The sequence below is a fragment of the Panthera leo genome, chromosome E1, assembly GCF_018350215.1.
Source record: "Panthera leo isolate Ple1 chromosome E1, P.leo_Ple1_pat1.1, whole genome shotgun sequence".
Classification (NCBI taxonomy): domain Eukaryota; kingdom Metazoa; phylum Chordata; class Mammalia; order Carnivora; family Felidae; genus Panthera; species Panthera leo.
This window is the reverse complement of record NC_056692.1, coordinates 8,808,596-8,878,841: the sequence shown is the minus strand read 5'-3', so window position 1 is coordinate 8,878,841 and position 70,246 is coordinate 8,808,596. Positions and strand designations below refer to the sequence as shown.

The following is a 70,246-nucleotide window of genomic DNA, read 5'->3' as shown; positions in this document are numbered from 1 at the left end:
TCATTTCTTGACTGCAGATAGATATATTTATTGACTACCTTCAGGAGGCCAAGCTGCATGCTAAGTCCCGTGCGTTCAGCAGTAAAGAAAACCAACGCTAATCCCCACCGTTGTGGGAGCTCCCCTTCCAGCTGGGACACAATGGGGTAAGGATGTAGCGGGCTAGGTGGTGAGAAGGAAAATGAGGAACAAGGAAGCAAGACCATCGGTAAAGGGAGTGGAGAGTCCTGCCACCATAGGCAGGTGCGGGGTCCAAGGAAAGCCTCGCTGGCAAGCTGATGAGGTGACGTCTGATGAGGACCTGCGTGGGGTGAGGGGGTGAAGGAATGACGGCTACGAAGAGCTGGGGTTACGTATACGAGGAACAGCAAGACGGCTGGGGCCGGAGGGTCAGGGGAGGAGGGTGAGAGGTGAAGAGACCAGAAAGGAGATTGTACAAGCTGGGATCGGGGACCTTGAACGACGTGGCATCTGTCTGTATGAGGCAGGGTTTGTAAATAGCCATGTGGAACTGTAATTGACATACCATACAATTCACTCACTTAAATGTTACCATTCGATGGTGTTCAACGTATTCAGGGTTATGGAACCATCGCCCCATGTAATTTCGGAACCCCCTTCTCTGCTGGCAGTCACCCCCCATTCCTCCCTCTCTCCCTCCCTCCAACCCCTCGCAGCCATCCGTCCACTTAGATTTTTCTGTCCCTATGGATTTGTCTGTCCTGGCCATGTTACATACATGCAACACGTAACCTGGGATCTTTTCTGAAGGGCTTTCTTTGACTTAGCACAATGTTTTCAGGGTTCGATCCATGTTGTAAGACAGGCTTTCTTTCACTTAGCACAATGTTTTCAAGGTTCGATCCATGTTGTAAGATGTACCCCCGCTTCGGTCTTTTTTATTTCTGGGAAATATGCCGTCGTATGGGGATACACCGTATTTTGTTTACCCATTTGCCCATTGATGGTTATTTTGGTTGTTCTCCATGGCAGCGGTTTTGAGCGGAGGAGTGGCAGGACCTGGCTTTAACGGGACCCCCACCCTCGTGACTGTGTGGAGGGTCGGCGGAAGGTGGGCAAGCGCGGAGCCTGGGGGGCTGGTTGGGGGCTGTCGAGATGCAGATGATAATGGGTTTGGGTGCAGGGTGTAGCAGTGGAGGTATAAGGGGTAATGGTCGGAGGATCCCACGGCTGCATCTGGGTTCTCTTTTCTGTCTACACTCGCTTGGTGATCTCACTCATTGTCACAGCTTTGAGTATCTTCTATCTACTAAGACTCCCAACTGAATCTCCTGCCCAGACCCCTCCATTTGCCTACTTGACATCTCTATTCATTAGCTCCCTAGGGGCATCTCCAACGCGACACCTCCCACACCGAACTGTGGGCCCTCCCCACCCCCACCCCGGACCTTATCTCTTACTGTTTTCTCCCTCACTTTCTCTGCTCCAGCTGTCTGGTCTCTGGGCTGTTTTTTTTTTTTTTTTAATTTTTAAATATTTATTTTTTATTTTGGGGAAGGAGGGGCAGAGAGAGAGAGAGAGGGAGACACAGAATCCGAAGCAGGCTCCAGGCTCTGTGCTGACAGCGGGGCTTGAACCCACGAACCGTGAGATCATGACCTGAGCCGAAGTGGGGCGCTTAACCAACTAAGCCACCCAGGCGCCCCCTCCTGGCTGTTTTTTGAACTTTCCAAGAACTTCCCTACCTCAGGACCTTTGCACCAGCTGTCCTTTCTTCCTGGAATGCTCTTCCCCGATATCCACAAGGCTATTCCTTCCGGTCCTTCAATCTTTGTTTAAATGTCACTGACCAAAGCATGCCATGGCCTTCCATTTAACCATGAACTGGACACTTCACTCACCTTGCTTTACACTTTCTTTTCTCCTAGGCCTTGAGAATCCTTTTAGCATCCAATATAATTTACATGTTATGTTTGTCTTTTGTTCATTATTTCTTCCTCCTAAGATACAAGGTCCAGGAGGATCTTAGTCTGTTTTGTTCACAGCACCAAGAATAGTGCCTAACACATTACAGTCAATCATGAAATTCAAAATGTATTAAATTGTGTTGATTCAAAATGAATCAGTCAGTGAACTTATCATGTGGCTATTTACATAAATGCCACCACACAACACATTAGACACTTAATTCACTTACTCAACGAATCCTGATGAAACACATGCTTAACCCCAGGAAGTATGGGGATTAAACCCTGAGATGTGACTCGCTCCAGAGAATGGAATATTATTCAGCGATAAGAAGAAATGAGCTATCAAGCCACGAAAAGACACGGAGGAAACTTACATGCACATTACTAAGTGAAGGAAGCTGGTCAGAAAAGTCTACACGAAGTATGACTCCAACGATCTGATATTCTAGAAAAGACAACACTGGAGGCAACAAAGAGATCAGAGGTTGGCCCAAGTTTGAGGAACGAGAAGGAGGGTGAATAGTTGAAGCACAGGGTACCTTTAGGGCAGCAAAACTATTCTGCAGCACGGCAATGGTGGATACGTGACATTACACGTTTGTCAAAACCTCTCAAAATCGACAACCCAAAGAGTGAGCCGTATGGCCAACTATGGACCTTAGTTAATAATACTGTTCCCGTATTGATTCATCAGTTGTAACAAATGTAGCACACTAGTGCCGACTGGGAGAAGGAATGTACTGGAGCTCATCGTACTTTCTTCTCCGCTTTTCTGTAAAACTAACACCACTGTCAAAACAAATTAAATAAAGTCTAAGGATTAAAACACCAGCACCAACGCTCACCAGCTAACTTCTCCCTAAAACCCAGGAATCTGGGAGTTGACTTGATCCCTTCCCACACTCAATTCTGCGTGTCATTCATCAGCAAGATGTGCGGCCTTGACCTCCTGAACGGTTCTGAATTCACTCTTTTCATGTCCACCACCCTTCCTGTTCGTCACCATCACATGGACCGCTACGGCAGCCTCCTCGCGGTCTACCTGCCTCTGTCTTGACGTTTCCATTCTCTTTTGTGTGGCGTCTACCGTGACCTCAAAACACAAACCTGTGGGGCGCCTGGGTGGCTCAGTCGGTTGAGCATCCGACTTCGGCTCAGGTCATGATCTCACGGGGTTCATGGGTTCGAGCCCCGCGTCGGGCTCTGTGCTGACAGCTCAGAGCCTGGAGGCTGCTTCGGATTCTGTCTCTGTGTCTCCCTCTCTCTGACCCTCTCCCACTCATGCTCTGTCTCTCTTCCTCTCTCAAAAATAAATAAACATTAAAAAAACCCCTCCACAAATCTGAAAGTATCAGTTCCTGCTTAAAACCTTATGCCTTCCTATTCTTTTTAGGATGAAGACAAACCTTTTTTTTTCTTTCCTTCCATATGGCTTCTCTTCAATATCTGTCCCTGCCAACTCTTCCGGGCCCATTTCCCGCTGCACCCCCTTGTGTATTTGAGGCATGTCCAGGGTCACTCTTTTTCACGACTCACCTTTGCACATTCTGTCCCTTCCCCTGGAATGATTCTTTCTCCGTTCTCCTCACTGGGTGGCTTCTCCTCAATCCCGTAACCTTCAGTTGACTTACTACGTCTTTAGAGAAGCCTTCTCTAACCCTGGATCACCTCTCCGCATTTATGCTTCAAGCACCTTGGACTTGGATGTTAATTTGTGATCGGGGCCAGTCTGCGGGCTGTACAAACCGCACACCAGGAAGGGCCCCACGCTCCCGGAACGTAGAACGGAGCCTGCTTTTGCGGATTGTTGTTTCTCGTCCTTGACCACAGCGCTCAAAACAATATCTGTCGATGGGTGGACAAATCAGCAAATAAAGCGTCACTGATGATTTCGAGGTGGTGAATATCCACTCAAGCTCTCACGCGTGGCCATCACCTTTGCCTCTGGTTTAAAGCCAACAAAGAGACTGTGTCCTTTGTGTCTGCATCCAGGCAGCAGACCTGTTTGAATGATTCAGAATTTCAGAGGGAGCTGCAGGTGTTGAATCTGTTATTTAAAACAATTTTTTAAGGTTTATTTATTTTTGAGAGAGAGAGAGAAATACAGAGCACAAGTCGGAGAGGGGCAGAGAGAGAGAGGGAGACCCAGAATCCAAAGCAGGTTCCGGGCTCCGAGCCATCAGCACAGAGCCCGACGCGGGGCTCGAACTCACGGACCGCGAGATCATGACCTGAGCCGAAGTCGGACGCTCAACCGACTGAGCCACCAAGGCGCCCCTCGAATCTGTCATTTTAGAATGCTGCTTTTTCAGAAAGCTCACCGACTCAGCTGTAAGTATTCACTCCGTCCATGATCTCATTCAGGGAGGGAGCCTTTTGGATTTAAACACATTTGGCTGTTGAAGAATCCTGATTTCAAAATAGGGTGACTTCATGCTCGTCATTACAGCCCCCTTTAGAAAAAGCACAGCTCTCTTTGCACTGGGCCAGCCTGGTGAGAAGTTCCCTGAAGGAACAGAAAAACAGCCTTTAAGAGACATCCAGTGCTAGCTTCATAAAAGGACCATTGTAGTGGGGTGTTTGTGTTTTTTTTTTTTTTTTTTTTTTTTTTTTTACGTGTCCATTTGTAATGAAATTTCCATGTGTCTGTTACAGAATGTCACAGCATCAGGCATTAGGTTTTCCAGTTTGGATGAAATTTTTTATTACCCCCTTCCTGGGGTTCAGAGACCCACCCACCTCTGCAGATACCTTCCCATGCTTGGCATTTACTACCCATTTCTCCTTTTTTGTGGAGGGGGTGGGGAGCGGGGAGATTAGAACTCTGGTTTTCCCTGGGGGGAAAAAATCCTCATCCTACTTTCAGACCCTGGGGTAGTGGGTGGAGACCAGCCCTACGCCCAAGATTTAAGTCACTGACACTGGCTTCTAGGTCTTTTGTTGGAATTCCTTAGAAAAGAAGCTCTCCTCCCAGAGGGCTTGACCCAGGAGAGTTGTGGGTCTGTCCGTGTCTGAGAGTTACCATGTAGCGACAGCTTGCCTGGGAGTGGAGCCCAGACTGAGGAGAGCCCAGCTTAGAGAAATTGAGAAAAATCGAGTTCTGATGACCCGGCGTTTTCTGCTTTAGCTGGTGTCTATCCGTGTTAGTTTCCCGGACCTGTTGCCACAAAGTATCGCAAACCGGGTGGCTTAAAAGTCGGGTCATTTGGGATTCAGGCCCACCCCGATGACCTCATTTTAACTTGATTACCTCTGTAAAGACTCTGTTTGCAAACAAGGGTCACCCACGCAGGTGCTGGGGGTTAGGGCTTCCAACATTTTGTCTTTATTTGGGACGCAGTTCAGCCCAGAACACATGTCATGCGGTCTGAGATCTGTCCGTGCGTCATGTTTCAGTTCCGCGGAGCAAATCCTGTATTTTGCGGGCGGCCATCCAAATGAAGGACAGGGATTTCCATTTCTTTTCATACAAGTTTTCTATGTCACCGGGAGGAAGGAGGCCAGAAACAAAACAACAAGACGGCAAACTGGATTTGAGGGAGAGAAGGCAGCATTGTATGTATCTTTTTGTTTGTTTTAATTTTATGTTTATGTTTGAGAGAGGGAGTGACAGAGTGCCAGCAGGGGAGGGGCAGAGGGAGAGGGAGACACAGAGTCCGAAGCAGGTTCCAGGCTCCGAGCTGTCAGCACAGAGCCCGACAAGGGGCTCAAACTCACGAACTGTGAGATCAAGACCTGAGCCAAAGTCGGACGCTTAACCGACTGAGCCACCCAGGGGCCCCTGTATGTGTCTTGATAAACATAAATATCCATATACACACATGTAAACACACATATATGTGTACTTATATGAATTCTATATATTCTATCTTATCTATCTATCATCGATCATCAATCAATCATCCGTCATCTCCATGCTTATGGTACAGAATGTCTCAGGGTGCAAATGCTTTCTTTCTCATGTGTTAATCCCAGGATAAAAACAACATCTAACCTGACTACTATTCGTCCCCTCAAAAAGGGGATTCTTCTTATTTCCCTGAATGCCTTTTGGGGGGACCAATAGCAGTCTCCCCCTGAGAAAGTCTCCCCCTGAGGCCACAGGTCACCCCGCCCAGCAGCCGGAGGTCTGGCAGAAAGGCGCAGAAGCTGGAGTTGGAGGCTACCCCAGCCCGGGGTGGCTGATGTCGCAGATCGGGTCTCCTCTGCGGCAGGTGCCCCAGGGGCTGAACCGACGCCCGATGTCGACATTTCTCTCTCAGGCTGGTTTCTTAGCAAGTCCACAACACCATCGCAAGAAGCTCTTTGGTGTCAGGCGCTCTTCTAGGTGCTGAGGACCCGGAAGTAAGCAAGCGAAACAGAGACTTGGATGTTACGGAGCTTACGTTCCGGTGGGGTTAGTGGAGTCTTTGTGTCATTCTAGGGAAGCGGGTCCAACACCATGAGCCCCCGGCCCCGTCTTAGGGAGAATGCAACATAGAGAAAGGTCTTCCTTCCTTCCTTCCTTCTTTTCTCTTCCTTCTTTCCTTCTTTCTTTCTTTCTTTCTTTCTTTCCTTTTCTTTCTTTCCCTCTTTCTTTCTTTCTTTCTTTCTTTCTTTCTTTCTCTTCCTTCCTTTCCCTTCCTTCCTCCTTCCTTCCTTCCTTCTTTTCTTTCTTTCTTTCTTCCTTCCTTCTTTCCTTTTCTCTTTCTTTCTTTCCTTTTCTTTCTTTCTCTTCCTTCCTTCCTTTCCTTTTCTTCTTTTCTTTCATTTTCTTTCTTTCTCTTCTTTCTTTCTTTCTTTCTTTTCCTTCCTTCCTTCCTTCCTTCCTTCCTTCCTTCCTTTTTTATTTCTTTTTCTTCCTTCCTTCTTTCTTTCTCTTCCTTTTTTCTTTCTTTCTTTCTTTCTTTCTTTCTTTCTTTCTTTCTTTCTTTTCCTTCCTTCCTTCCTTTTTTCTTTCTTTTCCTTCCTTCCTTTCCTTTTCTTCCTTCCTTTCCTTTTCTTTCTTTCTTTCTTTCTTTCTTCCTCTTCCTTCCTTCCTTTCCTTTTCTTCTTTTCTTTCATTTTCTTTCTTTCTCTTCCTTTTTTCTTTCTTTCTTTCTTTCTTTCTTTCTTTCTTTCTTTTCTTTCCTTCCTTTTTTCTTTCTTCCTTCCTTCCTTTTTTTTCTTTCTCTTCTTTCTTTCTTTTCCTTCCTTCCTTTTTTTCTTTCTTTCTTTCTCTTCTTTCTTTCTTTTTTTCTTTTCCTTCCTTCCTTTTTTCTTCCTTCCTGCCTTCCTTCCTTTTTTTCTTTCTCTTTCTTTCTTTCTTTCTTTCTTTCTTTCTCTTCTCTATGTTTACTTATTTTTGAGAGAGAGAGAGAGAGAGAGAGAGAGAGAGAACGAGCAGGGGAGGGGCAGAGAGAGAAGGAGACACAGAATCTAAAGCAGGCTCCAGGCTCTGAGCTGCCAGCACAGAGCCCAATACATGTCTTGAACCCACAAGCCATGAGATCATGACCTGAGCCGAAGTGGGATGCTTACCCAACTGAGCCACCCAGGCGCCCTGACAAAGGTCTTGTTTTCATGTTACCCGTGGGGACTGTGCCCATGTGCCTAGCATCTCTCACCAGGCTTCCTTGGGATATATGTCACCTAGACCCTCTTCCAAAGGGACACAAAATCCAGTAACGAGTCTGATTTTTAGTTGTCATTTTTGGCTGCTGCAGTTCCCATACTGTCGATGGTTTAACCTATCTCCAGTCCTTTGGCACCTCGAACCAGCAAATACCATGAGAGTCTCTATCCTTTTATGTACAGTAGCTTTTAGCTACCACTGTGAAAAAAATTTTTTTACTCATTAGATGTACCACATCAGATGCATCAAACATAGTGTGTTTTGAATTTCTTTTCTTTTTTGTTGAAAAGTCCTTCAAGCTTTCAGGAAAGTGGAAGTGATCTCTGCTCTGTCCCAGGAAATGAGAGTTTAGAGTGGCTTCTCACCGAGGGTTGAACAAATCTATGGACGGCCAGGGAAACTTGACCGCTCTCTCTGGGATGGGGGAACCACGTAAGGCGGGGAAAGACTGTGGCCCCACGGGACACCTTGCTTTGAGTCTCAGTCTGACTGCTTCACAGCTGTGAACAATTTGGGGTCAGGTCCACTGGACTCAGCTTCCTCATCTAAGGACTTTGAAAAAAATATCCATTTCGTGGGCTTGTTTAGAAGTCACTCGGGAGGACTCTGGGGTCTTGAGTGGGTACCAGCGGGGGGCATCTGAGAACCATTGTCGGGCGAAAACCCAACTGAAATTGATTCACATGATCAGCGCTATGTTGGGGAGTTGGTTAAACCAATCAGAATTTAAGTGACTCAAAGTCTGGCTCTGCCCCTCTCCAGCTGTGTGTCTGAGCGAATCGCTCACCCTCTCTGTTGAGTTCGCGTCTGTAAAATGTTTAGATCGGGGCCTGGCGCATAATACACTTTCAGTACATGTTAGCTAGTATTATTATTATTTTTTAAGTTTTATTTTTATTTATTCTGAGAGAGAGATAGAGAGCCAGTGGGGGAGGGGCAGAGAGAGAGGGAGACAGAATCCCAAGCAGGCTCTACACTGACAGCGCAGAGCCCAATGCAGGGCTCGAACTCACGGACCGTGAGCTGAAATCGAGTCGGACGCTTAACCGGCTGAGCCACCCAGCCGCCCCCAATTTTAGCTGTTATTATCAATCCCCCCCACTTGGAAGTAGCTGATAACCCCAAGAGTGGCTTTCAGCTGGGGAATCATACTGGAATCATGATATTTAATTTCTAGTATTTATTTATTTGAAACTTCAAATTGCATGAAGGATCTCCATTTTCATTTTCCAAAAGAAGTATGGGATTAAAAAAACGGTTGTCCTGCTACATAGTAAGATTGGGCTTGCCTAGTACTGTGCGCATTACTTAGCTCTTGCTTCGTACGGTGGTGAGTCTATTCTGTGTCAAATGTTTTATTTTGCACGTAGATGGAACTATTCTCCGTGCCAAGCCTGGCTAATCCACTTATAAAGAAGAAGCTGATAGCAAAACTCATACATTGGCATGGTCCTTGGACAGTTTATGAACATTTCCAAATCTATTCTTTAATTTAATGCTCCAAGTATCCTTGCAAAGTGAAGAGAACACGTGCTATTATGGTCTCTGTTTTATTTTATTTTTTAATTTAACATTTATTCATTTTTGAAAGGCAGAGAGAGACAGGGCACGATGGGGGAGGGGCAGAGAGAGAGGGAGACACAGAATCCGAAGCAGGCTCCAGGCTCCGAGCTGTCGGCACAGAGCCCGACGCGGGGCTCGAACCCACGGACCGTGAGATCATGACCTGAGCCGAAGTGGGCAACTCCACCGACTGAGCCACCCAGGCGCCCCACGATCTCTGTTTTATCATGAAGAAATTGTGCCCTTTGAGAAGGAAAGGGTCTTTCCTGAAGGCTCCTAGGTTAGCAAAAAAAGCAGGACGCAATCCCTTCCCCACTGCCCGGAACAGGAATACTTTCCGCCTGGGGTTTATAGGTGATCAGTGGCCACGAGAGCAATATGCTGGGAAGAGACCACGGCTATGTTGGGTCAGTAGGCAGAGACATGACTTATGGGATTATTATAGGCACACGGCATCCTGTCATCTAGGGCTGGAAAGGAAATGGAAATGGTATCACCTTTGTCTCATAGAAAAACCACCAACTCCTGGCACTGGGCCCTCTTAAAGGAATTTGGCAACAACGTAGCACGTTATCAGCGGTTATTTCCTGAATACTCTCTATGTGGGACTTGGATGTGTGCGCAGGGTCTGTTGTAGGTCAAGAGGGCCACAGGCCGCTTGAGGGTCCCTAGTTTTGTCAAACGCAGAAATGACAGGTTTCCAAACGTGCTGTGATATACGCTCTTAGTATATGAACCGGCAATTCGTTCCTGGGTATTTATCCAAGTGAACGCGCGCCTCGGTCCGTACAAAAAGCTGCACACACGTGTTTATAGCGGCTTTATTCATAATCGCCAATACTTGGAAGCAGCCAGTGTTGTTCTTTAGTAGATGAAGAGTTGAAGAAACTGTGGTGCCTCCAGACAACGGAATGTTATTAGCATTCAACAGAAATGGTTGAACGTCCTGCCTGACTCTTGATTTTTGACTCAGGCCGTGATCCCAGGGTGGTGGGATTGAGCCCCCAGTCAGGCTCCACGCTGAGCGTGAAGCCTGCTTAAGACTCTCTCTCTCTCTCTCTCTCTCTCTCTCCCTCTGTCCCTCTCCCCTGCTCGTGCTCTCTCTTTCTAAAATAAAAATAAATAGGGGCGCCTGGGTGGCTCAGTCGGTTGGGCGTCCGACTTCGGCTCAGGTCACGATCTCGCGGTCCGTGAGTTCGAGCCCCGCGTCGGGCTCTGGGCTGACGGCTCGGAGCCTGGAGCCTGCTTCCGAGTCTGTGTCTCCCTCTCTCTCTGCCCCTCCCCTGTTCATGCTCTGTCTCTCTCTGTCTCAAAAATAAATAAATGTTAAAAAATAAAATAAAAATAAATAAATTAAAAAAAAAAAGAGAGAGAGAGAGATGAGCTATCAAGCCATGAAAAGCCATGGAGGGACCATAAATGCGTATCAGTTACGAGTGATAGCATCTGAAAATGCTGCCTACGCTGTGATTCCAACTATGTGATATGGAAAAAGCGAAACTATGGAGACAATTAAAAAAAAAAAATCCACGGTTGACAGGGGATGGGGAAGGCAGATAAAGACGTGGAGCCCAGCGTGTTTTTAAGGCGGTGAAAATATTCTGTGTAATATCACAATGACGGACGTATGTCACGCATTTGTCCGAACCCAGAGAACACACACCACCAGGAGCGAACCCTAAGATAAGCTACGGGCTCCGGGTGATTCTGAGGTGCCCGTGTAGGTCCGCCAAGCGTTAACAGGTTGTACCAGCCTGCTGGGGGATGTTGATCACGGAGGAGGTGATGCATCTGTAGGGGCAGGCGGTACATGGGACATCTCGGGGCCACCCTCTCAACGTTTTTTTTTTTTTATTTTTTTTATTTTTGGGACAGAGAGAGACAGAGCATGAACGGGGGAGGGGCAGAGAGAGAGGGAGACACAGAATCGGAAGCGGGCTCCAGGGTCTGAGCCATCAGCCTAGAGCCTGACGCGGGGCTCGAACTCACAGAACGCGAGATCGTGACCTGGCTGAAGTTGGACGCTTAACCGACTGCGCCACCCAGGCGCCCCTTAAATAATTTTTTTAATGTTTATTTATTTTTGAGACAGAGAGAGACAGAGCATGAGTGGGGGAGGGGCAGAGAGAGAGGGAGACACAGAATCGGAAACAGGCTCCAGGCTCCGAGCCATCAGCCCAGAGCCCGACGCGGGGCTCGAACTCACGGACCGCGAGATCGTGACCTGGCTGAAGTCGGACGCTCAACCGACTGCGCCACCCAGGCGCCCCGTCGGGGCCACCCTCTCAATTTTGCTTAGACTAGACATCACGGCAAGAAAAAGTCTTTGAAAACCAGTAATGCTTTTCAGTATACTAAGAGGGCCGTGCAATATACTTGCGTTCTTTGCATTCGTTCTGGGATTTCTAAAAAGTAGTCATTCAATCGTGCACAGCGGGAGGTGTGGCCGGCCCTGTGCCAGCCCTTCCTGCCTTGGATACAGTGGTAACTAAAACACAGCCGCTACCCTCTGGAAGCCGCTGACCCACCGGAGTAAACAAATGAGAAGGGCCGCCAATGTCCCAGTGGGGTAAGTATGAATGGCCTGCTAGGGGAGGTCCGAAAGGAGTGGGGAGCTTTGTGCTCGCTTCGGCAGCACATATACGAAAGGAGTGGGGAGCTTTGCCCGGGGGGATCAGAGGGGGCCTCCCAGAGGTGAAGCTGGCACTGAAGGATGGGTAGAGCTTTGCAAAGTAGAGGCGAGAACATTCCGGATGCGGGCAGCAGCGTGAATGTTCCTGATGTAGCCAAGAACGGTAAGCGTCCTGGACCGTACCCCTGACACTCAGAGCGAAATCCTATGATATGTGTCCATTTTAAATGGTTTTAGTTTCCGTGGGGCAAGATTTTGCCTACGTGCCTCCGACTCCTTACGAGACAGTTGAGTCCTTCCTTCCGCTCGGTTCTGGGGACTGATGAACAGTAGACGGCCCTAGTTGATGGGTCGGTGAGGGTCCCCAGCGGACGCCAGCTGGACACAGGGTCCCTTCCTCTCAGTGCTTCAGGGCTCTTGGTTCAGAGAATCTCTCTTTTCTCCTGTCTCGCTTCCTGTTCCCTCTGCTGGCACCCTGGGTAGCTCCGGGCTTTCTTCTGGGACCGAGAACTTGTGTGAAGAGTTGCCAGTGAAAAATGGAATTAGGCGAGCGGGTCTCTTGCAAAATAGATTACGTAAAGTGTCCCAAAGATAAAAGAAATTCCTATGGGTTGGCTATTCTGGATAACTGTATTACAACATTGCTTCTTCATTTCAAAGCTGAACGGTGGCCGGGTGAGATATGCCTTATGCTCCAGCTGGATGACGCGATTCAAAGGGGGGGAGTTTTGAGGTACATCTTAAGAGAAGTAACAGGCACCCCGAATGATTGGGGGCACCGGAACTGGTGAGAAAGTGCCAGGGGAGCTGGCGGAGGAAGGACTGTGTCTAGATAACTTGGTGTTTATTACTACCGTCTTTGCTGTTTGACATTTTCTTATTTTATTTTATTTTAATTTAATTTAATTTAATTTTATTTTATTTTTGAGAGAGAGAGAGAGAGAGAGAGAGAGAGAGAGAGAGAGATATGGCGCATGAGCGGGGGAGGGGCAGAGAGACAGGGAGACAGAATCCGAAGCGGGCTTCAGGCTCCGAGCCGTCAGCACAGAGCCCGACGCGGGGCTCGAACCCACGAACCGTGAGATCATGACCTGAGCGGAAGTCGGATGCCCAAGCAACTGAGCCACCCAGGGGCCCCAGAAGAGCATGTGATTTTTGATCTTGGGGTCATGAGTTCAAGCCCCACGTGGCGTGTAGAGATGACTTAAAGAAAAGAGTTTTATTGAGATATAACTCACATTCCTTATAAGTCACCAACTTAAATCGTACCATTCAGTGGTTTTTCATATATTAATAGAATTGTGAAAACGTCCCCACAGTCAACTTTTAGGGCACTGTCATCACCCCAGTGAGAAACCCCATAGCCTTTGGCTGCTCCTTTCCAGATTGTTCCATCCCTCACTCCCCACCCCCCCATCATCCTTGGAAACTACCACTCTACTTTCTGTCTCTGGGGATTTGCCTATTCTGACATTTCAGATAAATAGGATCGTACAATATGGTGTCTTTCATGAGTATTTCCGCTTAGCCCAATGTTTTCGAGGTTTAACCAGATAGTAAGTGTTGTTCTTTTAAAAAATTATTTTAATGTTTATTTATTTATTTTTATTTATTTATTAAAAAAAATTTTTTTTAATGTTTATTTTTGAGAGACAGAGAGAGACAGAGCGTGAGCAGGGGAGGGGCGAGAGAGAGGGAGACACAGAATGTGAAGCAGGCTCCAGGGTCCGAGCTGTCAGCACAGAGCCCGATGTGGGGCTTGAACGCACAGACTGTGGGATCATGACCTGAGCCGAAGTCGACCCTTCACCGACGGAGTCACCCAGGCGCCCCCAAATTCAACACTTGCGAGCAGGCAGTCACCCTCCTTCATGAATTAGGCTCATTTGTTTGGGACATTTATGTTCCCAGCCTGCTCCTTGTGGCCCTTGAGTTCTGTGCCCCGCTGTGGAAGATGGCCTTTGACCTGGAGCTTGAAGTCTGGATCTGAATTAGCCAGACAGGGGGCAAAAGGGGGCAGGATGAGGGGGTGAGGATTTCTTATTTACTTACTCCCAAGTAGACAGTCCCACAACATGGATTAGTGTCACATACTTCCTTTTAAGAGTTAGTTTTTTGGGGCGCCTGGGTGTCTCAGACGGTTAATCGTCCGACTTGGGCTCAGGTCACGATCTCGCGGTCCGTGAGTTCGAGCCCCGCGTCGGGCTCTGGGCTGACGGCTCGGAGCCTGGAGCCCGCTTCCGATTCTGTGTCTCCCTCTCTCTCTGCCCCTCGCCCCCTCTCAAAAATAAATAAACATTAAAAAAAATTTTTTTTTCAATTAAAAAAAAAAAGAATTCGTTTTCCCACAACAAAGAAGTCATGCAGGCACGTGGTAAAGCAAAACTGCGGAACCCAAAGCAAGGCTCCCATCTTGGTCTGTGGTCTTCCTCTCTCTCCTTGGCTGCCGTCGGAATTTTGGAATTCCGCAGCCCCCCAGAAGCCGATCACCCGTGCGGATTCAAACATTTACACGCGCGTGGATCCCCTCTCCTCCTTTTGGCTTTTCTTTGAAAAGGGCCACGCTTTGAAAACACTTTTAAAATAAAAAGTGAGGGAAAACCCACAAAAAATGAAAACACAGCCCAGAACCCTGTGGTTTTGTTTTGGTTTTCACTTTTATTACAGAAGTTTTTGCAGAGTACAAATGAACAGAGACGCGAGCACAATGAACCCTCGCATACCTCCCATCTGCGCCTACAGTGAACTCCCTTTTGCCCATTGTTTTTTTCATTCATAACCTGTTTTCTTTGATTTTGCTCGTTTTCCCTTGGGGTTGGAGTATGTTAAACACCTTGCCGTTTTTGCGTAAATATGTGTTGTGATCGTTGTGTAGAGAGATTTGCCTCGTTCGTGGAAACAGAGATGTAAAATGTCCATTACGTGGATATTCCATATATTAAAAAAAATCTTTTTTAGGTTATTTACTTATTTTGAGAGAGAGGGCGAATGTGAGCAGGGAGGGGGAGAGGGAGGGGGGGAGAGAGAGAATCCTAAGTAGGCTGCGCATTGTCCGCGTGGAGCCTGATGTGGGGCTCGAACTCACTAACCGCGAGGTCGTGACCTGAGCTGAAATCAAGCGTCTGACGCTTAACGGACTGAGCCACCCAGGCGCCCCTGCGTATCCCGTATTTTAATCCACCCCCCTTCCTCCTCTTATATCAGCATTGAGTTCGTTTCCAGACTCTTGACATTATAAACAATGTCACCAGATGCATTCAGTTTCAGGCCATGATGTCATCATTTGACCTTACCCAGGCCATGATGTCATCATTTGACCTTACCCATTCTCCTGCCTGGGAAGTAGCACTGAGTGGCAGAGTTAATATTCCCCACCACTAGCCGGAGGGTCCGTACACGGTTCAGTGGAGAAGACATTTGCGTTACATTTTGCCTCCCCACTCCCTGGGTAGTTTTATCAGTTAGGATTAGGTTCAACTGTGAGTGGCAGAAGATCGCAAGCAGTGGCTGAAGCCAGATAGAGGTTCACTATAGAAGTTCGTTTCTGTCTCACGTGAAAACCTTTCCGTACCGGCTCCAGGGTGGGAGTGACCCTCCACGGTGTCAAGAACTCGAGCTCTTTTTACCTTGCTCTCCTGTGAGTGGTTTCCATTCCCAAAGTCATCGTATGGTACAAAGTGGCTGCCCTAGCTCCAGCTATCGTGCCTGTATTCCAGGCAGCGAGAAAGAGGAAAGAAAAGGAAAAAGCACACTTCTCCTTTAGGCGCCTTTCCTGCAAGTTGCACATATCACTTCCACTTACGTTTCATGGGCCAGAACTTAGTCGCCACGGCCATCTGGTTGCAAGGGTGGTGAGAAAGGCAATCTTTATTTGGGGTGAATGTGACCTCGGCTACAAATCAGATGTAGGCATTTCACTGCTAGTGTGTGAACAAGGTGTGGTGGGGGCTGCCAACGACGCCTGAAGGGAGATCAGGAAAGGCTTCCTAGAGGAGGTGATACAGGAATTTGCCTAAGACAGGCGAGGTTTGCTTTTTATGAGATGAAACAGAATAAGCTGGGCATTAACGGGAAATTCGATTTAAAAACTTGAAGTTGTTCCCAAACCTTTCTCATTTTCTAAGAAATTCTGTATTGAGTCCATGGCAAGAGTTAACTACCCCAACTGAGGAATTATTTGTTGCGTGGATGAGTGAATGAGTGAGGAGAGAGGGTTGTGAATGACTCCCAGCGCTCTGACCCTGGGGGGATCCTGGGGCAGACCTTCTTTTCTGAAGGTAGCCACGATCATCCCTCTCGCCTCACGGGCCCTTCCGCAATTTGTCCTTGTCGCTCCTCCGGAAGGTGGGATCTATCGCACGACCCCTGGGAATCTGGGCAAACGCTGTGGCTCCTTTGGCCCACAGAGCCGGGCACACGTGATGCTGCGTTAATTCTAGAAGAAGCCCTTAACTGGCCTTGTGGTTTCCACCCCCTGCTTCTCGTGACGACCCGGCTGGTGAGGAGCCCGAGTCACATGGGGAGGCCTGGAGGAGGAGACCCCACGGAGAGAGAGACAGAGAGACAGAGAGAAAGAGAGAGAGGAAGGGAGAGACTAGGGCGGGTCAAGATGCCAGGCAAGTAATAAAGAAGTTAGTTTTCTTGGAAATGGACCTTCCAGTCCCGCTGCCCTGGCTGATGCCACGTGGGTTGGAGAACCGTCCCGCCGAGTCCTCCTTGGATTCCAGACCCACAAGTGCTCACGTGAAATAAATGTGGTTTGTAGCAGAGCAACGGATCTCTGGAAACCCGCCTTGAAAGGCTAGGCTATGGAGCATGCTGGGCTGTCCCTGGCAGAGCCCCATGACGGAGGGCCAGTGGAGGACATCTGGGGTGCGCTGACGGGGTGACCAAAGCCAGCCGTGGGCGTAAGTCTCGTGTGGCCTCCGTCAGCCACCAGCCATTCTGCACGGGGAGAGAGAGGGCTCCTTAGAGGCACTATTTCACGTTTTAGATGCGCCCAGAACTAGCCTGTCAGAAAAACAGCAAGGGAGCTCTCAGAACACATCTAGGCTCCTATCAAAAGGACTCAGGAACCCGCTCGAAAAGGTCCAGACTGGCCAGAGAAGAGACAATGTGAGCCTTCGTGAGGACAAGAGCCGGGATGGGCCTCGCCCCTCCCGGGAACTCCTCTCCCCGCCATGACACGAGCCTGCCTTGACTGCCCATGAGCCGGAGCCCCGCTCGGACCCTTCCTTTGTCTCTGTCGTTCTCCAAAAGGCTTGCTCTGTCTTCTCGATCCTCCCTTCTCTCCAGACGCCAGATCGGCACGTCTTTCCCACCCCGTGACTCCCACAGCGGTGGGGCCATGGCCCCAGCCTCTCCTCGGGCATCATGGAGGCCACTCCAAGCAAGGATGGAGTGCGTTGGGCCTGGCAGTTCGGAGGGGCCGTAGGGCATGCATGCGCAGGGAAGGAAACGAGGTCTAGGCCCGTTCCGTCCTGTCTCCTGGCGAGTCCGGGGAAGACGGCGGGCGTCTTTGTGTGCAAAGGCCAGGAGCAGGGATGGGTTTGGAGTGCGGGGGATGGCCGGTTGACCTACCCCACGGTCTGGCAAGAACCTCCAAAGGAGAAGCCTTTAAAGCTTTTGGCAGCTTGAAGGGGTTGAGTTGCTGGTAAGCCCAATGCCACGGGTGACCTGGACTGGAGCCCGGATGGGAGCCAGATCTATTTTCCTCCCACAGGACCTGCCTGGCCTTTGTCGGCTGTAGGGAGGTGCATTTCCCCCTCCTCTGTGGGCAGCAAATTCCCCACGAGTCAGCAGGAAGTGCCTCTGGGCTCACCCACCGGCTTCTATTGGCTTGTGAGATGGACGAGCCAAGTGAGTGTGCAAGGCCTCTGTGCCTCCCTGGGGCTCACCAGCCCGGAGACGCCCGCGGGTGTCCCTCAGTGTACCTCACCAGCCCGGTCACTGGCCCTCCTTGTCACCTCCCGACATCCAGGTGCTGAGCATGGGCTCCTTCCCTTCATTCAGTGGAGAATAAACTAAGGCACCTGGGGTCAAGGCTTAAGGCTCTCGGTCCCCTGTGCACGTACCCTGTGCCGGGCACCGTTCTCAAGTTTTCACGCGCTAACCGGCCCAACGTCCGAAATCTGTTGCACGGACCCAACAGGTACGTTCTACTATTTTACTCCCCGCTTCACAAATGCAGAAACCGGGGCGCAGAGAAGTCAGGCGAGCGACCCAAGGACGCACGGTTCCTCGGTAAGATAGCCAAGTCCCGCCTGGCTCCCAGAAGCTGTCCAGGTTGACACCCGCAATGACCGTGCCTTGTGTCCCAGCCGGCTCTGACTCTCCCCATCCTCTTGGGATCTTGGAGGATCTTTCAGATTTGGGGTCACGGGTGAGGCTAGAAGGTGCGTCCCCAGCCCGCTGCAAACGTGGTCGGGTCGCCGGAGTGGCGGAAGAGGGGCCGATTCCAAACAGCTGCTTGGTGACAACAGTTCTCTCCTCCTGTTCATCCAGAGAGCATTTCGTTTCACAAGAATGCTGTAAGGGGCTGGCCGGAGAGGGCTCCCCGCCCGCGTCAGGTACTGATCAGAAACTCCGGGCTGGGACCAATAACGCGCTGTGTCTTCATAAGCTCTAGATGATTGTTGGCCGTAAGGAAGCTGACCGTTGGTCTCATCCGTCCCTGCACCTGGCCAGGGGTGGCACAGAATAAGTGTGCGTTACAAAGAGTGAGATCAATAGCTCGTCTGCTGCTCTGCCATCAGAGACCTCAAATGAGACCGTGGACATAGAGTGCCTGATTGAAGGCTCAGCACACAGTAGGCCTTCACTAAGGGGGGGCAGGGAGGATTGTCCCGGCACCAAGGTTGGAGGGCTGCGCGCTGGGAGCCAGTGGGGCTCGCCGAGGAGGGAGAGAACCAGGACGGAAGATTCAAGGTTGGGGGGCATGGCGACTGCTGATGTCACAATGCCCCCATTTGCCTGGATGTGTCGGGCTCCTGGACCCCCCGAGGGTGGCAGAGGGGATGGCCGGCAGCAGCGAGAAGATCACCGGGGAAGTGGAATCCAGGACCAGGGGGACATTTGCGGACCAGAAATAAGCACGGGGCAGAAGAAGCACCAAGATACTGGCGGAGGCATGGGGAATCACCGAGACCTGTCAGGTACTGGTCCGGGTGGACCGGCAGGTGTCCCTGATGGGGAGAGTCCAGGGTCCAAGTGAAAGTGCACACCCCCAGCTACCAGGAGGGCACGTCCTTCACAGGAGCCCCCCCCGTTTGTTTGCAGGTTCCCGGGGCATCAGGCGGTCGTTTCCTGGAGCGGCCTCAATTCTGGTCCCACGGCCTCCCGGGGACTCTGTCCAACGTACTGATGTCCCAGCCCCACCGCTCAGACCCTGATTCATTTTGCAGAGGGCTCGGGCACGGGTACATTTAAAAAAAATGGTCAGGTGATTCTACTGTGCTTTCAGGGCGACAATTCTACTTAAACAAGAAAACAAAACGCACACACACACACACCCCTACACGATCCAGCTATGTCTTCTAATGAGCAGCGGGGGTCGCGTGTCGTGTCCCCCCAGAGATGCTCAGACTCTGGACAGAGCTCAACACCAAGAGAATGTTAAGCTAGGACTGGTAAAGTCATGAAACTCACTATCAGGAATCTATAGGCACCGGGGCGCCTCCGGGGTGGCTCAGCCGGCTGAGCGTCCGACTTCGGCCCAGGTCACGATCTCGTGGTTTGTCCCGTGTCGGGCTCTGTGCTGACAGCTCGGAGCCTGGAGCTTGCTTCGGATTCTGTGTCTCCCTCGCTCTCTGCCCCTCCCCTGCTCACGCTCTGTCTCTCTGTCTCTCACAAATAACTGTTAAAAAAAAATTAAAAAAAAAAAAAAATAAAAGCAACACTCAATAAACCTTATGACCGGTGAAGGCAGCGCGGTGTAGACGGGGTAGCAAGGAGAAAAGGCACCTTCTGCTGGGCCCAGCACCCAGGCAACCACCCCATCGTGGTGTTGCTGGAGGCCACAGCCCCAGAGGCCCCTCCGTGCCGGCCTCTCTGGTTCTATGCTTGATCCGGCTACACTGCGTCCGTCTGAGAAAAGCCGAAAGGCAAGAATATGAGAAGCCAGAGTTCTTGGGTTCAAATTCAGACCCTGCCGCTTGTCTGGGGGAGAGCTGCTGACTGTGTTCAGACAGCTGGTCCCTGCATGCTTGGGTCCCGGGGTCACAGCCTCCAGACCCCCTGGCGGGCACTTTTCTCCCTCCGTTTTAGCGGACGTTACTGCAGGGATGCCTCCCCCGTGCTTGACGCCTGGGCTTGTGCAGGGCACAACGGTGGCTTCCTCCCCAGCTGAGCAATGTTCAGGCCCCGCAAAGCCCGGGTCTGCTCTGGGTGTGACAATTGTAGAAGGCTTGCTTTGGTCCCCGGGCCGAGCAGTGGACGGCCCTGGGCTTCCCTCCTCGCTCCCTCTGGTCAAAGCGAGAGCCCCTTGGTGCCATATTGGAATCGGTCAGTGCGTGTCTGTGTCTCCATGTACGTGTGTCTGGGTGTCTGCGTGTCTGAATGTTTATGTGTGCGCACGTGCCTGTCTCTGTGTGCGTGGCCTGCCCACCCACGCCTCCCGGAGTCCCCGATCGCTGTGCCTTCTGCTTACGTGTCACCCCACGGGCTCCTTCCTGCCCAGAGGTGGTCATGGAGCTGTGAGGACGGACGCCAGGCTGCAGAAACTTGGGGCGGGGGGGTGAGGAAGAGGGCAACAGTTAGTACAGGCCACTCCCTGGGGAACTGTGGCCGAGAAAAGGAGCAAAACAGAAGTCAGGGAGGCTCGGGGTCAAGGGAAGAATTTGTTAGAGACGGGGAGATGCGGGTTGTTTGGACACAGAAGGGGAGGAGCACAGGAGAGGGGCAGTTGGGAAATGCTGGCGGGGAGGCAGGCAGTGGGGCTGGATCGGAGAGGCTGAGGAGGGTGGGGCCGGTCCCAGGACTTGTTTCCCAGCCCCGAGGCCATGCGTACCCCCAGCGTCTAGTGCTGTCACCGCCCCCAGAATGAGCGCTCACCTGCAAAGGGGCGGACGGAGGCCAGCTTTGCCAAGGCAGCAAGCACTCAGTGGGGTGGCGGTAGTGCTCGCGACCTCCCGCGGGTCCATACCCTCAGTTCAGCCCGGCCAAGTCCAGCCAAGTTCACGCCTGGGCTGGGAGCCCGTCTCGGTCTTTGACGGGCTCGGGATTCTCGAGGACACAGATGTGTCAGGCCTCTCACACCTGAAGGCTTGCCTGGCTCCTGGGTCTGAACCTCTGCCTAGGCCCAGCCCCAGCTCCGTAGCCATCCAGTCTCCCTCTCTGTGCCCATCCCCCTCCTTCACCGGCCCCAGGCTCACCTCTATGGTCATCCCCATGCTCACCTCCGTGCTCATCTCCGTGCTTGTCCCCAGGCTCATCCCCAGGCTCGTCCCTATGCTCATCCCCAGGCTCATCTCCAGGCTCATCCGCAGGTTCATCTCCAGGCTTGTCCCCAGGCTCACCCCCATGCTTATCCCTAGTCTCATTCCCATACTCATCCCCAGGCTCATCCCCAGGCTCACCTCTGTGCTCACCCCCATGCTTGTCCCCATGCTTGTCCCCAAGCTCATCCCCATGCTCATCCCCAGGCTCATCCCCAATCTTGTCCCCATGCTTGTCCCCAAGCTCATCTCCAGGCTCGTCCCCAGGCTCATCCCCAGGCTCATCCCGAGGCTCATCCCCAGGCTTGTCCCCATGCTCACCCCCAGGCTCACCCCCATGCTCATCCCCAGGCTCATCCCCAGGCTCATCCCCGTGTCCATCCCCAGGCCCATCCCCAGGTGCATCCACAGGCTCACCTCTGTGCTCATCCCCATGCTTGTCCCCAGGATCATCCCCATACTCGTCCCCAAGCTCGTCCCCAATCTTGTCCCCAGGCTCATCCCCAGGCTTGTCCCCATGCTCATCCCCAATCTTGTCCCCATGCTTGTCTCCATGCTCATCCCCAGGCTCATCCCCATGCTCATCCCCAGGCTCATCCCCAGGCTCATCCCCAGGCTCATCCCCAGGCTCATCCCCATGCTCATCCCCAGGCTCATCCCCAATCTTGTCCCCATGCTTGTCCCCAGGCTCATCCCCAGGCTTGTCCCCATGCTCATCCCCAGACTCACCTCTGTGCTCATCCCCATGCTCATCCCCAGGCTCATCCCCAGGCTCATCCCCATGCTCATCCCCAGGCTCATCCCCAATCTTGTCCCCATGCTTGTCCCCAGGCTCATCCCCAGGCTTGTCCCCATGCTCATCCCCATGCTTGTCCCCAGGCTCATCCCCATGCTTATCCCCATGCTCATCCCCATGCTCATCCCTATGCTAATCCCCAGGCTCATCCCCAGGCTCATCCCCAGGCTCATCCCCAGGCTCGTCCCCAGGCTCATCCCCAGGCTCATCCCCAGGCTCGTCCCCAGGCTCATCCCCAGGCTCATCCCCAGGCTCGTCCCCAGGCTCGTCCCCACTTCCGTCTCCAACTCTGTGCCCATCCGCATTCGTAACCCCAACCCCACGCTCATTTTCAACATCTTCCTGTCTATACAATTCCCACTTTGCCGGAGGGCAAAAGAGGTCAGTAACAAGCCCAAAGTTGTACCGCTGGCTAGCCAGATCCAGCACTCGAACCTGACACCATTGGACACCAATGGTCAGGCTCTGAACTCCCACGCCACACTCCGGCATGGCATCGGTCCCCGGGTCCCCGGCCTCTGGCCCTTGTATGACCTCTGACCGGATTGCCCGCTTGACCTCCTGACATCACTTTGCCGGCTCCTGACTTGGTCCCGATCGGTTCAAACTTCAGCCAGCCTGTGCGTCTCAGCTCAGTTGTACCAGCTACTGGCCCCTGGCCGGACCCTTAGCCCTGTTGCCTCCCCAGGACCTCATGGGGCTTCCCCACTCCCAGGTTTCCCCAGGCCACCACAACTCTGATGACAGGACGGACAGGCAGGTCGGAAGACAGGCTCAGAGGACGGTGTCACGGAGGAGGTATTTCGGGTTGGAACGGGTCCGTTCACGTCCACGGCCTCCAGTCAATGGCGTGGTGGGTTCTCCACTGCAGAGCGAGAAGATGGGGAGGAGAACCCACGGCTCCACAGAGGGTGGGGCTCGTGGAACGTGCCAGGGCATCAGCGAGGAAAGAATGATTTTGTTCCGGTTTCAGATGCTTGCTTTTGGCCGGAGGGAGACAGGGGCCAATTGGCTAATTATAGCCTGAAAGTCACTGGCTGACGGCCAGATCTCTTTTGATAGGCGCGGCCACCGGCACTCTGTTCTTCTGCTAATTTCGTTGCTATTTCACTCACCTTCCCAAAGACCCAACCCTCCCCCACCCATGGCCGCTGGTTTTTCCAATACACTCGATCGTCTGTATCTTCTTCTGCCTCACCCCTGGGTCTGAGTCTCCTCACCGAGGCTAAAGAGAATCTTTCACGCAGGCGCACCCCCCCCCCCATGTCCACCCCACCCCTCCTTTTGGCAGCTTTTGTTCCATTTCTGCCCGCCCCACCCCCACTCCCTTCCCCCGCCATCCTGAGATCTTAATTTTATTTCCTTATCCTTTATTATTATTATTTTTGAGAGACAGAAAGTGCAAGTCGGGGAAGGGCAGGGAGAATGTCAAGCAGGCTCCACACTGTCAGTGCGAGTCTGACGCGGGGCTCGAACCCACAAACCGTGAGATCATGACCCGAGTCAAAGTCAGACGCTTAACCGACTGAGCCACCCAGGTGCCCCTGATATTGTCTTTTGTGACGAGCCTCTTCAAGTCTCTATTAATTTTCTATTTTTAAACAGATTTTATTATTAATTTTTTAATGTTTATTTTTGAGGGAGAGAGAAAGCCAGAGAGAGAGAGAGCATGAGTAGGGGAGAAGCAGAGAGAGAAGGGGGAACACAGAATCCGAACCAGGCACCAGGCTCTGAGCTGTCAGCACAGAGCCTGACTTGGGGCTCGAACCCACAAACCGTGAGATCATGACCAGACCCAAAGTCAGACGCTTAGCCAACTGAGTCATCAAGGCACCCCAGTTTTTTCTTTCTTTCTTTCTTTCTTTCTTTCTTTCTTTCTTTCTTTCTTTCTTTCTCCTTCCTTCCTTCATTTCTTCTTCTTTTCTTTCTTTCTTTCTTTCTTTCTTTCTTTCTTTCTTTCTCCTTCCTTCCTTCCTTCCTTCCTTCCTTCCTTCATTTCTCTTTCTTTCTTTCTTTCTTTCTTTCTTTCTTTCTTTCTCCTTTCTTCTTCTTCTTCTTCTTCTTCTTCTTCTTCTTTCTTTCATTCTTTCTTTCTCTCTTTCTTTCTTTCTTTCTTTCTTTCATCTTTTTCTTATTGATTGTAGGGTTTAAAATTTTTTTAAAATACATTCTGGGGCACCTGGGTGCCTCAGTCGGTTCAGTGTCTGAGTCTCTTCTGAACTCAGGTCTTCATCTCAGGGTCATGAGTTCAAGCCCCACATTGGGCTCTGTGCTGAGCATGGAGACTACTTAAATTTTTTTTAAAAAACTTTTTAAATGCATTCTGTATACACACTCTTTTTGATTATATGGAGTACCACAGTCCATTTGGACGGACGCTTGTCTTTTCATACTCTCAGTGGTATCTTCCAGTGAACAGAAATTTAACTTGAGGGGCGCTTGGGTGGCTCAGTCGGTTAAGCGGCCGACTTCGGCTCAGGTCATGATCTCACGGTCCGTGAGTTCGAGCCCCGCGTCGGGCTCTGGGCTGACAGCTCAGAGCCTGGAGCCTGCTTCGGATTCTGTGTCTCCCTCTCTCTGACCCTCCCCCGTTCATGCTCTGTCTCTCTCTGTCTCAAAAATAAATAAACGTTAAAAAAAAAATTAAAAAAAAAAAAAAAGAAAAAAGAAATTTAACTTGAGGGGCGCCTGGATGGTTTAGTCAGTTAAGCATCTGACTCTTCATCTCTGCTTCTGTTGTGATCTCACTGTTTGTGAGATCGAGCCTGGCGTTGGGCTCTGTGCTGACAGAGGGGAGCCTGCTTGAGATTCTCTCTCTTCCTCTCTGCCCCTCCCCTGCTTGCTCTCTCTCTCTCTCTCTCTCTCAAAATAAATAAACATTTAAAAAAAATGTTTAACAGTAGAAATCTTTTTCTACTCTGAGGGCATGGAGATATTTTCCTCTGTTATCTTCTAGAAGCTTTATTGTTTTACTTGCAACATTTAGAGGTACGACTCATCTGGACTTGATATTTTGGGTATTATGAGAAGGCAATTATTTTTCCATGTGGATCAAGTGATCTAGCACCATTTAATGAAAATACCGTCCTTCACCCACTGCTCTGTGGAGCCATAAAGTGGATCTTTTCTGAGCTTTCTATTTTTTTTTAATGTTTATTTCTGAGAGAGAGAGAGAGAGAGAGAGAGAGAGAGAGAGGCAGAGCATGAGTGGGGGAGGGGCAGAGAGAGGGAGACACAGAATCCGAAGCAGGCTCCGGGCTCCGAGCCGTCAGCACAGAGCCCGACGTGGGGCTCGAACTCACAGACCACGAGATCATGACCTGAGCCCAAGTCGGATGCCCAACCGACTGAGCCAACCAGGCGTAACTTGCCCCCCCCCCCCCCAACTTTGATATCTTTGAAACAATTGTACAAAGTATCTTTTTAGACATTTTATGCTTATGGCTGATGTTTAGAAATGCAAATGATTTTGATATGCTGTGTTTACATCCAGCAACCTTCTAGGTTTCTTTGCGTTTCTACCTATGTAATCAGGTATGCTAGTTGAAAACTCTGGTTTTAGAATCTGATTTTGTTTTGACTTTTTTTTTTTAACTAATTAATTTACGTAAAGTAGGCTCCATGCTCAATGTGGGACTTGAACTCACGACCCTGAGATCAAGAGTCGCTCGCTCTACCGACTGAGCCAGCCAGGCACCCCCTTGGTTTTCAGTTCTAACCTCATCATTTACTAAATGTAGGACTTTGAGAACATTGCTTCATTTTTCTGAGTCTTGTTTCTTTTTCTACAGAGTGGTGATATTCTCTCATAGGCTTATAGTGAGGCATAACGAAACAAAGCACGCATCGTCTTGAGCCAGTGCTCACACACACTGGCACAATCCATTTGTGATTTGTTAATACATTCCTCGCCCTTGATTTCCCCTTTCCCGTTTAACTCCATAGCTCTCCAAATTCTGGCTTTTACCCTGTCGTTTGACAGAATTGCCCTCAAAGGTGTGTTCCTAGTGTCTACTTTCGTGGACTGCCCTGTTTCAAATGCTGGTTTCAAGTCCCATCTGTTCCCCTGGCTGACTATTAATTCGGGATTTCCCACAACCCCTTCATCCGGTTCGACGCTTTCCCGGAATGACTCCTAGAACTCAGGAGAATGCTTTACTAGGTTTACCAGTTTATTATAAAGGATACAAGTCAGGAACCGCCGCGTGAAAGAGATGGGGGTGGTTTCCGTGTCTTTTCCAGGCATGTCACCTTTCCAGTATGTTGATGTGTTCACAAACCTGGAAGTTGCCTGAACCCCATGACTTAGGAATTTTTATAGAGATTTCGTTAGGTAGCCATGATCGATTAGATCATTGGCCATTGGTGATTGAACTCAATTGCCAGCCCCTCTCCCTTTCACGGAGGTTGGGGGTGGGGCTGAAAGTTCGAACCCTCTACTTACCTGGTTGGTTCTTCTGGCCACAAAGCCGCCATCTTGAAGCTATCTAGGCTCCCCTACGTGTCATCTCATGAGTATACAAGAGGCAAATTCCAAAGGCTTCAGGAGCTTTGTGCCAGGCACAAGGGACAAAGATCATTTTTTAAAAAAAATTATACTACAGTCTTCTCGGCAGATACCTTCCCTTGGCTTCTTGAGACTACTCCCCCACTTTTCCTTCCTCTTGTCTGGGATCTCTGCCCAGTCTCCAAGTGGGCATTTCTTTCCTCCCGTGCCTTAAGTCCTGATTTCTTTCCATGGTTCAGTTCTCATCCCTTTTCTCAACTTAACTTTTGACCTCATCTTTTATCAAATTTGTCTATCTGTAACCATGGCCGTTTTTCTTGGATACCAGGTTCATATGGACAGTGGTTCACCGGGCATGACCACCTGGCTTTTCTATAATGCCCCGAATGACACGAAGCAGGTTTCCCCAAGCCTGCTCTCCCTCTCTATTAATTCCGTCCATCCCCTAACTCTGGGACCTGAGCATCACCTAGACCCATCTCACTCCTTCATCCCTACCTTTAGCTGTGGCCATGTTCTTTCCCTCATGTTTGTTTTCATTGCCATTGACTTGGTTCACTTTCCCACAATTTTTCCCCCCAGTTGGCAACACCAGCTTCACCTGGAAACTTATTAGATTTGCACATTCTCGGGCTCCAGCCAAGATCTATTGAGCCGGAGACTCTGGTGCTGGTACCTGACAGTCTGTGTCTTACTGGGCTTTCTAGGTGATTCTGGTACCAGGGAAGTAGACTACTGGTCTTGCCCAACTCTCTACGTGGCAGGTCTGGCCCCAGAATGACGACTCACTGAAATGAAGTCAGTGCTGCCCCTGGATGTTATCCTGACCTTCCCAGGCTGGGTGAGACATCACTCCCGTCTCATGACACCTTGTGTCTCCTTTGGTTGTGACCCACCTCGTACTGTAGTGGAACTGCAAATGGTGGCCCCGGAAAGGTAGGGATTCAGCCATATTCACCGTTCTCAGTAAGCGTTCATACAGTTTTGGGTCCTGAGATATATGTGGAAAAAGACAGACAAGTGCCTTTGTCCCATGGAACCGAAATTCTGAGAGGGCAGGCAGAAAAGAAATGGTAAACAAATTTAAGATAATTTCAGATGGTGGTAAGTGCTGTAATGAAAATGAAACAAGATAATGTGATGGAAGGGGGCTGAGGGCTAGTGTAGATAGAAAGCTAAGGAACGCCTTTCTTGGAAGGCGCCATTGAGTTAAGATCTAAATGATCAGAAGCCAGCTATGGGAAAATGTGTAGGGAAAACCATCGTAGGTGAAGGGATAGCTGGAATTTGGTGAGTTTGAGGGCAGAGAGAAGAGCGATGTGATTGGAGGGGGAGAGAGGAAGAGAGAGAGAGAGAGAGAGGCAGAGGCAAACTCCTAACTCCATGGTCAGAGTTTGTTGGGATTTCACTCCAAGGGCTGTGTGGAAACCCTCGGGGAGGGATGTGAGTACTGGTGTGTGTTTTGGGAAGACCACTCGGGCTGCTGTGTGTATAATATAAATCCTATGGAGACAGGAGTAGAAGCAGGGAGGCCAGTTTGGAGGCCACGTGAGTATTCCTAGTGGATACAGAAGCAACCCTGGGAACGTGTGTTTAATCACGTGGATCCTGGTGCCCACCTCCAAATCCTGGGCCCTCCACAAAAGGAGTGGCTTTGGGCAAGTGACTGAACCTCTCTGTGTCTCAATTTTACCCTCTGGAAGAGGGGATAAAGGACAGCACTTAACTCATAGGTTTGTGGGGAAGGCTCAATGAGTTAATATAGAAAAGCATGGGCAGAGCTCTATGAGTTATTATCATTATTACTGGTGGTTGTTCTCCTTGTAGCATGGAGGGAAAACAACGGGTTCAGGGTATTTCTACTGGCCGAGTTGACATGACTTGAGGATGAACTGGATCTTAAGGATGAAGGGGAGAAACGACTCCCTGGGTTTTGGCAAAAGGTTTAACACAATGGGGAGGGGCAGGTCTTGTGTGTGTGTGTGTGTGCGTGTGTGTGTGTGTTGAACAGGGTTCTGAGGCACCCCTAAAACATCCAAGAATAGATGCTCGGCAGGAGGTTGGATGCATGAGTCTGGAGTCTAGGGGAGAGCTCAGGGAAGCCTGGAGACACACGTGTACGAGTCGTGGCGGAGTGATGGTGTCCCCACGGGAGAGCGTGCAGACGGGGAAGAGAAGGACACCCATTAGGACAGAGCGCTGGGCTCTCAATCCTCTCCTGGACGGCCAACGAGGATTCGCTGAGCCCCAAAGACAGCGGACCGAACAGCTGCCACGGAAAAGATCCCACCTGCTTCATGGCTCCTGAGCAGAGAAACGGCCCTTGCCTCTTCTTCACCATAAGGTTTTAGGACCCACCAGTGAAAGGGGACCAAGCTGAGGTGGAAAAAGCGTTTCCGAAGCTGGACTCAAACATTTCCAATGGCACCACGGTGGGGCACCGCTGTTTTGAATCCGGGAGCATGTTAACGCACCATTTCTAAGACTTTCCCGCATCAGACCCGTAACCTTTGACGCGAGTCTTTTCCCCGTTATCCATGGAGGTGCGGACGGATCAGATCAGTGGTTCTCAAACTTTCTCGCCCATCGGTGTTGGCTGCGGGCTGGCTAGAGGGCAGGTGGCCGAGTCCCGCCCCACAGTTTCTGATGCGGTTGGCCAGGGTGGGACCGGAGAAATTGCTGACAGGCCCCCACGCGATGCCATCACCGCTGGGGGCGCCGAGGTCCCTGGACCACCCTTGATAACCTCTGGTCCAGATTCCGTGCTCCCTGAAAGCAGCGATGGCATCCGTCTTGTTCACCTGGTTCGGTAGGAGGCACTCAATCCGTGTTAAGTGAGGGAATTAAATGCCCCTTCTGTGGATCCCTCCGGGCTTAGGAATGGGGCGGTCAGGGTCAAAGAGAGGCTGTCCCCTGATTTGCTGTTGCCCCTAAGCTCCCCAGCAGCCCCACCATCCTCATGGAAGCCTCAGAGTTTTGGGTGGCCAAGAGCCATCAAGAACGCTCTGCGTTGTTCCCCCTCGAACCATTCCCAGCCCATACGTCTCATCCCACACATTGATTGTCGGAAAACTTTTAACAACTTGGTTCGTGCCCTCGTCTCCGTGGGTGGAGTTTAGGCAGAATTTGAGGCGGAGGGACACCGTGACACAAGTGATTTAATGTGTAACGTCTTTCTTGGATCCATTTAGGCGGCCCCTGGGTGAAGCCAGTCCTCCCTCTCCGCTCTCCAGGGCCAGGGGAGATGGGGTGGGGACCTGGCACAGGGCTTTGGAGGGATGGAATTAGTTAAGTCTCAGTCCAGGCGGGATGAACGCTGGTGGCCACATCCCACGGAGCTCACACGTCTTCTAGTTCGAGGCCCAGCACCCAGGCCGCGCACACAGAGCCTTCTTTCTTCGTCGAGGAAGAGTGCCCCTTTCACAGCCTGCCACAGGCAAGGGAAATGGAAAATCCCGGAGCATCCCGAGCCCCTCTCAATTTCCAAAGGCACTTCGCCTCTCCCAAGTTCAGGGACAGGACAGGGCGTTTGCATGTGGGCTGGGTCCTGTGGCGAAGCAGCAAGTTCTGTAGCTGGAGGGCTGCGGGCAGCACCGGCCGTGTCTGCCCGGGAGGGGAGAGGTCCCCGCGTGCCGACCGCCCAGCCTTGACCGTGTCGTAGTCAGAAAACAGCTCCGGAGCCCCTCCTGGCCCTCCTGGGCCACAGCCCCGAGCAGAGTAGCAGAAGCGATGGCTTTTCTGAGAAGCTGCTGATCTCAACCCTGCTGGCTGTACATTCCTGGATGATGAGGGAGGGATTCCAGTGTTTACTTTGAACAATGTTTTCCTGTGTCTGAACCGACTGGGTGTTAAATTCTTCCAGATTTCTGGCTCCGTGTTGCAAGTCCAACGGGACAGAAACAGGTTTACGGCAGTTGGCAGGGCAGCAGAAGCGGGGTCGGTCTGGGCACCTTCTGCGTCTAGAATTTCCACTCGGTGGATGGAAAAACCGTCAGTGCCAGCTCTGTGGGCTCGGCGCCTGGGAGGGGGGTTTGCTGTGGTCCCAGCTCGGAGCCTTGCACATTTCCCACCCGAGAGGGCAAAATTAGCTTGTCTTTTTTTTTTTTTTTGAAACACAGCAAGGAGGGAGAACAAGCTGAGTTTTGAAGGTCAGGCCTTGCAGTGTTTTCTCCGTTAGTATAAACCCAGAAGTTGTGCTCATAAGGAATTCATTTGGTGGGATATTGGGAAACCGGAGTGAATTCCGGTTCCTGGGGCCTGCGGTGTGAGGAGGTTTCAGGCACACGCAGGAGCTCAGGGCTGGACGGGGGATGGGAGACCCGAATCCTTACTTTTACACAGGGGGAAACGGAGGCACGGAGACCCCTCCCCCCCCCCCAGTGACATGAGGGTTAGGATGTTGAGTTGGAAGGAACTGTCCCCGATAGAGCTGGATGGATCTCTGCAGGGGTTGGGGGACTGTGGCAACTTGGATCTATTGCTAATCCTCCCAGGAGGATGACCACATAACCACGTGGGGCCACGGGAGGAGGCATTCTTCATTACGTGTTCATAAATCAATGGCTTTAATGATAGAGAACTTCAGGAAACCAAGTTCAAAGATAAGGGCGCTCTTGACTTGCACCGCGCACACGAGCGGTGTCTCCATTCTCACGTTCTCAGATGTGCGCGATGCAGGGGGTGTCTCCCACGGGACCACCCCCCCCCCCCCCCCCCCCTGCCAAGGACTTGCTCTCTGGAGAGTTCTCGGGGAAGCTCCAGCCTCTGGGCTGGTGTCTGTCAGCCTATTTGATTGGAGCAGCCCAAGTCCCAGGAGGGCATGGGGCGGAGGGTGGCCTGGACACTCACATCATTTAAAAAAAAATTGTTTTTTAATGTTTATATTTATTTTTGAGACAAGAGGGAGACAGAGCATGAGCAGGGGAGGGGCAGAGAGAGAGAGAGAGAGACTTCTGCTGTAGCAAAATGGCCTCCTCAAAATTGGCTTTTAGAGGATGGCCTTAATTCTGTGGTGTTTTGTAGCCATAAATTCTTTACCGTACGCGCTCCCTTCTTCTAGCAGAAATTGCTTCTAGTAGAGATGGGAGTGGGATTGAGGCGGCGAAACCACTCCCACTGCTGGAAGGATAGGACGTTGTCTCCCATCTCCGTCTCTGGGGTTTCCTTAACATGACTGGGAAGGACCCTGTATCAGTTATCTCTTGCTGCGTAACAAAGTACCCCAAGACTCAGTGGCTTAAAACAAACATCTGTTATCTCGCAGATTCCGTGGGTCAAGAATCCGAGTGTGGCGCGGCCGTGTGCCTCCGTGTCAAGGTCTCTTCATGAGGGGGCAGTCGTGGCTGAGGCTGGGGCTGTGGTCCCTTCTGGAGGCTTAACTAGGGGGCGGGGGAGGATCTGCTTCCAAGCTCACCCACATGGCCGTTGGCAAAATTAAGTTTCTCACAGGCTGTTGAACTAGGGGCCTCGCTTCCTTGTTTGTTGTTGACCACAAGTCTTCTCCAGAGAGCGGCTCACAACATGGTGGCCGGCTTCCCTCGGAACGAATGCCTGGGAGAACAAGAGGGAGAGGGAGCATGCTCAAGATGGAAGGCACAGCTTTTGGTAAACTAGTCTCACAAGCGACGTCACACCATTTTACCGCGTTGGGAGGGAGTCGCGTTGGTGGGTTATACTCAAAGTGAGGATGTGAATACCAGGAGGTGGGATCATTGGGGGCCATCTTGGAGGCTGCCTACCGCAGGCCTTTGGGCCGGGCTGCTTTTGAGTCTGTTCAACCTGTGGGCCGTGACACCTCAGCAGTTCTGATACGCCAGTGGCTGTGAGGGGCAGAGGGAAAGGAACTCTGTGGTCCCCCCTACTTCTCCTCGGGGGTGGGTCCCTTCACTGGCATAGCCTTCGGAAGACCTCTCAGGGGCAAATGATTCTAAATTTCTAAACTAGGTACACTTACCCTCCACTCTCCCATCCCGTCCCACCTTCCTTCTAAGGGAAGAGCCCAAGGCAGCCCTCTCTCTGAGGTCTTTGTCACTTCTGAGTAAAGCTCCACGACAGGGCGGCTTTCCCCAGATTTCACCTGGTGCTCACCTTGGGCGCCAATGTTAGTCCGTATTCTTGTCACCGATATGAGCCCTGGTCACAAACCAGAGAGTGAAAGCTCTGCCATTCGTTCAGGAGTTCATGGTCTTCAACACAAAAGCAGAATGTTATAAATATCTTCATGGGTCACGGAATACTCGCGTCTCAGGTAATCGGATCGTCCTCGCGTCCTCACATGAGGCAGGATGTTTCTCCTCCTGGATATGAGGAAACTGAGGTTCAGATAGATTAAGTAACTTGCTCGAGATTGGACAGAAAGAAATGAAGCTGGGGTTTCGAACCCGTTCTCCTGACTCCAGTTCTGTGCTCTGCCCCGCGTCCCTTTTAAAGTTGTTTGTAGCCCCGAGTCCCCAGATTCTTCCCAGTAGGAATCTGGCGAGACTTCTTGGCCCTGGTTTGCTCCTTAAGTCATTCTAGATCAGGGCTGCAGTGACCTGAGAAGAGAAATAGAAGCTGGGCTGTTGGGGCCTGGAAAGTGGGGTAGGGTGGGTGAGACGTGGGCTCGGCAGTAGGGCAGCAGTTGCGTTGGGGGCGAGGGGTCCCCTGAGCCCAACCTCTGCCCTCTCACTGCGCCAATCTCTTCCCCGATCTTCAAGTTATTGTCCCATTTTTGATGAGACACATTTGGCCCGTGTCTCCAGCCGGAAAGCCGGACCACCTTGTTTTGGCATTTGTGAGAGCTGTCACAGTCCTGCATTCGTGATGATGATAACGATCCGCCCCCCCCTCCCCCCGCCACCAGCGGGTTCTTACCACGTGCCTGGGAAGCATCTTCCCATGATGCTTCGTGGGAATTATCGCATGACCAGCATCCTCGGGGCCATCCAAGGATAAGTTCTTGCTATTGCCTCAATTTTATAGATGGGCGCACAGGGATCAGGAAGTGAACCTGTCTTATTTCTGGTCACACAGCCAAGGAGCAACCTGTCCTGAGCTCGTGTTCGTCGTGCTCTGCTGCAAACAATTGTCCGACACGCAGCCTCGCCTTTTTTAAGAGCTTTGGCCGATTCTCTCATCAGCTGCCCTCTTGAGATGTTGAAACACACAATGAGATCACAGGAACACAGCAAGAACAGCCAGGAGAGAGTTGGTTTTCCTGCAGGGATTGCACGAGTGTGCCTCTCGAAGGCCAGGCCTTCGCCGGGCAGAGGACGTCCACGCAATGCCCTCCATGAGGGCCCTGTTCCCGGAGTTTCAAAGCATTCGATGCCTCCCTCCCGCGTGCCAAGGCCTCGTTGTTTCATTGGGCCTCTGACTCCACAAAAACTCCCTTTGTCAGAACTTCAAAATTTCCTGGCATGTTCCCCACACATATTTTCGATGTGGATGGCTGTGATGTTTCACTATGCATTTACTTGTGTCTATTTGTGCCTAGAAAGATTTGTTTGAAGCTGGCAGCTAAATATTTCTCCCTGATTTCTTTTTTCTTTAGGTTTATTTATTTTTGAGAGAGAGAGAGAGAGAGAGAGAGCGTGCTCACGCACAAGTGGGGGAAAGGCAGAGAGGGCGGGGGACCCAGGACCCGAAGCAGGCTCCAGGCTCTGTGCTGCGATGTGGGGCTCGAACCCACGAACGGTGAGATCATGACCTGACCTGAAGTCAGATGCTTCACCGACTGAGCCACCCAGGCGCCCCTATCTTTCTCCCCAGTTTCAAGAGGCCCCCCCCCCGCCCCGCCCCGCCGCCCCCGCTTCCTCCTTGACCTCTGGGAGGTTGGCAATTGCTATTTTCTCTTTCAGCTGGAGGGAACAGTATTCTATATATTCACTTGTCTGCTTCCCCACTCCCCAAACTATCCATGTTAGTTACACTATCTTATGTTTTACAAGTTGACTTCTCTCATTCCTTCCCCCCAACCCCTCCAGAAACCTAGTTAAATGAACTGCACCAGGGACTTGTAAGAGCTTCCAGATGGGAGAAGGGAGGACCAGAAGAGATCAGAACAAGGTAAGCAGGTGTGGCCTTAGGTCTTGACCGTGGTCTGTCCTCAAAGTAGGCGACGTGAGGGCCAGGAGTTGCTTGGAAGTCAAAGATCTTCCTTCGGAGCTTTAAGAAACACAATTTAGGAAGGGAGAGAGAGCGGTACCAGCTCGGTAGCATGCACTGGGGATACGCGACCCTGACTGGTGAGGCGTGTGTGAGCCCACGCGCAGGGCTGGCCACCCGCCAAGGGAAGAGTCCCCGGAGCAGCCGTGGAAGGAGAGATAAAGGGACCTGTGGGGGGGGAGGGGCGCGCATCTAATTTGTGATCATTGTGAGGGAGGAAAACGTCTCACATCCAGCAACTACGGATGGAAGATCCCCCAGGTGTGGCGTCCGATGTAGGCGACACCTGGCCGTGTCTGGGGGGCGGGAAGCAGCGGGGACAGGACACAAGCTGTGCCGGAAAGGGATACACAGGCAGGTTGGCAGGGAAAGCAGACTCGGGCCTGAGCTGGAATTCCGTGCATTGAGGCCCCGTGGACTTGTCCTGCTAGATTAGGTTTCACTTAGCCTCTGCGAGAAGCCCGAATCCTGGAGGTCACGGCTGCAAGGGATCCCATTGTTCTTTCTGGGCACTTCACGCGAAGTGTCTCATTTAACCTTCGTCAGAATCCTACAAGGGAGGCGAGTCATCCCCATTTTACAGATGGGAAAGACTTCAGGCTCAGAGAGAGAGGGGAAGTGATTTGCCCGCACTTAAAAACAGTGAGGGATGGTGCCAGGAACTGAACCCAGCTCTCGCCAGGAGCCGTTATCTGTGTGTCGTATTTATTAGGGCGATGCCCCGCTTTCCCCGATGAATCTTCTTATCTTTTTCCCCCAAGGTTTTTATTTATTTTGACAGAGACAGAGGGGGTGCAAGCAGGGGGAGGGCAGAGAGAGAGAGGGAGAATCCCAAGCAGGCCCCGCGCTGTCAGCACAGAGATTGGTTGAGAATTTCGAACTGGGCAGTGTGGTGCAGGGTGATGGCTTTCTCTGAGATGGAAAAGACCAGAGAGGAAGACTTCCGGGGGTACGGTGGAGAGCTCTGTTTGGACCCTGAAAAGTTTGAGGTCTTATTAAGGTATGCAAATGATGACAAAGATGGCCGCTGGATATATAAGTTTGGTCTTTGGGGATTGGCCACAAGATTTGGCAAACAGATGAGCTTTGAGGCAACAGAACTCAGCGAAGCCATCTTGGGGACATGCAGGGATTAAAAAAAAAAAAAAGAAGGGAGCCTAGAAATCATCTGTGTGGGGACTGAAAAGGAGCGATGGCACCACGGGTCTGAGTGGCGTTAAGTCTGTTTGGAAGCCAAGTTGGAAGATGTTTCAGGAACACGAGGGGGGTCACCTGTTACCCATGACCACTTTTGGAAGGTAATGAGGGAGAAGCTTGGGCTGCAGGGGAGAGGTGTTTTGTTGACAAGAGTCAAAAGGGAAGTGGGAGGGAAGGCAGCACGTATGTGTCATTCATGAGACGTTCGGAAACCACTGTTGACGATAAGGGTGACGGTACAAAGGGAAACCAGGGTTCCAGAAACTGAGGCTGTCGGTGGCTGAGGACAGAGGCTGGCAGCAACCAGGTGGGAAGGGGGTATGGTCTGATAGGATGAGCTTCAAAGGAGAGGGAGGAACATGGTCTGAGAATGGCGGTGGGGATTAAGGCGGATGAACACCCACCTCCGGGTCCAGAAACCTGCGGGTCACGACGGGAGAAACAGCCCTCCATTGAGAGGAGAGAGGGTCTATCCTTTGGTGGTGATTTGACAAAGCATTCTTGGCAGGAAGTCCCAGGGATGTATAGGGGTGGGGGCTTCTCCAAATTTCGGGTTCTGATCCTCAGCTTTTCGGGTTTTGAACACAATTTTATCCATTTCCTCAAGGCTCCAAATAAATCCCACACCTTTTGCTCCCTGGCAGTTCTCTTCCCGTAATGTGGTGGATGCCATTTGTAATAGGGTCATTTTTTTCCTTCTTTTAAGAGCACAGGGGAAGGGTAGGGTCTCTCCTTGGGAGGAGTTAGGAAAGGCTTCTCTGAATGGTTGAGCTGTGCTCTGGGTTTTGGGGGACATGCAGCCCATTAGAAGTGGGAAGTGAGGAGAAGGACTCAGGACATGCCCATGAGAAGGACCCACGCCCAGGGCTCGAGTGCGCAGGGGGACAGTCATGGTGACAGGAGCCCAGATTGGAAGGCGTTTCTGGGACTAGATTGTGGGGGGGGGGGTGCATTTTATCTCTAGGAAATAGGTAGCAAATACGTTTTGAACAGAAGCGTGACCTTCCCGAGACCGGGACCTTCTTGGTTTTTCTCTGATTAGAATGTCATGCCTGGCGTAGTGCTCGAACAAGCACTCAGTAAATATTTGTTGAATGGATGAATGGATGTATTGATCAATGATGCCTCTTGCAGCCGCCGAACGGAGGATGAGCCGGAGGGAAAGAGAATAGAGGTAGCAGGACGTATTTGGAGAACAGAGCCTGAATTTGGGGTGTGAGAGGGAAGGAGGAGTTGAGTTTCTACTTTGAGGGCACGCGATTTGACAGCTTCTTGATGGCTCAGGGACCTTATCGAGAGCATGTACGGTTTCTACTGGGAGTGATAATGCCCGGGATGGCCTCGTTACAGCCGGGGGCTGGAGTGGGGAGTTGGAACCGGTGACCCCTTCACTAAATGGCTCATTTAGTGAACTAAAAGCCCGTTGTGCTTTTCTAGAAAACCGGTTGGCTTTTTGAGGTTCTTTGGTTCCTTCAGCTGTCACCCAGGGTCCTGACAATTGGCTGGAGTAGTTTGTCCCTCCTCGTTTGGAGGTGGGGTGACATTCGTTGAGAGGCTTTCACTTGAGTCCTACGCCTTGAACTCTAGGCCCCGTACCTTGAAAGTTTAGAGCACTTGTCATTGATCTCACTGCTCTCTCCTTGCTGGCATACGTAGTCTTTTTTATTTTAAAAAAATGTTTATTTATTTTGAGAGAGGGAGAGAGTGAAAACACATGCCTGCGAGTGGGGGAGGAGCAGGGAGAGAAGGAGAGGGAGAATCCCCAGCCGGTTCCTTGCTGTCAGTGCAGAGCCCAATGCGGGGCTTGACCCCTCAAATTGTGAGATCACGACCTGAGCCTAAATCAAGAACTGGGCCCTCAACCGACTGAGCCACCCAGGCACCCCTAGTTCTCCGCTTTAAAGGACAGTGTCATCACTTATAGTGGCTAAAATTGGAAACATCTTAAAATCCCCAAATGCAGGCATGATTTTTTAAATGTTTATTTATTTTTGAGGGAGAGTGAGTATGAGAGAGGGGGCGGGGCAGAGAGAGAGGGGGACGCGGACTCTGAAGCTGGCTCCAGGCTCTGAGCGGTCAGCGCAGGGCCCGATGTGGGTCTCGAACCCACAAGCCATGAGAGACCACAAACCTGGGCTGAAGCTGGGTGCTCAACCGACTGAGCCACCCAGGCGCCCCAGATTCTGATGGGTTGTTAGGCGGCCTCTAACATAACTATGAGGAATCTCTAAGAACATGAGAAAATACAATCGGATGTTTGGGCAAAAATGATGGGTTCAGAAGGATACGGACATTTTGCGGCCACAATCACATAAGCCAGGAAGGAGAGCACGAAGATAAATGTTGTGTGATGGTGATGGGATTATGAGGTTCAAAAAAGAACCCTTTCCAAACTTTCTATAATGCGGATACGCAATTTCTGTTACGAGACCACATGGGAATAAATACAGCAAAATGCCACCGGCCGTCATCGACATGACTCATGCCTAGAATTGCTTTTCTAGGAAAGCTGATGATTTTTGTTCTGGTTCCTCCCCACAATCTGCTAGCGCAGGAGGGGGCTGGCCACGGTGTGGGAAGGAATTTGGGACCCTGCTAATCGGATAGAGCTGTCTTGGACCGGCGGCGGAATTAACCTCCTTCACCCCACTGGCCACAGCCCCCCCCAGACGTTTGAGAGCTTTGCTTTCATCGTGGTCGGGAGTTCTCTGTGACCCAAGAGTTGGGTGCGGGATGGATGGATTTGTTTACCTTCTGGTGGGAACGGGGATAACTGTGTCCTCCTGAGGACACGCGGGCGATAGGCTGGCGGAACAACTGAATCCCACGGAAGGCAGCTACCTTCGTGCTTTGCTTTGAGGCCACGCCTCAAATACAAGTCCCGTTCTTCAAGACAAACGCCGGCCTGGATTCCTAGTGCGTTGAGCATTTTAAAAGGGGGTGGCCTGGCCCATTGATTGAGGCCAGTCCTGGGAAATCCCTGCCTGTTTCCACTATGAGTTCGCTGGGTTCACAATGACCCCATTGTTCCGGGGAAGCGGGACTTCCTTCTTCTGATTGATTGAACATTGTGGGGCCACACATTGTCATAGTCCCGCTGCTCGCGAGCCGGCGGTCTGGCAGAGAGAGGGTCTCCGAGCACAAAATGCTGAGAGCCTTCCTTATCTGGTTTCCTGAATGTGAAGTTATAAGACTGTTTCTCGCTGCCTGTTTTTCCACATCTCTCCCACCTGTCTAGCCTATCCATTTACAAGTGTCCCCCAAGCGTCCACGGAAGGGAAAGGTTGAAAAGCTCTCTCCTCTGATGTTGCCTGTTTGGTTTGTTCTGGAAGTTTCGTTTTGAAATTTGGAACTTGATCTCCAGACAATAGGATCCCACGTGCTTTGTGCCTAATGGGCCTTCATGTGACATCATCTTAAAAGGGAATTCTAATATTTATGGTTGGCTATTCCTTGGGTAAATATGAAATTCAAATCCGTAGTTCTACCGGAACGACGTCACAACGCCCAACGCCCAATGCTTCTTCCGGTAGTGAATTTGTAAAGCGGTCGTTTAGCCAGCTCAACACTGTAGTTCGTATGCAGAAGACATACCGTTTGGAAACAGGCTTTAAGATTTGCATACTGGGGGCGCCTGGGTGGCTCAGTCGGTTAAGCGCCCGACTCCGGCTGAGGACGTGATCTCACGGTTCGTGGGTTCGAGCCCCGCGTCGGGCTCTGTGCTGATGGCTCAGAGCCTGGAGCCTACTTCTCATTCTGTGTCTCCCTCTCTATCGGCCCCTTCCCGGCTCACGCTGTCTCTCAAAAACAAATAAATGTAAAAAAAAAAAAAAAAGATTTGACTACTGGAAGAAGAATGTGGGCCCTGATCACATCAGTCAACATTTGAAAACACTGGAGGCTGGCATTTGAACCATGCCCATGATTTCCCTTGTCTTTCAAGACTCACCATAAACCTCTTCTCTTCTTGAATCTTGTTCCTTGACCTCCCTCCCCACCCGGCTGAGTTAGGAAGCTTGTGCTCTGTCTACTTCAAGGGGCCGTGAGTTCCTTGAACCAAGGCTGTGCCTCGTTCTGTTTTGTGTCTCCAGTACCCAGCACAATACTCGGTACACGGAGCTGCTCAGTAATCATCTGCAGAGCGGCTGCCGTGCCTCGCGTTGGCCTGTGTACAGGGAACTTCTCCGCTTTATTTTTCTTGACATAAAGACAACGTGGATTATTCTTGTTTGATTTGTTATTGGCCTTGGCAGAAAACAAATCTGCCTTGTGAGCCTTTGACATTGAGAAGGGTGGATCCCAAAGCAAGAGGTGAATGTGGAGAATCGGCCAGATGTTTGGGGTGAGCACAGAACTAACTCACAGGCATTACAAGTCTCGTGTTTGGAACTCAATGTTGAAGGCATGTGTGAGTGAATGAATGGATAGTCTATGGCCGTAGGTACTTGAACTTTGCTGCCACTCTGCGTCTCTCAAGGCACACACGTGACTGTAAGAGGAAATAGGTAGCGTACAGAAGCGTTTTCGAGAAGCAGTGTACCCCCTCCCACCCACCATAAACGATGAATCAGGAATGCCAGGTCTGTGTTAGAAGATGGGTATTTCTTTTCTTTTTTCTTTTCTTTTCTTTTCTTTTCTTTTCTTTTCTTTTCTTTTCTTTTCTTCTTTTTTTTAATTTTTAAAAAATGTTTATTTATTTTTGAAGGAGAGAGAGAGAGAGAGAGAGTGTGTGAGCAGGGGAGGGGCAGAGAAAGAGAGGGAGAGAGAGAATCCGAAGCAGGCGCCAGGCTCGGGGCCGTCGGCGCAGAGCCCAACGCGGGGCTCGAACTCACGGACCGCGAGATCACGACCTGAGCCGAAGTCGGACATAGCTAACAACTATGCCATCCACTGTGTGCAACTTAATAGGGTATAGTAATAGGCTCACTTCCCCTCTCTTTAGAGCGGAGTGTGTGTGTTTGGGGAGGGGCAGGGATGGGGGGGGGAAGGCGGCCAGCATATCGTTGCATAAGGAGATGGGGAGACCAGCTTGCTTCTCCCCACCCTCGCTCTCCTCTGGCTTAACGGTTCTGGGATTCCCCACACTCCCGGCCTCAGTGTTTCTAAAGACACATCAAACCCGTATGTTGTAGGTGCCCCCCTGGAGCCCATCAGGGAGAGGTGAGGCTATGGCAAGAGTTCCCGTAGCGTCCACAGGGAGGCAGGGTAGAGAGGTGGAGAGAGTCATGATGAGGCAGGGCTCCTGGGAAGCTCGTTGGGTGTGCACTGTATTTCCCTGGAACACAGGGGGTCAGAGCATGCACTTGGCCTGTAAGTTGGGGGGGGGGTGTTCTATGTGTCTCCCGGGAGGGCCACTTGGGACGCACTGCACCGGGAACATTTCTGCTGATCTTAGAGGTAAACCTTCCAAGATGCTAACAGCCTAAGTGGCAGCTTCCTCTTCAGCCAAAAGAAATGAAGAGTAGCCAGAAGGCAGAAAAGGAAACAGAGGGCAGGGGTGGATAGGCAAGGTCGGGGGGGATAACGCGCAGAGGTGAAACAAAACTCTGCATCCGCTTCCCGTTTGGGAAATTGTTCTCCTTCTGGGGCCAGACCAGACTCTGGGGTGTGGGGAGACAAGACGCCTGCAGACTGGAGCAGGGGAGAGAGGAAAGGGGCTGAACAAAGGAAAATAGGGCTAGTTCCCAACGGAGCGCAAGGCTCTCCCGTTGGCCTGTTCCTCTCCGTATGGACGCTTTTGGGGGACCAAGCCTCTGAGGCCGATTTCAGAGGAAGTGAGTCATTGAAGACCCGGCTATCCCTTGAGCAAGTTCACCCTTCCATTCTCTTATGTTATCACCGTCTATGGTGCTCCGGGTTCCAAAAGAAGGCTGGGGAAGGACGTTGCTTTGGAATCCACACCCATGTTCTCCTGGTAACTAGTTCCAGGACATGCTCTACCCAATGGATGGATGGATCCTTCCCTGGTCAGATGAGGTTAGGGGGTACTGCCTAACAATTCCCCCTTTTGGAGGGTGACAGAGCGAGGCAACATATTGAGAGGCTCTGAGAAGTGCTGTACTAAAGGCATTTGTTTAACAGCTCATTTTCCAAACTTCCCTGGCCGAGGGCAGGCTTGCTGTATTTATATTGCATAACAACATAGACCGCGTGAATGGTGTCCCCTGGATTAAATAATCTATGTGGGTTTACAGGGTGACCCTTGGCACGGACCTCCCCTGTCCCCTTTTTAAAAGAAAAAAAAAAATTTAATGTTTATTTCTGAGAAAGAGAAAGACAGAGCGAGAGCAGGGGAGGGGCAGAGAGAGAGGGAGACACAGAATCCGAGGCGGGCTCCAGGCTCCGAGCTGTCAGCGCAGAGCCCGACGCGGGGCTTGAACTCACAGACCGTGAGATCAGGACCGGAGCTGAGGTCGGACGCTCAACCGACTGAGCCACCCAGGCGCCCCGTTTCCCCCCTCTTTTAAGTAAGTAACATCAGTTAACATCTTGAGAGATTCTTGCTTTCTGTGGGACACGGTTTAGGAAACACTGGATTACGATAATGTTTTGATCATCGGGAGTGTGCGAATGGCTTCGCCTCCACAGCATTAGCGGGCTAGAAAGTCTGAGCGGAGTTGACTGGTATCAATGCGCGTATCTCTCAGTCCTGCCTGGAATCCACAAAATCCCTTTGGAAGATGGTTTCCTGAGATAAGGATGCGGCTTGTGGCCGCAGACAGAGGGTGAGATTAGCTTTTCGTGAGATTACCACCCGCAGCCACGGTTTTCTTAGCTCAGTACTTTAAGGCTCTGGCTGTCCTTTGATCGAAGTAAATTCTCGTATTGGCAGGTGGTAATGGAAATGTACTAGGGTCCTTTTAAATGTTTAAAGGCCACTGACATTCGGTACTATATATATATGGATCCATATCTATTCATGAATGCATCAATGAAAATATGTCTTAAAACAACGAAAGGGCTGAATGATGCCCCTGATCTGTTTCCTAATAAGGCTAAGTTTCCTAAGTGGCTAATACCCTCTAAATCTTCAGTGTTTTTTTGACTTGGTCTCTAAAAATGGTGGTTCCCAAACCTTGCAGTACATTAGAACCAAGCTTTCGAATTCTCATGGTTGTATTGCGTCTCATTCCGACTAAATCACAATGCTGCCAGGCATAGGACTTTTTTTTTTTTTTTTTAATGTTTATTTCTCTTTGAGAGAGAAAGACAGAGCCTGAGCGGGGAAGGGGCAGAGAGAGAGAGAGAGGGAGGCACAGAATCTGAAACCGGCTCCAGGCTCTGAGCTGTCAGCAGAGAGAGCCTGACGCGGGGCTCGAACTCGGAAACGGCGAGATCGTGACCTGAGCTGAAGTCGGTCGCCCAACCGACTGAGCCACCCAGGTGCCTCCTGGCATATGAATTTGTAAAAGATCCCCGGTAATTCCGATGGGCAGCAAAGGTGGAGGACTGATGACTTGGAAACCCTTTAAGCTGCAGACAGCTTATTATAACATCCATACCTCCGTAAGAGAAATAAGACAGGAATTCACATTCATCTCCTAAGTTGAGATAATGGAGGTCCTAAGACCATGTCAAGGAACGTGACCAAGGTCACAGATTTGTGTCTGATTCCAGGCAAGTGTCTGGAGGCCCTTCAGGCAAGGCTGGCCGAGGCCAGCATATCGGGCAAGATTCTGGAAATGGTAGGACAAGAGATTGGGTTCGGGTGGGAGGAGATGGGCTTGGAAACCCAGTGGACTGAACACAGGCCTTTGTGCCTAGAGGAGAAACAAGAAAAGCACTTCAATGTTATGCCTCCTGCCCCTCCCATCAATGCTGTTTCTGTCTGTAGCCTGCTGGTTTGCATTTCGTTTATAGGGAGACAAAATGGAACCTTTGTGCCGGAGTCGAAGGAGATTGTAAAAGCCCACAGCTTGTCTTCAGACTTAATGTCAACTATGTGTGTCTTTTATTTTCAGACAAACAAGTCCTCACCATGAGTTCTGAGGCCGTCTCAAACACTCCCTGCCTTGGCCTTGTAGCGTCCTGGTTCTTGCATCAACAAGTATGACAAAAACCCACCATTCTGGAGAACCTGTGTGTCAGCCACGGTGGGCTGCCCTTGGGGTCCGGGGACATAGGGCGGGAGGGCTTGAGCAAGGTGTTGGGCGAAACGAATGCACGCTGGTGTCGACACGAGCGATTCCCTGAGAACCGAGCTTCTTTGAGGCCTCGGGGGTTTCTTCACTAGAAACACAGAACCGAGGATGGAAGGCATTCTCCGCAAGTCCCCGGATATCGCGAACTCACGACATCTCCCTAATGTTTCCCAGACGTGTCCCATTTCTCAAAACGTTTCAATCTGGCACGATTGATTAACCCTAGCGTGCGTATGGGGCGGGGTACAAACACATTTCTAACAGTTCTGTAGACAAGGGGATAAGTCAAGAAATCTCTTTCCTTGGAGGGGAACAGGCGTGGGCCGGGTGATCGCTGGGGCGACACCCTCTACATTACTGGGGACTTGGGATGGGTGACCCACAGTTCTGAGATCCATGGTGGGTCTCAGAAGGACAGATGAGTTGCTCCAACTGTCTTGTTTTTTGTCATTTATTATTACACAAAGCCTTAGGTTAGAGGTCTATGTGAACGAGTTGTTTCTTCTGTGACCTCAGAAAAACGATACTGTGACTTCTCCTAACAATGTGTCGTCATGGGGATGCCTGGGTGGCTCAGTCGTTTGAGTCCGACTCTTGATTTCGGCTCAGGTCATGATCTCATGGTTGTGAGATCGAGCGCTGTGTCGGGCTCTGCACGGACAGCATGGACCCTGCTTGGGATTCTCTGTCTCTCTCTCTCTCTCTTCCCCTCCCCCCACCCCCTCAATAAATAAATAAATAAATGTGTACAGATGCATATACGATTAAATGTCACTTATTCTTAGGTAGTTTTCACTTTTCTTGTTGCTATGGGGAATACAGTTTCATATTTTGAGCTTTGTATATGAAGGGAAGCGATTTTTAATTTCTGTAATAAAAAATACTTTATTCTCTTGGTTTTTAAAAAGTTGTATCATCTACAAACGATGGTAACTGTCTTTTCTCACAGGTAGGCATGCTTCTAATTTCTTTTTCAGGCGTTAGGCTAACAGCTACCACTTTTATTTATTTATTTATTTATTACATTTTTTTAAATTTATTTTTGAGAGACAGAACACAAGTCGGGGAGAGGCAGAGAGAGAGAGGGAGACGCAAAATCCAAAGCAGGCTCCAGGCTGTCCTCACAGAGCCCGACGCGGGGCTCGAACTCCCGAACCGCGAGATCATGACCTGAGCCAAAGTCGGACGCTTCACAGACTGAGCCACTCGGGCACCCCAACAGCTACGACTTCTAGAACAATGTTAAACAAAAGCGACACATGGGACAACACAAGAATGCCCTGTACTGTGAAATGTGGTATTGGCTATTGGGCAGATTTTTGACAATCGTATCGAGAAAACATTGCTCTTGTAGTAAGAGTATTTTTAAACATCAATAGTGACTATTGAAAGGACGTGGCTTTTAAAACACATTAATGGGGGCATCTGGGTGGCTCAGTGGGTTGAGCATCCGACTCTTGATTTTGGTCATGATCTCAGTTTGTGAGACTGAGCCCTGAGTCGAACTCTGCACTGACCGCAGGGCACCTGCTTGGGATCCTCTCCCTCCCTCTCTCTCTCTGCCCCTCCTCTGCCCTCTCCCTCTCTCTCAAAATAAGTAAGACAAACTTAAAGAATGTGTTGTCATGAAAGATCGCCACTAAGACAGAACAGTGGGGCCTCTGTAAAGCCTGGATCTGAGCCGATTTGACAGAAAGTAGCTTTTTTTTTTTTTTTTAGAGTATGAATAAATGTCTAGAATGCGATCCTTTGTTAGGTGTGTAATAATAAAATGCTGACATTGGGAATAACTTACTTTAGAACTATAGTGGGATTTAAGGTTGCCCCCATCAATAACGCATTTACTTGCATACCACAATGGTTCCTTGGCTAGGAGAATAAAGGGGGCGGAAAACCTGGAGATTTGCTTCTCTCGGGGGAGCGTTTCACACACAGCAGGGCAGCCCCTACAGATGTTGCAGCTGAAAGAAAGATATAGAACCATTAGTCCATCTAAAGCAGCTCTACTCAGTGTGTGGTCCTCAGACCAGCACTGTCCCCTGGGATCTTCTTGGCAAATGCAAATTCTCGGGTCCCCAAAGCAGACCTACTGAACCAGAATCATAGGGTGCCCCCCCACCCCCGCACCCCGACGCTGTGTTTTAACAATCTCTCCCGGCAGTGTCAGCCTTCACTGAGGTTTGAGAAGCCCTGCTCTAGGCTGATGGTTCCCATAGTGTGGTCGCCTGACCGCTGGCACGAGCATCACCCGAAAGCTTGTTCAAAAGCCTCTGAGACTTTTCCCACAGCAGAAATGCTCCATGGCGTTTCAGACGTTCAAGTTCAGATGTTCAAGGACCCCAGAGATGCACAGCCCTGAGTGTACCAGATAACGAATTCTTGGATAAAAATTCTCCGATGCGCGTGTTTCCAGTCTTAGCACTAACTAGAAGGGAACTACCAAGCTCTCCCGGACCTGTTTCCTGTCACTAGGTAGTTAACGATAAAACCTTACAAACCGTCCGCATCTCCCGCCCCGCCTCTGGTTTAGGACGCTGGTTGTCGAATCTGGAGCTCCGGTGGGGAGTGCTCAACACTGCGTTCTTTTCTTTTCTTTTTAAAAAAAATGTTAACGTTTACTTTGGAGACAGCGACAGACTGTGAGCGGAGGAGGGGCAGAGGGAAGGGGAGACACAGAATCCGAAGCAGGCTCCGGGCTCCGAGCTGTCAGCACAGAGCCCGACGCGGGGCTCGAACTCACGAATCGTGAGATCGTGGCCTGAGCCGAAGTCGGACGCTCCACCAACGGAGCCACCCAGGTGCCCCTCAACACTTGTGTCCCAACCAGCCCTTCATACAGAGGCAGCCGTCCTCCAGTTCGAGAACCACTAGACCACAGGTCCCATCAAACTACCCACACGCGTGGCCTCATAGAGCATTGAGACTTCTCTATTTCAGCCTGTACTTGGGGCACCTGCGTCTTGACTCTGGGCTGTAGCCCGTGTCTGCCCCTCCCTCTCCTCTGTGCTGGCTGAGAAGTGTAGCCAGGAGGTGGAAATTCGGCCCAGTAACAGCACAATGGGACTCTGGTAGCAAAGATGATGTCTACTGGGACTTCCCGAGCTGAGCTCCCCTGCCCTCTCCCTCGCTCCACGGGAGACCTGTCCTCTTCTTGAAGATCACCCTGTGGTAACCCTGGCTAACAAGTGTGTTTTCCCGAAGGTATCTGGGCCTTGAATGTGAAGAAGAACTCTTTAATGATGGAGATGATTGAAGCAAGAAAGGCGAAGAGACACAAAGGTAGGGCTTGGGGCTTAGCAACGGGAGCTCCTGCTGCAGGGCTGGTCGAAGCTTCCAGACCTGGGGAGGGAAGGCAAAGGGGTGGGGCTCCGGGTGGCGGCTCCTGTTATACGCGTAGAAGAGTATAGCCGCGGAGGACTGTGGTTCATCATGACCTTCGCCTCTGCCAGAGACAAGCAAACGCCTCGGCCCGCAAGCTCGTTGCATTCTTTAATAAAAATATTTTATTTTGAAGCAATCTCCGTACCCCCACACGGAGCGCAAACTCATGACCAAGGGTCATGACCCAAGGCTCATGACCCAAGGGTAGCCTGCTCTACTGACTGAGCCAGCCAGGTGGCCCGAGACCTTTGCATTTTGCGTTTGCTTTGAGGGCACAGAAATGAGCCGTCGAGTCTATACTTGGAAGCTTGGGTGTGCGTGTTTTGTTTTGTTTTGTTTTGTTTTTGGCGAAAGGTGATGTTGCATGTCTTGCCTTCCTTGGGCCGAATAATACACAGTTCTTGCAGGGGAATGAAACCTTCCACAATCCGTTCTTTATTGACAGAGCTGCTCCTAAACGAGCTCCAGCTCAGGAAACGTCCGCCAGGCAGCCTGGGAATAACTGTCGAATCTGCATTTTCTCTGGTTATCCCCACGGCTAGTGTTTGATTTTTGTTTTTTTGTTTTTTTTTTTCACTGAATTTAGGTTGGACACGGCGAGACCAACCTTTTAACTTCCTTGCCTTCCCCAACCCCCAAAGGAACGGGCTGTTTGGTACACTAATGAACAGACTTTCTAGTAAAGCCTCCCTAACCCCAAATGCTCAGAACCTCTGGCCAGCGAAAAGCTTGAGGATTTTTGATCTCCTTAGATTTGAGTTCAACGCCCCCCATTTGCCAGTTGTGCAAGCTAATCCGCTTCAGTAAAAGCTTTACATAACCTATTTCTTGTAACCCGCAAGAAGGCTCTATGAGATCAAATCTTGCTCTGCCCACGATTTGACCCAGGAGGCAGCTACGGTTTAGAAGGGCTACTGGGCTTGCTCGAGGTTCGCGGTGATCTCGCAGGTAGAGAAGGAATTTGGACTCAACCGGTCTAATTGCAGAGCCCGTGTGTCTCAGGGCTGAACTATCGCGCGAACCTGTTCCAAGCCCTTCAAACGTATCGTTAGCTAATCCTTACAATTGCCTTCCGGTAACCAATTTTATCGGTGAAAAAAACATTAGACGGTCAGAGCGCCCACAATTTGACGTTCTGCGAAGGTCTGAGGCTGAGCCTGCCAGCCTCCCAAGGTCCCCGCCTTTTACCACCACGCTGTTCTTCAGCTGGTAGACACTCTGGAATGTCACTCTGTCTCCCATCTTTGGATTCGCTCTTATCCCCGCTGAATACAAGGGGTGTAAGGGCCGTTAGGCACGATGGGGGAAACGTTCAAAACGTGGTTCCAAGACCCTCCGATTCGTTGAAGAACTGGTCTGTGGTACCCGAGTGCCTCTAAATCACCCGTGTTTCTCTTTACTGGTAGAACTCACAGAGAACATCGGGCTTCCCCTGAGTCTGCTTGAAAAGCACAGCCCGTGGCCAGCCTATGTCACCTACACGTCCCCGATGGTAGAAAAACTCATTGAGAAGAGCAAAGCCAGGGACCTGGGTTCTATGCAAGCACTTGAAGAAAGCCAGCGGGCCTCAAGGCAGAGCCAACCTTCCGGCATCGCGCAGCTGAAAAGGAGAAAGTCATCTAAGTCCTCCGGAGACACGCTGTCCAAGGACAGGAGGTCAGAGACCATGTTATCGGTATGGAGCACGTGTTCGGTGACGAGCCTGGGGCCCGCCGTCATGCCTGAACCGATACGCTTTCATACGGAGTCCAGAGAAAACCCCACTGCAAACTATAACAAGATCATCTTCTCTCGAAAACCTATGATGAGGATCTTTCCATACAGCTCACTTCTAGCCAACAAGGAGACACATTCGAATATTTAGCAGGGAATCCCTGCAACCACCCACCCCCCTCCCTTCCCAAGACGGTGCAGCAACGAAGCTCCATTTGTCACCAGTTTTGCTACGTCCTCTGAATGTGAACTTGCCCCTGCTTGTGCAGAGGTTGGCCGGAGACAAACCAGATCAGAATGTGGGCCGTGGGTGGGGGGTGGGGGGTGGGGGAACCCTCTCCAGCGTCACCATCTGGTAGGGATGGGAAGTGCCATGTTCTAGTTCCTGCCGTAGATGCTTAGAACCTAACTGAGGGTGAATCAGTCCTGGTCTAGGCAGGAGACCGAAATCACCCCGGTTGTGATGCCAGCGATAATGTAATGTAGAGAATTACTAACCAGGTGGCTGGAAAAGGCAGGGGGGAGGCCACACAGGTATTAGGGGCGGTAGCACCTGTAGGAAGCAGTTTTCACAAGGCTGCACGAGGGAAGATATCGGACTTGTTAAAGTTAGGCACTTGGAGAAGGGGTATGCGGGCTGGATCTCAGATTTCTGAGATGCGGGGGACAGGGGTGCTCCTCAGCAGGTTCTCGGGGTCTCTGAGCTCGGAGAAAAGTTCCTGCGGGGCCGGTACCTCTGAATCTGAGGAGGAGAAGGTCTCTGGCTGAGGCGGGCTCCGTGGTTGCTGAGAAAACCAAAACGCCGGAGTCCGATGCTTCTGGAAGGGATTGACCCTGCCTGAGTGAACAACAAGCACTGCGAGTGGAAACAGGGACAGGAAGCCAATAGAGGTAAACGGGAAGAAGACCTGGAGAGAGCTTCTCCCTCCTTTTCCAGCTTCGTGCCCCCTCTCCCCAGTCCCCCCGATGGGCAGAACCTATCAGAGAAGAGAGCAGGCGTGCGGTCTGCAGAATCCCAACCCCAGCCTCTCCCAGCAAAGTATAAAAGGACAGACTTGAGGCCAAGAGAATGTTAGCTTCAAAAGTAACATGGCGGGGTTCTGAGTGATTCCACCTTGCTGCACCTGGCCCCCGAACTTGGCATTGGGATTGTTTTCCCCCGAGGGTTTACAAAGTGGCCGTGGGGACGTGAGTGTCCCCTGTTGAACCATGGAAGAGTTTTCTCTCCCGTATTTCTCCAAGGCTTGCCTTGTGGAGCCGAGCTGGCAGGGGAGAAATTCCTGGCCGGACCTTCAGCTGTCATTTGTCAGACCACACTTAAAATTGGTCCCCCCCCCCACCCCCCCGTGCTTTGAGCAGTTCCCAAGAGGCCCCAGGGCAACTGATGTTAAACTGAGTCTCGAGGCAGTCAGGCCTTGTCTTTAGATTCAAGGGGGATCTTGTCAAGAGAGGGAGACCTAGCTGATCTTAACCTTTGGGGTTTGTCTGTTGAGCATGGCTCCCCTGATCGCTCGTCTCTTCTTTGACCTCTATAGTCACATCTGTGAAGCAATGAACACCCACCTCGCTTCCCTCAGCAGAGGCGTAGAGGATGTGATGTGCAAGTCGCTATGAGGGCCATTCGAAGAAGTTGGATTTGCCATCCACGTGGCCACTCTCTGCATACACGAATCGTGCAGAAACGTCGGCACTCACCTCTGGCTGCTGTGAGTGGTGTTGGGAAAGCTGCACAAATGAGGAGCTCCGGACCGATTCCTGGGGTATCCGACCTTGGCCAGAACCAACTCTTGTTGCACAAATATAGGTGGTTTCCAGCTGAGTGACTGCATTTTGTATCCACGGGTCATTTATAGACGTGGAGGCAGGTGATACATTTCTCCAACGAGACTTACTATTTCTTCTATCCTTTGACGGGAATTTATAGCCAGAACATATCTGGAGTGTCTTTGGGAGCGTATTTACCCATCCTGGGAGCACCAGGCATGTCTCTCGGGTTCTCGTGGGCGAAGCTAGTCCCACCAAATGTCTAACATGGAGCGTGAGAGTTGATGGAGATTTGGGATTATTTCTTCCAATCCCTTTGAGGGCCGAGCGGTTACGGTTTGAGACAAAGCTCTTTAGGTCTTAAATACTTTTTACAAACGTGTCTGTATGCTCTCTAAATTAAAATGGTTGTCTTTCTTTTTTAGACAGATAACATCGTTTAGGTTAAGGTAATTCTCAGCCCGTTGTAACAACACAAACACGAGCGGAAGGACATTGACGCCTTAGGTCGTCATGAAAATTGCTTGTGTCTGTGACTACAGCCCAGACACGCTGCCCCAACCCCCCAGCCCGAGGCAATTGTAAGAAAGAACAGGTCTAATTCTTTTTTGAAGCGGGTGGTCTGTGTTCGGGCCCAAGCCGGGGTTCACGGGCCCAGCCACCGTGGGGGTTTGACCGGCTAGGACCACGTTTGGGACTGAGGAGGCTTCGGGGAAGAAGCCGTGTTCGGACGAGACCAGCTGGACCCAGCAGTGAAGCCTTGGTCACTGGGGGAGGGGGAAGGGGATCCTGAATGATCTGTGGAGTCTGTTGTTTAGATTTGCAATTTGGTCCAGACCTCCCTGCGCGCGATGGAGGTGGAGGCCCATGAGTCGCACCGTTAAAAGGCTCTTTTGCTAAAACCCGAGAAAGCCCCAGAATATGCACGAAAAGGGGGAGGAGAGCTTCTGGATTTCACAGCACACCAGCACGCAGGGTCCTGGGTCTGGCCGGGGTCGGCGGATTGCTTGGTGGGAAAGCTTTGTGCGTAAAAACTTAGAGACAGAGCAGGCGTGAAGCCCTTCTGGTGTTGGGGGCGGGGGGCATGGAAAGAAATGGGGATTCTTCCTAGTGTAACCTCATCAGCCTGTTCAAGCTGGAGGGGTCTGGGCCATCTCCAGTTCCTCCAAGCGTGTTGAACTTCCGTCGCCCGGAGGGAACTAGCTCTCTCTGACGTTTCCCAGACCACAGCCTCTTCCAGTTTATCTCCTCAGCATCTGGAATGTTCCGTCTGGCAGGGGAGCGGCTTCTCTCGGTCTCCCTGCTGTAGTAGGTTTAGGAAACCTAAACCCTGGCCCTTCCGGGTTGCTCTGTCACCAAGGCCTCGTTCTGACACATACCGGGGAGCTGTTTTTGAACAAAAATCTTGGGCTCCTGCACACGGCGATGGTATGTATCCATTCGCAAGTTCTAACGTTGCTGTTTCAACGGTTTAACCTGGGCTGCTGGTCGTTTTCACTCTGGCGGGTCCGTACGGGCCTCAAAAGGTCCCACGTTCTGCAGTGTCTCAGCCGGGGCCCCAGAGCACGTCTTGAAGATCAGGCTACTTGCCAGATGAGATGCCCTGAAGGAGGTGACTGCGGAAACCCGCTATGCAGGTACATGCAAGCCAGATGTTTGGGGGTAGTTTGGGAGCTGTCTGCCTGGGACAGGAGGCCTGGAATTATGGATCTCAAGAATTAGGGACCTTAGTAACAGTGCATGGGACTAACACAGCACGAACCGTTTTCTTTTCTCGACCCGAGGTCCTTATGCGGGAGACAACGACTTTCACGGTGGTCCCCTTGGCCATTCTGCTAGGACAGGGAGAACAAAACGGGTACCCTGAGGTAGGGCTTTTGACCCCTGGGCTTTGCTAAGGGTCTTCGGAGGAAGCCGACAAGTTCCCCGGAGCAGGGAATCCGGCACAGGAATCCCCATCAGGGACTGAAGGTGCGAGAGAAAACCTCAAGCGGGCGTCCCGGGCCTGTGACTTCCCCCCACCGGCGACAGAGGCGGTGAAAAGATCCCCAAAGTGCTTTTGGTGAGGTGTGTGTGTGTGCAAATGTTTGCATCTAGACCGTGTGGCTCTCTTCAGCCTTGGCTGAGTCATTCGTTCCTAGAAGCTCTTTGGTATCCCCACCCTTCTCGAGTGACCGCACATTTTCAGAGGCCGCGCTTCATCGGGGCCAGATAAGAGAGGACCGAACGAGAGATCGGAGGCGGGGAGTGCACGGGGACAGGGGATCTGCTGTGATCCGATGCGGTCAGAGCCCGACTGAAGCTCAGGCCTGGGTTTATGTTCATCCAGTAATCAGGAAACCCTTTCTCTGCCTCCTTCACCACTCCTCCCCCATCCCAACCTCTTACCGGGGACCCCGAGCCTCAGCCAGCTACCGAGGTCACACGGCAGTGTCCCAAACCTGTCGGGTAATGGCTGGGCCAGGCCTGTTCCTGGACGGAGCGTGTACGTGAGTTTTCTCTGGGGCTTTGCTGATAGGCGGCATGCAGGAACACCTCAATTGTAGGTGGAACCCATGCTACCCCATGCTCTGTGCCTTGATCCTGACCATGACCCGATTTGCATACGGCACAGGGCAGAGTAAACAGTGGCAGGAAAAAGATATTGGAAGACTTGGGGTCGAGACCCCTATCTCTCCTTCCGGGCTCTGTATCCCAGGGGAAATAAAAATTGCTATTCCCCCCCTCCCCCACCGCCCCGCCCCCCCAGGCCCCTCTAGGAAGAGCTTCCGGCTGGGGGGGGCCCAGCACGTCTCACATCAACTCACTTCCTTCCTAGAGCCTGCTTGGGATTCTCTCTCTCCCTCCCTCTCTGCCCCTCCCGGCTCGTGAGCATGCTCTCTTTCTCTTGCAAAATAAATAAATAAACTTTAAAAATTATGTAAAAAGAGGGGCGCCTGGGTGGCTCAGTCGGTGAAGCGTCCGACTTCGGCTCGGGTCACGATCTCGCGGCCCGTGAGTTCGAGCCCCGCGTCGGGCTCTGGGCTGACGGCTCGGAGCCTGGAGCCTGCTTCGGATTCTGTGTCTCCCTCTCTCTCTGCCCCTCCCCCGTTCATGCTCTGTCTCTCTCTGTCTCAAAAATAAATAAAACATTAAAAAAATTTAAAAAAAATTATGTAAAAAGATAAAGTTCTTTCTAGTGCCGATAGCATGGTTCACACTGAGGCTCCCGATGTGTTCTCTCCGGTGTCATGGAAAAGGGATTACGGCAAGAGGCAGGATTAATATCAGGACAGCTGCTCATAAAAAAAAAAAAAAAAAAAAAAAAAAGTGAGGTCATGGCAAATTTGGGGCCAAGCTGAAATTTTTTTAGTGGCCTGGTGAGTTTCTCGAACTTTGCAGATCTGCCTTTAGTTTATGCTTGGCCCCGACTTTTGTGTTTGTTTTTGTCGCACCATGGAGCCGTCCTCTAGCTCGGGCGTGCTTTGGGTTAGGGCCTCTCCCTCGCGACCCCTTACAACAGCACGGGGCAGTGTCTCACTTGCACACTGCTCGTTCTACGACACTCCCTGCCTGCCCGCCTTTCTGTCCTGGAGGCCTGGGCTGGGCAGCTTCAAAGGAGACCTCGGGGCCCCCTTGCTGTCCCCACCAGACCTCGGGCAGGCCTCCGGCGTTGGCCCCCGGCCCGCTGAGCCCGAATGCAACTTCCCCAGGTCTCCAGAGCAAGAAGATGAATTCTGCCTTTCTGCTTCTTGTCCCTGACAGACGGCCCTGCTTCCCACCAGCGTTTCCAGGCGTTTGTAGGCCCCTTTGTGGACTTGGGGCAAAGGGTGCATTTGGAGCCGGGGAGAAAGCTGTGTGCGGTCTCATGGTTCCCCCTGCTCGACATTGGCCTTCCTCTATCTCCTTCCTGCATCTGTCGCACCCGCGGAGCGCCTCCCCCTCTCCACCTCTTCCTCCCTCTTTCTTCCCTTCCTTTTGACCTCGTTATCTATCTAATAGTTTGTTGTCATTTCAAAGTCAGATGAGGCTTGTTTGCAGTGGTTCGGACTCCCGGAGGTGTGAGTGCCCAAGATGACCTTGACCTTGTAAACTTCAGGAGAGGCACGTCCCTTTCACGTTCAGACACCAAGAGTCTGAGCCTCCAACCCGAGGACAGTGGGAGGTTCCCAGCTACTCTGAGGGCAGCCCGGAGGAATGCTTGCATATTCCACAAGAACTTCCTCATGGCCACCTGTCACCCTGGCCATCCGTCTCCCCCCAGAAGCACTGCTTCAAGGTCCTGGGTCCCTGCTGTCTTGCTTCTCCCCAGCCGAGCCTTTGGGGACCCCTGAAGCCTCCTGAGGCCCAGCCTGTAACTTCTCTGAAGACTCAGGATCCCAGACGCACAACCAAATAAATAATAATTGCTTCGAGGAGCGTCTACTTTGGGAGGCCTACAAGCCTCGATCCGATTTCTGTTCCCTGGTGAGGGCCCCCTCGACCTCCAGCACGGATCTCAGTGCCTCTCCATTGGGTCAGAATCCAGACCCAATTCGACCTTATTCCTGGAGATACTGGAACCACCTACACCTTACTTTCTGCAGTCAATAGCTGCCTTCTGTTCTTTTCTTCTTCCTCTCCCCCTCCTCCTCCTCTTCCTCCTCCTTTTTGAGACAGAGTCAGAGAGGGGCAGAGAGAGAAGAGAGAGAATCCCAAGCAGGCTCCACACCGAATATGGAGCCTGACGCGGGGCTCGATCTTACAACGGTGAGATCATGACCTGAGCCGAAATCAAGAGTTGGACGCTTGGGGCGCCTGGGTGGCTCAGTCAGTTGAGCATCCGACTTCAGGTCAGGTCATGATCTCACACTCCGTGAGTTCAAGCCCCGCGTCGGGCTCTGTGCTGACAGCTCAGAGCCTGGAGCCCGCTTCCGATTCTGTGTCTCCCCCTCTCTCTGCCCCTCCCCCTCCCCTGCTCATGCTCTGTCTCTCTCTGTCTTGAAAATAAATAAAAACATTAAAAAAAAATAAAAAGAGTTGGACGCTTGACTGACTGAGCCACCCAGGCGCCCCAGCCCTCTGTTCTTCATCGCAAACAAAATTGCCACCAAGAATGCCAACTGCCTCATTCAGGAGATAGGGTTTAGTTTTCCTGGCCTGGAAAAGACAATCACAATATTCAACAGAACAGTGATGTGTTCGCGATAACTGTGACTTTGTCACCGGCAGGAATCATGGACATTTTCAGAGCACAGGATGGTTGTGGACACCTTGAGGTACTGTGTATGCTCACTGCTTTTTTGAAATGATGGTAGGCATGAGACTTGCTGCTACATCTTGTTATTTAATGCATTAATACAACCCACAGTCCACTTCAGAAAGATCTACTTTATTTTTATTTTATTTTATTTTATTTTATTTTTTTAAATGTTTTTATTTATTTTTGAAGGAGAGAGACACAGAGCATGAGCTGGGGAGGAGCGGAGAGAGAGGGAGACATAGAATTTGAAGCAGGCTCCGGGCTCCGAGCTGTCAGTGCAGAGCCCGATGCGGGGCTCGAACTCACGAACTGTGAGATCATGCCCTGAGCCGAAGTCGGACGCTTAACCGACTGAGCCACCCAGGCGCTCCCAGAAAGATCTATTTTAAAAAAACGCTTTGAGGGACACCTGCGTGGCTCAGTCGGTTAAGTGTCCGACTCTTGATTTTGGCTCAGGTCATGATCTCACGGTTTCGTGAGTTCGAGCCCCACATCGGGTTCTGTGCACTGACCACGGGGAGCCTGCTTGGGAGTCTCCCTCCTTGCTCTCTCTGCCCCTCCCCTGCTCATTCTCTCTCTCTCTCTCTTCTCTCTCTCTGTCCACTCCACCAAGCAACCACTATTTACAGCTGGCATATCTCCTTGCAGACTCTTTCTTCGATGCAGATACAGTTTTATTTAGTATGTGGATATACAAAATATATGCATATCATAATACACACGGTTATTTTTTAATGGGATCGCTCTACATATTCTGCAACTTGCTTTTTTCACTCGACAACCATCCCTGTTGAGGTACGTAAGTTGCCCCCATCCTTTGGGATCGCTTTGAGGTGCCAGATTTCCTTCATCCATTCCTGATGGAGAAACAGGTTGATCCCAATTTTTCCCTCTTCTGACTAGGGCTGCCATGGATCGCCAAGTCTTTCCTGAGCGTTCTTTCCCCTTGTCTTCTCTTGACCACATCCTTGAATGTCCTGGCCACTTTTGAGGGGCTGCTCCTGAGGAAATTGAGGTGGGTCGGCTCTCACGTATGGGAGCCCCAGATTGAAGCTGCTTTTCCCGTAGGCTCTTGAGACATCTATGTGTCTGTTGGTGGGAGAATTCTGCCCTCCCAAATGCTCAAACAGGATGACCAGAGATCCTGGTGCTCAAGTGATCGCAAAAGAGGATAATGATGAAGCAAGGCAGGGTTGGTGGCCACTTCGCCCTTCTTTTTATGACGTCTAAGTCCCTGCACAGCGTCTTATTCAGGGATCCTTGTACAGTTGCGCAGGCTGAGAACTGCACCACTTCACAATGATGGGTGTAGGGATGCAGTTTCACATAGACTCTAATGAGAATGAAACTCCCTGAGTAGCGTGTGACACGACAACCCTGGCCTTATGGGTAGAAATGGCTGAATAAATGTTTCCTTTAAAAAAAAAAATCATTGTTTTTATAAAGACGGGATCTTACAAAATACCTCTCTTAATGGAAGGTTTTGTTTTTAAGTAATCTCTACACCTAATGTGGGGCTTGAACTTCCAACCCTGAGATCACGAGTTGTCCGCACTACCGACTGACTCAGCCAGGCACCCCACAAAATACATTTCCTTGGCTTTTCTCGCGTAACAGTGAGATGTTGCCTCATGGACGTCTTTGAAGTCGACACGTAGGGATCTAACTCACTTTTCTCAACAGCTGGGTGACTTCCCACCGTAATCAATCCTTCCCGATTCGATTTGCTGGTTTGATTTCTGCAAAGTCTTGGGGCTCTGGATTTCCTTTCTCTCCAACCTGCCCTCAGATTTGGCTCAGTGTGGTAACACCTTACGTTTGTAGGAAACCCATGAATTCTCAAGCGTGTTCACGCATGTTACTTCATGCTTCAAGCACCCCGAGAGGGGGAGGACCCAGGTTAAGAGAATGTCCTAGGCTCACGCGAGCACAGGAATTGCATCTAACTCCCAGGCCTCAGTTGTCCTCACCAGACAGCGTGGCCTCTCCACCCAGGCATCCACGAGCCCCCGCCTGATTCACAGTACCTGCCCTGGGTCATCTCTGATTTGGTGGCTCACGGCTCCTCCAGTGAGGGCATGGGGCAACCGCCCACCTGGGGACGCGTGTGCCCAGCAAACGGTCATGGAATTCCACCCTGTAGAACCAGAGCTAACATCATCACTGCTGGTAAGCCCCCACAGGGCCACGACCTCAGCCAGCCTGTTGGGTTTGGGCCGGTGGTTCCCCGTGGGGGACGCACGAGGTAGGAGCTCTGCTGTGAGTCTGGGGCCTGGCAGTGGGCCACACGGGGTGGGGCTGCGAGGTTCCTGAGATGGCTCTTCACTGGCCTGTAGCCAGACAAAGACGTCTCTGAAAATCGGGAGAGACGTTCGAGAGTATAGGCCTCTTATGGTTTCAACCACCTGCTGAAAAGTTGTTTTAACGAACACACAAATCTACAACGACTCCCGGGCGAACAGCGTCACCTGGGGTTGTGCAATTACACCGCCACCGTGTGACCACACAGGGAGGCCCAGGAGGGAAGGGATGCCTGACTCGACACTTGAAGGGCAAGTAGGATTTAGCCTGGAAAGCTGTGTGTGTGTGTGTGTGTGTGTGTGTGTGTGTGTATGTATGTGTGTGTGTGTGTGTGCAGGGGAGGAGGAGGCCTTTCACTTAACTAACCGCATTGGTGAAGACACTGAAGTAGAACAGTGTTTTTAGAAATACGTCCACAGGGGCGCTTGGGTGGCTCAGTCAGTTAAGCGTCCAACTCTTGACTTGGGCTCAGGTCATGATCTCGCGGTTCGTGGGATCGAGCCCCGAGCTGGGCTCGGAGCTGACGGCGCAGAGCCTGCTTGGGATCCTCTGTCTCGCTCCCTCCCTGCTCTCACTCTCTCTCAAAATAAATAAATAAGCATAAAAAAATAAAACATTCACAGATCCTTTGACACCCTTCCCTTCAAGCCACGGAGCTTGATTTCTCTCCTCTTGAGTGGGGGGCCGGACTTAGTGGCCTACTTTAACGAGTAGAATGTGGCCGAAGGGAAGATTAGGTTATGAAAAGACCATGACTTTGGTCTTGGGTGGCCCACTCTCTGCTTCAGATCCCTTGCTTGTGGGGGAAACAAACTCTCACATGGTGTGACCAGCCCTGTGGAGAAGTCCGTGAAGACTTGTGCCAACAGCCGGGTGAGAGAGCTCGAAGGCGGATCCCCTGGCCCCCTCAAGGGACGGCGGCCTTGGCCAACCCCTCTGAAATCTCATGAGAGACTACGCTCGAACCACCTAGCCACGCTGCTCCCCAGGTCCTTCACCACTAGAAATGCTGTGACGTAATGCGTGTCGGTTGCGTTAAGCTGCTAAATTTTGGAGTAATGTTTCACAGACCCTTCGATCATTTAGTGGGAAGGAATTTAGCCCATTCACGCCATTCAACGAAGGTCAGGGTGGCTGGGCAGAAGCGGTGTTTTTCACACCTCAGAGTTCTTACAAGGTGCCTTATGCATGTGCCAAAAACGCAGAGTCCCGGGACCCACGTGGAGAGAGCATGACTTAGTAGGTCTGGATGGGGCCCAGAGGTCTGCATTTTATTTGCTTGTTTGTTTATTTACCGAGAGGGAGACGGAGAGAGAGAATCTTAAGCAGGTTCCACCCCCAGCTCGATCTCACCACCGTGAGAACATGGCTTGAGCGAAAATCAAGAGTTGGACCCTTAACTGATTGCACCGCCCAGGTGCCCCCAGAGATCTGCATTTTCAACAAGTTTCTCAGATAATTCCAATGCAGGTTCCCTGGAAAGCACTTTGAGAAGCAAAGGTCGGTAGGCTGAGGGACCCCAGTGGAGGCTGGGGGTGGGGGCAGGTAGAGGGTAAAGTGGGTCACCTTGGAAAAAACAAAACCAAAAGGCAAACCTCTTTCCTAGAACGACGGACGGCCACAGCAGAGTTTGGGGCAAAGCAACAGCTAAATCCGTAAGCAGAGGCTGAGACCTGTTTGGATTTCTTCTCTCGTTGACCTGGCTTATCAATAACTCAATGCTGAACCTTAAAGATAGGGTCGGTGAGGGAAAGCGGGGCATAAGGCCTGTCTTTGAGGAACTCACAGGTAATTTTAAAAAGTCATCAGTGTGAAAGGTTGTGCCCTTATTGCAACAAAGCTGGGCCTGCTCAGAGCCTTTCAGAACTCCATTTCTGGTAATCCTTTCCTGAGTGGGGTCATGGGCTATGCCAACCGCCAGTTGCTTTAGAAGCGTAGAATGATCGAGTGAACAGACTCGCTTGAGATGATTTTATAGAGATCCTTTACTCTCATGCAATCGTTTCGAAGACGAAGAGACAGAGGGTCAGAGAGGCCCAGTGATTTATTCAAGCATTCGAGTTCAATACGTCCCAAGCGGGCTCCAGGAGAGGTAGGACGTGGGTTTGGTGCAACTCCTTGAGCTCATCTCTTAGCCCACCCTGCTTCCTTCTGTTGTTTTCCATCTTTGTGTGCAAGGCATCGAATGGCAGCATCCATGGTGGAAGGAAGTTTGTGCCCCCTCGGATTCCCGCGTCCCACCCCAGGCCCCTGCAACCCTCCACCTGGGAGCCTTCTCCTGATGCCGTGGACTGCAACCCACCCAGGCAACCCCTCGATTATTGAGCCATCCGGGAATGAGGGGGTCCCTTCCTGGGGGATGTTCTTTGATTTTGCATGTCATGCAGGGCAAAGGGGCTCTTAACGGAAAAAAGCAATTTGTGCACCGTGAAACCAAGAAACCAAATATAATACAGATGAATTCTCTCTCACACCTCCCTGCCCGCCCCCCACTCTTCCCCTTCTTGGAGGCGACCCCCATTACGGCTTGGCGTGCATCTGTTTGGAAATTTTCTCAGTCTGTCCTTAAAACCCGGGGTCAGATCGTGTCACATCTCCTCTCGGTATAAAGCTGGAGTCCCTCAAGCAGGGTCCGCGGTGTCAGCGCAGAGCCCGATGTGGGGCTTGATCTCGCGACCCTGCGATCAAGACCGGAACCGAGATCCAGGGTTGGAGGCTTAACCCACTGGGCCACCCAGGTGCCCCCGCGGAGTATACCGTTGTGTGAAACTTCATACTGTGCGTCGCCGGTATTTAGCCGGTTAAACCCCTGGGTGGACATCTGGACGGAGTCCAGTCTCCAGCTATGGCAGACCGAGCTGCAGAGTGGCCCTGTGTCTCAGCTCACGCGAGCGAGGACATCTGCAAGACGGGATCCTGGAAGTGCAGCTGGCGTAAACGTGCGTCTTATTTGGACAGACATTCGGAACGGGTCACAGCTGTCTACGCTTCCCTCCACCGTCGATGAGAATGTTGACTTCGGCACATCTTAAGCAGCAGCGTGTATGAATTAGCAAAGTTTCGTGGGGCTCAGTCGGTTAAGTGTCTGACTTCGGCTCAGGTCATGATCTCGCGGTCCGTGAGTTCGAGCCCCGCGTCGGGCTCTGTGCTGACAGCTCAGAGCCTGGAGGCTGCTTGGGATTCTGTGTCTCCCTCTCTCTCTCTCTCCCCCTCCCCTGCTCACGCTCTGTCTCTCAATAACATATAAAAACGTTACAAAAAAGAGTTTTCATCTTTGTCGACCTAATTTGTAACAAAACATTTTCTTTTCACAGTGTGGGGGCAAAATTTTACAGATCTTAACTTGCCTTCTCTTTTTTCTTTGCATTAAAAAAAAAATTTTTTTTACATTTATTTATTTTTGAGAGACAGAGCACAAGTGGGGGAGGGGCAGAGAGCACATGAGATGAGACACAGAATCCTAAGCAGGCTCCAGGCTCTGGGCTGTCAGCACAGAGCCCGACGGGGGGCTCGAACTCACAGACCGCGAGATCATGACCTGAGCCGAAGTCAGATGTTTAACTGCCTGAGCCACCCAGCTGCCCTTCTTTGCATTTTTAAAATATGTCATTTCTATTTTCCTCTCTGTGTGTGTGTGTGTGTGTGTGTGTGAACATCTCGTTTCTATGTTTTGCTCATTAAAAAAAAAATTGAGTTGTTGGCCTTTGACTTGTGGTTTATGAGTCCTGTTTTCATAGTAAGCCCTTCATATATTGGTCCTTTATCCATAACCTGTCTTTCAAATGTTTTCCCCATCTTTCCATTTGTATTCTGACATCATTTTGGTGTTTTTGGGAGGGATGAAACTTTAAATATTTATACAGTCAACATCATCGATATTTTTATTTATGCCTTCTGAGTTTTTTTGCTTGTTTGTTTTTTGTTTTTTTAGAGAGAGAGAAAAAGTACAAGCAGGGAAAGGGGCAGAGGGAGAGAGAGAGAGAATCTCAAGCAGGCTCTGTGCCCAGCACAGAGCCCCATGCCCGGCTCAATGCCATGACCATGAGATCATGACCTGAGCTGAAATCCAGAGTTGGAGGCCCAATTGACGAGCCACCCAGGTGTCCCTTCCCCCGGGTTTTTTCTTAATTAGAAAGGCTGTCTCCTCTTCCAAGGTTACATAAAAAACGATCTCCTGTTCTTTCCTGGTACTTCCATAACTTTTCTCATTTTTAAACGCATATCACAAGAACATTTAGCATATGGACATGAAAGAGAACTCAGGTGAATGTCCCCCCCCCCCCCACCACGGTGAGTCGGTTTTTCCAACAATATTACTGAATGATCCACTTTTCCCTCGGTGGCTGGATATTTGCCCTTTTTTTACACATTAAATTATTCTGTGTTTTCCAGTATCTTTCGGGACTCTCGATTTTGGTGCATTGATCTGTCTGCCTGTTTATGTGCCAGAATCAAATTGTTTTCATTGACGCAACTTTAAAATCTCTCTTACCAGCCGATAAGAGGAAGCCCAGAGGGCTTTGTTGTAATGTTTTTCTGTCACCGAGCCTTTTGGCAAGAACGAACGTGATTTTTAGGTAGTAAAATCGCCCTTTTTCTTCCTTAAATGACCAGACGGGCGCGTGGAATATAGACTCCTTTCTTGTGTTAACTGACAGGCCTGTCTTCCCTCCCAAAGGTTGAATTTCATAACCAGGTGATTGCAGCCTAAAAGCCCTATTCCTTCCCTTCCCCTGAACTCGTAACCCTGTCTGCAACCAAATCTGTTGAGCTGGGTGCCGTGGCTGACGTTATTTCTAGCAGGTGTGATAGGGAGGGTCCAAACTTGAATTTACCAAGTCCTGCAGCTGTCTGAAGTTCTGCCTTTTTCACTGGAAAGAAAAAAAAATAGAAGAACGCAAATATCCCATCCTTGGCACTCTTGAAATATGACTGCTACAAACAATTCCATCAAATACTTAAAAAGGAAAAAAAAAGAAAAAAGAAAAAAATGAACTAACCAAACCAAAAAAAAAAAAAAAACCAAAAAAAAAACCACCCAACCAACCCCCAAAACAACAACAACAACAGCAACAACCCCAAAGCACGGAGCATGGGGTCAAGGCTGTGGGGCTAACGCCCAACGGAGCTACTGTAGACCCGGCTGGTTTTCCTCGGCTCCTTCCTGGCCTGCCCGAGGGCCTGCCCGAAGTCCCTGGACACTGACTCAGTGGGAGCTTGGTATGAAGTTAATGTTTTGAGTGGGTGAGGCGTAGGAAGCAAAAGCAGATATTTAGACATTTTTTTCCCCTCTGCTTTTTTTTCTCCTAGAATATTCCTGGCGTCCACAGGAACAGGCCCCCATTGTGCACCCCTACCCTGGGCCGCTTGGCACCGGGGGCGCTGTCTGCGGCCTCTTGAGAGACCATCTTGGAGGGTGTGTGAGGACCCCCGGGGAGCAGACACAGGACAGCCCCGGACTCACCCCGACCTGGCCCGACCCTGATCTGGACTGAGCAGGCACGAGTCTGCCTTCCGCTCCCCTCCCCCAGGCATCTAGAGCCGCAGAACCATCCAGACCTCATGAACAGGAATAGAGGTGCCCAGAGCCTGGCGCTTGTGAGCCGAGCGCCGGGCAATCCTTCACCCCTTTCTTGAAGACCACGTTGATAAGTGTCTGAAAGGGACAAGGGCAGGTGAGGAGTGACCGAGCCTTCAGCCCTCCCTGGCACTTCAGTGTCGAGCTCAACTAACAGGTATTTTGCAGAACCTGCCCCGGGGGTGAGGCAAGAGGGACCGAAACACCCGTAAGTGGCCTGGCCTGTGGGACGCCCTCAAGGGCGCCGGTGCAGAAGCACCCCAGGGCTCCAGGGACTATCTAGGGGGCCCTACTGGGCCATCGGAAGCCACTCCTGCCTTGCTCTCTCGCTCGGTCTTGTCTTTTCAGTTAAGTGTTCTTCTCTGTTGAAAAAGGCCCCTCTTCTTCCTTCCCAGGATTCTCCTCCTTATCGTAGAATTAGCCAGCGTTCTCTAGAGAAGCAGAACCAGTAAGACATATGGAGACATTTATTATAGGAATTGGCTCGTGTGCTTATGGAGGCCGAGAACTCCCATCATCTGCCCTCTGCGAGCTGAAAGACCACGTACAATTCAGCCTGAGCCTGCAGGCTCGAGAATGGGGAGTCCGACCCTGTAAGCCCTGGTGTGGGTCCGAAAGCCAGAGAACCAATGGGACCGATGGCTCCAAGGGCAGGATGTGGTGGTCGTCTCAGCTCGGGCAGAGGGAGAGAATTCACCCTTCCTTCACTGTTTTGTTCTCTTGGAACGTTGGCTGAAACCCCCCTGCCCTGGTGAGGACAGGTCTTCCCGCACTCAGCCTACCCATTCGGACGGTGATCTCTTCCGGAGACACACTCGGAAATTACGTTTTACCAGCTCTCTGGGCCTCCTGCAGCCTAGTCGGATTGACACAGAGAAATGAACCATCACAGTCATCCCCAGGAGGGCCTGGTAAAAATTGGGTGTTGGTGGCATGAAACGAATGCTTGGCATCGCCTTCCCCGGTAGACCAGCTGTCCGTACTCTCACCTCTAACTACACGGGGCTCGAACTCACGGACCGCGAGATCACGACCTGAGCCGAAGTCGGACGCTTAACCGACTGAGCCATGCAGGCGCCTCCCCCTCCCCCCCTCCCCCCCCAAACTCCTTCAATGGAGGAAATATCTTCACCAGCCTGATAATACAATCCGATCAGGGAAGAGTTTCACTTCTGTGAGCTTCCACTGTGGATGCAGGAGAAAGCCTTACGTGGGGTGGGCGGGGGTGGGGGGGGCTGCGATCAGGAGCACATGATTTGGAGAACCTCCAGGGACAGGTTGGAGTGCCACGGATCTGTCATCACCGGGAAAGCTGAGTCCCACGGGGCCTCGCGCCACATTTTTTTCTGAATAGGCCCGGGAAAGCGAGGACGTTGTCCAGGAGATCACTTGAGGGGGGCTGTAAAAAGAGGGGGTCTTTAGGAGAGGGAGCTGGGCAGGGCGGGTTTGGCGCTGGGTGATGGGGTCATCTGTAGCTCCAGCCCTGCGTCCACCTTGCTGCAGGAACTCTGGGAAGTCACTTGGAATCTCTCTTCTTTTCCATAAAACACGGGGATGCGATCAGAAAAAGCTCCAGGGGCACCTGGGTGGCTCAGGTCATGATCTCACGGTGGTGAGATCGTGGAGCCTGCTCCACGAAAAAAGAAAAAAAAAAAAGCCAAAAGGAAAATCTCCAAAAGCCATCTAGCCCATCACGGCACACACAGATGCTTCGTTCACAGATGCCTTGGTTTTCAGGACAACATTTCTCCTTATTTGAGCGTAAAACCAAGACGCATGCTGTCAGGAAGGCAGCCGGCTCCGTGTTTGGACGGAATGGCCAACGCGCAGAGAGAAGAGAAACAGACTGTGTGCACATTTTGTTTACCAAGCCAGCAAATGTTTACCGAGGACTCGTGGTTGCGGACTCAGTGTCTCCAACACCCGCCGCCCCCCCCCCCCCCCGCCCCTTCCCGCTCCTTTGCAGTGATTTGTTTTCATTTCCCTGTCCCCGGGGACCTGTGAGATCTGGGTGCGTTGAGGGAGAGCAGGGTTCAAACTGCATTCATGTCTCCGCTCACCAAACATTTGTTGAAAACCTACTTCGCGCTTCGAAGGCTCTCAGGCGGTTGGAGCGAGATTCTTCTCTATTCGGGGCTTAGTGGGAGGAGGGTAGCTGAGAGGGCAGGTGGAAAATAGCAGGCAGGACGGGATGGTGCATGTGCTAGGAAGGCCCAGGCTGAAGGTATCATAGGTGCTCAGAACAGAAGAGGTCAGCAGGGAAGGCAGGGGGACGCTGAAGATCCCTGGGCAGTGGCAGAAATAAAACCATGCGAGGGGCGCCTGGGTGGCTCAGTCGGTTGAGCGTCCAACTTCGGCTCAGTTCATGGGTTCAAGCCCCGCTTGGGGCTCTGTGCTGACAGCTCGGGGCCTGGAGCCTGCTTTGGATTCTGTGTCTCCCTCTCTCTGCCCCTCCCTTGCGAGTGCTCTGTCTCTCTCTTAAAAATAAATAAACGTTAAAAAACAAAGAGAGAAATAAAATGACGAGAGCTTAGGACTCTCCAAAGCAAGGTGAACAGCGCGTCTAAATAAAGCAGGATGCCCCCAAGGCTGAGCTGAGAGGCCAGCGGAGGCCCTGCCAAAGCTCTGGTTACCGCAGGCCCCACGGCAGGGGAGGGGTGCACACTGTGGGGTGGGGGGCACCGGGTGCCAGGCTGTGCCGGTTGCCCTGAGAGGCACCTGCCGTGTCCTGAGTCGCCGCGTGCGTTCAGAGCGACCGCCGGCAGCTGGCAGTTCCATTCCGACACTTGAGATGCAGCCCCAGGCCCCCGGATCCTTGTGCTTGGGGCCCTGGGCATGCCGGACAGGCCAGACACACAGGGGACATTATTCCACAGGCCTCACGCTCTCCTAAAGCTGGAAGCAGGCTCTGCAAAGCGGGGCCTCTGCGCGGGTGCCCCGGTAGTCCTGACCCCTCCCCGGGTGGTAGTGAGCACGCTGTCTTGAGAGGAATCAAAAAAACCACGCTTCCGGGCCGTATCCTGGAGGGGCTTCTAGCATCAGACCGGCGGCGGGGTTAATGAACGTGACGCAGCTTCTAGTGCTGAAATTCTATCCTCCTGCGGAAGTGCATTTGTGCTGGCCGGGGGTATTTATAGACCAAGACGCCATAAAGCAAGTCCTGTGATGGAATGCACGTGAACTTGCCCCGGGAAGCTTCCCAGCACTTCCACACCTGGCCCTGCTTCACCTTGGTGCTCCCTGGGCTAGAGGATCGCACCAGGTGGCTAGCACTTTCCACAGGACATTTGATCATCTGTGCGTGAAGCTCCCTCCCGCCAGCCCCACCCCGGAAGCCCCTCTCCTCCCGCCCCCACTCCGTGAGGCAAGGACTGCCCCCCTCTCCCCTTTGAACCCCAGCGCTTAGCACAGGGCTTTCCATGCAGGATGCGCCCCGCTGAAGGTTGGGGAGTAGAAAGAAAGTAGGTAGGCACCTCATGTGTCTGCCTGCATACAGGGTCCTACACCCCAATGTAAGAACTTTGTGCCCCAGGACCATGGACGTTAGGAAAATGGCCCCCATGACCTGGCAGGCTTCCTGGGGAAGCACAGGCTTTGGGGCAGAAAGGGACAAGCAGCTTCTGGGGAGATGCCCAGTCCTTCGAGCTCAGACCTTCCTTTCCCGGAAGGTGGTGTCCCAAGGAAGCAGCCAGATCCAGGGGACTTCCGGGCCTTGGCTCTCGTGACCCCTTTGGGGGACGAATGGCCGGTCCTCCCAGCTGGCTTAATTTTGAAATGCTGATTTGGTGCCCACAGGAGCCGTCACGAGCACCTAAGACAAGCTGATTCGCCTCCAAGAGATTTCTTGTTTTGGACGGCTGCAGCATCGTCCCTGGACGTGGCGTTCCTCTCGGATTCTGCGTCTCCCTCTCTCTCTCTGCTCCTCCCCCGCTTGTGCTCTGTCTCTCAAAAATGAAGAAACGTTAAAAAAAAAATTGAAAAACAGAAAAAGACCAGTTTTGAATCTGAAGTTCATCCAGAGCAGGGAATAGAATAGCCAGGCAAGTTTGGCACGGCGAATATGAATAACACGCCTGAATGTATGCTAATTAGTGGGTTTGGTGATAGAGTTCATGTTACCAAGGCCGGTTAGCCCAAGGGATAAGATTTATGCAATAATAGATACAGGCATTGGCAATGTTAATGGTTGTCAAGGCTCTCTGAGAACTAAACATAATGTATAGGTATTGCATATATAATTTAACCCCAGTCACGCAGGAAAAATACAAAACGGACCTTTCTCTCTGTCTAGGCCTAAAGTTGGCGCAGTGGGGCGCCTGGGTGGCTCCGTCGGTTAAACGTCTGAGTCTCAATTTCGGTTCACGTCATGATCTCAGTTTCATGAGTTCAAGCTCCACGTCGGGCTCAGCGCTGACCCTGTGGAGACTGCTTGTGATTTCCTCTCTCTCTCTCTCTGCTCCTCCCCTGCTCACTCTCTCTGTCTCTCTCAAAATAAATAATAAACTTAAAAAAAAAAATAAGATGCTTCTGCAGAGAAACTCAGAAACTCAGCCAGAACTCAGAACACCCCCTCCTCAAACTGCACACACACACACACACACACACAGACACACACACACAGAAACATCTTTAAACGGCCATCACATCCACTAACCATCCCCTCTCGTGCTTGTGTTTCCTTTAAAACTCATTCGGAGTTTTTGGTTTCGCGTGTAGTATGTGTTTAACTCTAGAAAAGAACAGGAAAAGGCAGCCAAAAGAAAAGAAAATTAAAGCTGTTAGATATGGCTGTGAACAGTTTTGTATATGTCCGTTCAGAGTTGTATTGAAATACACACACGGCTATCGATCTGCTTATTGTCTATCTCTAAATATGTATTTACAAAAGTGGGGTTAAACACACACCGTTTAGGTATTTACAAAAAAAGGCATCGAGTAGGTACCATTTTGAAAGCTCCTTCATCGTTTCCGTATCAATACACGTATCTGCGCTCATCATCTGCAAGGGCTGCCTAGTCATAATGGAAAGTCTTTATTTTGAAATGTTTATTTTTGAGAGAGAGAGAGAGAGAGAGAGAGAGACAGAGCATGAGTGGGGGAGGGGCAGAGAGAGAGAGAGCGAGGGGGGCACGGAATCCAAAGCAGGCTCCAGGCTCTGGGCTGTGAGCGCAAAGCCCGATGCGGGGCTCGAACCCGCAAACCGCGGGATCATGACCTGAGCTGAAATCGATGCCTAACCCACTGAGCCCCCCAGGTGCCCTGAAAGTCTTCCTGACGAGGAGACGGGGAGATGGGAGAAGGTACTGGAACCAGGCGAATTGTCACATTCCGATACACAGGCACTCGTGAAATGATTGTTGATGGAGGGAGTAAAGCATCAAAGAAAGACTTCTCAAAGAGAATAGTTAACTTATCTACGGATGTATTATAAGGACTTTATTAGAGGGATTTTGGATCATAGGAGGCTTGTCCTTAACTGAGTCAAAACCTAATATTCTCCAGCCACTCTGCTAGCTCGGGGGCTTGGAGACTCATTTTTTTTTTTTTTTGGACATAGGATATTCAGTAAATCTGGACAAACTTGAGGAGCCACCCACACTTTAGAGAACTTTTTAAACCCAACTTTCTGGGATTTATGCATCACCACACAAAAATTTCCCATGACTGAGATGACCGAGAGGGAATACAATACTGTGTTTCATAAACAGTTGAATCTCTTGGCTCAGGGAACAGGGGCCGAGGAGACATCATAAGTGGAGCAGAGTCTTAGAGATATCCGCGGGTTTTTGTCAAGGTCAGAGGCAGAACCACCGACGCTGCAGTCTGGGTGACGGTCCATGGTGGAGGTCAAGAGCAGAGTCTAAATAAATGCCCCGGTGGCTAAAAAGGATGGCCAAGATGTTGGGCATTCTTAATAAATATTCCAGGCAGCCCGGGGGCTTCTGGCCAGCCTGATGTGAATTTAAGGGGAAAGAAATAATTATTTTCTGGAATGACCCCATTACCAACATTGGACCCGTGTTATCTTGTGTCTCTGGTGATGGGATAAGAGAGAACCCCCTGACCTGGACAGCTCCCTCCTCCCGCTCACCGATGTCTGAGGGTGACTCACCTCAGGCACACTGGAGTCATCTCCTCTGGGTGGCCTATTTCTTGTCGGTACACATAGGCCCCCTGTCCCGCTCTACTCAGTGGGCTCAGCTACACCTAAGGAAGAAACTTGGGGCTGCTTCAGCTATACAGTTGGGGTGGCCTGTGAGGTCAAGCCCCCTTAGTTTGTGCAAGAAACACCTTGCAAGTTGAGTGAGGTGATCTTGAGAAATACATCCCCAGATGCCAAAGTGGATCC

The 70,246-nt window shown here is 51.2% G+C and overlaps 1 protein-coding gene across 3 annotated transcripts; it reads left to right on the top strand.

Annotated features, from left to right (window-relative positions):
• Window positions 1–18,641: 18,641 nt before the first annotated feature.
• CDRT4 (CMT1A duplicated region transcript 4) lies at window positions 18,642–50,852 on the top strand. 3 transcript variants are annotated; one of them, XM_042916036.1, is made up of 5 exons: window positions 18,786–18,873; window positions 34,421–34,502; window positions 47,141–47,218; window positions 48,727–49,924; window positions 50,569–50,852. In XM_042916036.1, the coding sequence occupies exons 3-4, from the start codon at window positions 47,176–47,178 to the stop codon at window positions 49,182–49,184; spliced, it is 501 nt and encodes a 166-aa protein (XP_042771970.1). In that variant the 5' UTR covers window positions 18,786–18,873; window positions 34,421–34,502; window positions 47,141–47,175; the 3' UTR covers window positions 49,185–49,924; window positions 50,569–50,852. The 3 variants fall into 3 exon arrangements, with proteins under 3 accessions (XP_042771969.1, XP_042771970.1, XP_042771971.1); XM_042916037.1 differs by lacking the exon at window positions 34,421–34,502 and adding an exon at window positions 27,164–27,392; XM_042916035.1 differs by lacking the exon at window positions 34,421–34,502 and having other exon boundaries at window positions 18,642–18,873.
• Window positions 50,853–70,246: the final 19,394 nt, after the last annotated feature.

What these genes read in the sequence shown, in the direction of transcription:
- CDRT4 (XM_042916035.1), top strand. Translation starts at nt 18,657, where the DNA reads ATGGCGACTGCTGATGTCACAATGCCCCCATTTGCCTGGATGTGTCGG. An exon ending in GAATCACCGAGACCTGTCAG is followed by an intron (nt 18,874 to 47,140) that starts GTACTGGTCCGG and finishes GTTTTCCCGAAG; the next exon opens with GTATCTGGGCCTTGAATGTG. An exon ending in AAAGGCGAAGAGACACAAAG is followed by an intron (nt 47,219 to 48,726) that starts GTAGGGCTTGGG and finishes CTTTACTGGTAG; the next exon opens with AACTCACAGAGAACATCGGG.